At 43.0% G+C, this 71,606-nt stretch overlaps 7 protein-coding genes and 1 pseudogene across 8 annotated transcripts in view; 7 read left to right on the top strand and 1 right to left on the bottom strand.

Moving 5' to 3' along the window:
* Window positions 1–12,944: 12,944 nt before the first annotated feature.
* Window positions 12,945–19,032, top strand: LOC310999802 (uncharacterized protein; the record flags this gene model as incomplete). The annotated part of the gene is made up of 3 exons (XM_083990368.1): window positions 12,945–14,586; window positions 15,197–15,237; window positions 17,365–19,032. The coding sequence occupies 3 exons, from the start codon at window positions 12,945–12,947 to the stop codon at window positions 19,030–19,032; spliced, it is 3,351 nt and encodes a 1,116-aa protein (XP_083846494.1).
* A 3,229-nt stretch (window positions 19,033–22,261) lies between these two features.
* On the top strand, window positions 22,262–31,663 carry LOC310999801 (uncharacterized protein; the record flags this gene model as incomplete). Its single annotated transcript, XM_083990367.1, is given in 3 exon segments — window positions 22,262–23,592; window positions 23,594–23,759; window positions 29,822–31,663. Coding segments are annotated over 3 exon segments (3,339 nt in total).
* LOC310999019 (tripartite motif-containing protein 16-like) lies at window positions 26,012–27,768 on the top strand (annotated as a pseudogene). The gene has a single exon. The product of its transcript is annotated as a tripartite motif-containing protein 16-like (transcript).
* Window positions 31,664–33,452: 1,789 nt separating the features above from the next.
* On the top strand, window positions 33,453–46,043 carry LOC310999800 (uncharacterized protein; the record flags this gene model as incomplete). Its single annotated transcript, XM_083990366.1, has 3 exons — window positions 33,453–35,077; window positions 42,385–42,430; window positions 44,376–46,043. 3 exons carry the CDS (start codon window positions 33,453–33,455, stop codon window positions 46,041–46,043), a joined length of 3,339 nt encoding a protein of 1,112 aa, XP_083846492.1.
* Window positions 46,044–48,887: 2,844 nt separating this feature from the next.
* Window positions 48,888–50,889, top strand: LOC310999041 (tripartite motif-containing protein 16-like). The gene has a single exon (XM_083989344.1). The coding sequence runs from the start codon at window positions 48,891–48,893 to the stop codon at window positions 50,559–50,561; it is 1,671 nt and encodes a 556-aa protein (XP_083845470.1). The 5' UTR covers window positions 48,888–48,890; the 3' UTR covers window positions 50,562–50,889.
* Window positions 50,890–52,342: 1,453 nt separating this feature from the next.
* On the top strand, window positions 52,343–54,274 carry LOC310999031 (tripartite motif-containing protein 16-like). Its single transcript, XM_083989333.1, has one exon. The coding sequence runs from the start codon at window positions 52,358–52,360 to the stop codon at window positions 54,026–54,028; it is 1,671 nt and encodes a 556-aa protein (XP_083845459.1). The 5' UTR covers window positions 52,343–52,357; the 3' UTR covers window positions 54,029–54,274.
* A 1,881-nt stretch (window positions 54,275–56,155) lies between these two features.
* Window positions 56,156–57,901, top strand: LOC310999039 (tripartite motif-containing protein 16-like; the record flags this gene model as incomplete). Its single annotated transcript, XM_083989342.1, has 1 exon — window positions 56,156–57,901. Exon 1 carries the CDS (start codon window positions 56,231–56,233, stop codon window positions 57,899–57,901), a length of 1,671 nt encoding a protein of 556 aa, XP_083845468.1. The 5' UTR covers window positions 56,156–56,230.
* An 11,948-nt stretch (window positions 57,902–69,849) lies between these two features.
* Window positions 69,850–71,606, bottom strand: part of gbp (glycogen synthase kinase binding protein) — a 2,087-nt gene continuing 330 nt past the window's right edge. Inside the window, exon 1 of the mRNA XM_083989162.1 lies at window positions 69,850–71,606. This exon is cut by the window's right edge and continues 330 nt beyond it. Within this exon, the coding sequence (XP_083845288.1) occupies window positions 71,238–71,606 (369 nt within the window). The 3' untranslated portion in view covers window positions 69,850–71,237.

The raw sequence follows: 71,606 nt of genomic DNA, 5'->3' as shown, positions 1-71,606 counted from the left end.
ATTAAAATAGCATTCATGAAGCCGGGAGGTGGAGGAGTTCAAACAGCTTCACAGGGGGAATTAGAGTTTTTTTAATTTATTTTAATAACAAAATCCTTCTCAGTCAGTTTTCTCTGTGACACTGATCCGTCAGGTGAAGCCTCCTCCTCCAAAGTCCTTTGATGTTTTTACACCTGAAAACAGAAGAGAGGAGCTTGTTGTGTTTAAAGGGATAGTTCAACATTTTTGGCAAATTGGCCATCGCGTAATCGCTATAGTCATAGCAGTAGGTTCGTTACCCTTTAATTGTCGGTGCAAGCTGTTTTTAGAACGGCGGAGCAGAGCCGTGAGCAGTGCTCAGAGCTTACGCTACGGAAGGCTCATTATGGGATTTCTTGGTTTCCCCACATCAAAACTCCTCAAATACACAATCAACAACTCCACAACGCTCTGGTGGACAAGTTGTGACGCTGCACATTCACCACGCTATGAGATAATAACACAACGTTACCACACAGAGTTGTTTTAGAGGAAATTCATGTAAAACCACTGATGCGCGTTGCCTTCAGGGACAGTTTTTCATCAACAGTCTCTGAATTTCCCTCTAAAACAAATATTTAGATTTTAACATTTTCTGTAGCTGCAAAAATAACAGAGCTCTGAGTCAGGTTTGTTATCTTTTCTGCATTTATATTTATATATTACATTTAAACATAAAAATGATTCATCCCACATCTGGATGTTACATTCTCTATATACTGTTTATATATAGTTTATATAAACATATTTTATACATTTACTGTGCAACATAAACTAGCAAACATATGTTAAATATGAATTTATTTTAATGTATTGTTATGTTACAACATAAAAAATCATAATATGCACATTTTAATATATGGACATTAACACATTTTACAGCTGGTCTTTTGTTTATGTTATATCTCACAATTTTATGATGTTTATGTATTACTCTGGATTCTGGGACAGATTTCTCCTAGTATATTTCTGCCTTTATTAGGAGGCCTTTATTTTGAAAGTTACACTTTCTCTATCCTCCAACTTTAGGCAGTGAAACACGGACAGAGACAGATTGAAGGGATTCTGTCTTTATGTGTTGCATGTTAATTCATTTAATTAAAAAAAAAAAAATTATCAATCTGTTATTTCCTAATTCTCTGTAATATTCTTGTTTGCTGTGAAAAAATGAATGTGACCTGCTCTGTTTGATGAGTTTCTGTTGGATTTTAATCTTCTCTATATGTGATATCTTCTTGTTTTCTGCTCTAACCTCATTAACAAACTGCGTGTGGTTGTTGTAAATGTTCTGTCAGCTGCTGTGACCTTCGACCTCCGGCCTGCTGCATGGCGTCCGGCCCCTCGCTCTCAGCTCCCTCTGGGCTCAAACCTGCTTCTTCTTTTTTTTTTTCCTTAGATAAGTAAAATGCAAATGTGATGTTCCAGTTTTTTTTTTCACCCCGCTGAGCAGCCGGAGGCGTCACACGGTGAATCCAGGTCAGTCACGGACGCAGTCAGGCAGCGCTACATCGTCACGGGACCACACGCACCTGAGCTGCTGCTGCTGATGAGGAGGAGGAGGAGGAGAGGAAGTCTGGAAACAGGACCAGAAGGACCAGTCAGCATCCGGACCACACAAGGGGGGGGTTGTGGGTTCTAGTTCACCCAAAATTGAAATTTCACTCATTATCTCCTCCCCCTCATGTGGACTAAGGGCTGGGAGAAGTTTCAGAGTCCTCCGTGGCTTCTCTGAGTTACAGGGGTCTCGGCGTAGCAGTGCATGTCCATATAACGGTTGCAAAAGGATACCAACTGTCTTCGTAACAAAAAGACACACCAAAAAACATCCAAATACCTCCATGCTGCTCGTATGTAATGTCCGTCTTGTATTGAAGCCCCGAAATGCGAAATTGTTCCGAAAAAATTAAATGAGTTCTATATTTCAAGCTTGTTTGTAGCGATTTGGACGAACTGGGAAGAGGAGCTTCGAGAAGCTTCCGCTACAAAACAAGCTTGAAATATAGACGTATTTCATTTTTTTCGGAACAATTTCACATTTCGGGGCTTCAATACAAGACGGACCATTACATACGAGCAGCATGGAGGTATTTGGATGTTTTTTGGTGTGTCTTTTTGTTACGAAGACAGTTGGTATCCCATTTGCAACCGTTATATGGACATGCACTGCTACGCCGAGACCCCCTGTAACTCAGAGAAGCCACGGAGGACTCTGAAACTTCTCCCAGCCCTTAGTCCACATGAGGGGGAGTAGATAATGAGTGAAATTTCAATTTTGGGGTGAACTATCCCTTTACGTACAGTACTCAAGTAAATTTACTCTGTTACTGTCCAGCACTGGCACCAGCTTTATGTGTGTTTGTCTCTAAAGAGCTCAGAGTCTGAGGGGAAAAGGTGAAAGTGGGTCAGAAACCAAGACGGCTGCTTTCAAAGTGTCCAGTGTTGATGATGTAACCTGGTTACCGAGGGAACGAGTGAGTTTGGGCTTCATTAAAACATCAGTGGTCGGAGTAGAAACTTTAACAACCTCGTTAGTGCAGCTGGTTCAGGTCAGGACAGTTTATATATAATCATAGATCAATGATGGAGGGTTGACATCATGGGAAAGTTCATTAAAGAAAATGTTTTGAAGCATTTTTTCAGATTTATTCAGTGCAGTGAGAGAGATTTTGGTTTGAATTTGATGATTATAACTTTGATGATTAAAAAATCATTTCATTTGGTTGAATTACTATATTCACACAGTAAAACCACTGAGCAGTTCTCTATTTTAAATATTATTGATTAATAATAATCTGAGATTCTGGATTTTTGATCTCGGTTTCCATCAGAATTAAAACAGTTATTATCTATGTACGTTTAATTAAATCGAATATATTAAAGCTTTCACTTTTTCAATTAAACTATGAAAGGAAAATCTACAATATTCTTATTCTTTGAGACACACCTGTAGCTGGCTACAACTTCACAAAACACACAAACAGAGCTACAAGCTAGAAACAGGAAGTGTTTCCAGGGGACAATAAAAAAAAAAGAGCCGCCTTGGGGAACTCATTAAATATTAATGTTAAACGATGATGTGATTTCTTATTAATGAATCTCTGAACATTCAAAGTGTTGACTGACAGTGAACTGGGTCTGTGAGAGAAGCAGCAGCTTTACAAAATAAAAGTCTTTTCCTCTACTTGTCTGGATTCTGTTTGTTCTTGGTCCAGATGTGACGTCTGAGTGATTCTCTGTCTGAGCTTTCTGTCCTATTTAACTCGGCTCAGACCGACTCCATGTTCTTGTTCTCCCCTCAGGTCTGCAGTGGTTCCCTGGAGAAACTTCCTGTTCCACCTGGTTACACCTCCTCCTCCTCCTCCTCCTCCTCCTGCTCCTGCTCTGTTTCCTCCTCAATGACAGTTCAAACTGAAGGCAGACATATGACAAATGACACCTGTGTCTCTATTTTAGCCTGAATGTCTCTAATTATCACATATAAACATCTTCTTTAGATATTTATGCAATCAAATATGAGTCGTAAAACAAAATAATTCAAATTTACAGAGTAAAGTTAAAGTTAAAAGGTGATATTTGTCTTATTTAGGTGGTGTTGTGTCACAATGTAGTTCCCAAAGGTCAGCTCCAGTTCACAGACTTCACATCATATTAGTACTGTTTATGTGATGTTTTATTTTGAAAAACTAAAAGGAGCAGTGTGAGGATTAATGATGTCTTGTTGTGATGAGGCTCATGGAAAAAAAAAAAAACTCAAACTCTGCTGCAGGACAAAGAACAGAGTGAGGTCATCTTCATCATCTTCATCATGTGTTTCCCATCCTCCATTGTCTTATCTCTTCATCTATCCCTCGTTCTCATTAAGTCTCATTCACCCTGTGTGTGTGTCTGTGTCTGTGTCTGTGTGTGTGTATGTGTGTGTCACGTCAGCATCATTATGTTGTGATCGGTCATTGATGTTTCCAAAGCTGTGAAGCTGAGATGTGAGAAAAAGAGAGAGAGGAGACGCTGGTGACAATAGAGGCTGATTTACTGCAAACTGAGACACAGCAGGAGTAGAACACACACACACACACACACACACACACACACACACACACACACACACACACACACACACACACACACACACACACACACACACACACACACCCACACCACACACACTTTAATACAGCTTTAACACAAACATCTACTTTTATTTTGAAGGAGCTTTAATACAAACATCTACCTTTATTTTGAAGGAGCTTTAACACAAACATCTACCTTTATTTTGAAGGAGCTTTAAACACAAACATCTACCTTTATACTGTATGGAGCTTTAACACAAACATCTACTTTTATTTTGAAGGAGCTTTAACACAAACATCTACTTTTATTTGAAGGAGCTTTAACACAAACATCTACTTTTATTTTGAAGGAGCTTTAACACAAACTTCTCTCTGTTAACTAATGAGCTGTTGTGTCTCTGACTTCAAACAGCAGCAGCTTCATTACATCATCTTTCTCTAAGTCTCTGAGCTGTCTGACAGAAAAACACACATCTGTCTCTGATTCTGTGTGAAATGAAACAGAGGGATAAAAAAAAAAACGAGACTAAAAATCCTGAATCGACTCGTTTTGTTTCTCTTCAAACCTCAGTTTCTATTTCTGTTGCGTCTATTTTTTCTTTTGCAGCAGCAGCAGCAGCAACAGCAGCAGTCGTGTTGTCACAGTTTGATCTCTGAGCTGAGAGACGATGACTAACACACACACATACACACACACACAAAAACACAGCATGCTTTTCATTCCATATCTATCTTTCAGACAAGATAGATCTAACTGACACATCACTCTGACTACGACGGAGTATTAGGGCCACATTGAGAAATAAAAAAATCACAAACTTCGAGAATAAAGTTGTAAATTTACGACTTGATTCTCGTAATGTTATGACTTTTTTCTCGTAGGAAATGTAGGACTTTATTCTCGTAAATTTACGACTTTTTTCTCGTAATGTTATGACTTTTGTCTTGTAGGAAATGTACGACTTTATTCTCGTAAATGTACGACTTTATTCTTGTAAATTTACAACTTTAGTCTCGTAAATTTACGACTCTATTCTCGTAATGTTATGACTTTTTTTTCGTAGGAATGTACGACTTTATTCTCATAAATGTATGACTTTATTCTCGTAAATTATTCTTGTAAATTTATGACTTTATTCTCGTAATGTATGACTTTTTTCCTCGTAGGAAATGTACAACTTTATTCTTGTAAATTCACGACTTTATTCTCGTAAATTCACGACTTTATTCTCGTAAATTTATGACTTTATTCTCAGAGGAAATGTACGACTTCATTCTTGTAAATGTACGACTTTATTCTCGTAAATGTACACACTTTATTCCCGAAGTTTGTGTTTGTTTTTTCTCAACGTGGCCGTAATACTCCGTCGTACTCTGACAGTAACAGTGGAAAAAAATACATCTCATAAAACTCTTATTTTGTATCTTGTGGATTCAGCCCTTCAAAATAAAACACAGGAGGAGAAGAAGAAGAAGCTTTCGGTGGATCTGTTGGACAGGAGACGAGGACAAACTTTAAATTATCTGGTGTATTTATAGTGTCTGTAGATAACATCATCATCATCATCTTCATCCTCGTGTGTGTGTGTGTGTGTGTGTGTGTGTGTGTGTGTGTGTGTGTGTGTGTGTGTGCTGTGTGTGTGTGTTGTGGGTGTGTGTGACCCACTTGAGTCGTTCACGGACGTCCTCCCGTAAAGACGAGGAGAAAAACATGGCCTGGTTTTTTTTTTTTTTTTACCCCCCGTCCTCTCACCTGTCCACCTCACATCTGGAAACAGCTGCAGCTTCTCCGTCGTCCTTGGAAAACGATCTCTCCCATCCTCCTCCTCCTCCTCCTCTGTTGTCGTCTTCCCCCTCCTCAAACAGAACCAACAGAACTGGGCTAATGAGGCGTCCCGGACTGGGAATACTGGAAATACTGGGAGAGCAGTGGACGGATCGGACAGGTTCGTTATTTCTGACATGTGAATAAAAGAGTTTCCTGAAGCTGATGATGATTTATATGGTCAATTAATCTGATTTTATCATGTTTTATCTAATAAAATCTACAGTCTGTACTTTATGGAGCTTTAATACAAACATCTACCTTTATTTTGGAGGAGCTTAAATACAAACATCTACCTTTATTTGGGAGGAGCTTTAAACGTCTACCTTTATTTGAAAGAGCTTTAATACAGACATCTACCTTTATTTTGAAGAGCTTCAATACAGACATCTACCTTTATACTGTATGGAGCTTTAATACAAACATCTACCTTTATTTTGAAGGAGCTTTAATACAGACATCTACCTTTATACTGTATGGAGCTTTAACACAAACATCTACCTTTATACTGTATGGAGCTTTAATACAAACATCTACCTTTATTTTGAAGGTGCTTTAATACAAACATCTACCTTTATTTTGAAGGAGCTTTAATACAAACATCTATACTGTATGGAGCTTTAACACAAACATCTAGCTTTATGTTGAAGGAGCTTTAACACAAACATCTACCTTTATTTTGAAGGAGTTTTAACAAAAACATCTACCTTTATTTTGAAGGAGCTTTAAATGAGTCATCACCCGGAAATCACATTTTTCCTTGTTAAAACATGTACGGAAGCGCAGAGCTGTCACACTGAGAGAAAAAAACCGGCTCAGTATCAGGTAATTACGTGAAAGGTTTATTGTGATGATTACATCTTTTCACGTTATAACATGAAATGATCACGTTATTTCGTGAACACATCTTATCACGAAATAACGTGAAAGTGTGGTTTGCTGCAATGTGAAAGGAGAGTGGAGTGGCAATGATGGCGCTTTTGCAGGTAATCTGCCTATGGAGGGTATGCACATGACGTCACGGTACTCGGAAGTCGCTGTGGAACGTCCACTGAGTGGCAAAAAGACGAGTGGCAGAGCCGCCAAAGTTTAAAAACGACGCAAGTAACGAAGCGATTTTCTCCGAGCCCAAACAAGTCTTGACATGTCTTGCTTCGCCAGCATGCATGACCCTAACAGAGCTGCTAGAAATCTTGAGGACACGTCTCACTTTGTCAGTTTCAGGTGTCATAGCTATGATGGTTAGACAGATAAATTAGTCCTCTAAAACATCCTACAGTTTGACTTGTCAGAGTTTTTCAGAATAAAAAGCAGCTTGTGTTTAAGTGTCAGGATGACAGTAACAGCTGTAATCTCGTCCCTCTGCACAATAACAATGAGCCTGTCTGTCACAATGCAGGTACTGCGGTCACACTGTGTGTTACTGTGGTTACATGATTGCCCAGTGTGTGTTACTATGGTTACAGGATGTCAGTGTCCGTGGAGCAGACGGATTTTGGAGCTGGTTGTCGATTCCTTTTGACATCAGTTTTGTTTAATATAAGATATTTTATCCAGTTTATGAGTCCACCGCTATCCGCCAGCACGTTGAGGGAGGTTTGTTTTTGCCACTCAGTCTGAACGGAAGGGGGCTCCATCCAGAGGTCCTGCTCCGTCCAGAGGTCCTGCTCCACCTGGCGGTCCTGCTCCACCTGGCGATCCTGCTCCAACCGGCGGTCCTGCTCCACCTGGTGGTCCTGCTCCATCCGGCGGTCCTGCTCCATCCGGCAGTCCTGCTCCATACAGAGGTCCTGCTCCATCCAGAGGTCTGCTCTATCCGGTGGTCCTGCTCCTTCCAGAGGTCCTGCTCCATCCAGTGGTCCTGCCCCATCCAGTGGTCCTGCTCCATCGGCGGTCCTGCTCCCTACGGTGGTCCTGCTCCATCCAGTGGTCCTGCTCCACCTGGTGGTCCTGCTCCATCCGGCGGTCCTGCTCCACCTGGCGGTCCCTGCTCCATCCAGTGGTCCTGCTCCATCCGGTGGTCCTGCTCCACCTGGTGGTCCTACTCCATCCGGCGGTCCTGCTCCACCTGGCGGTCCTGCTCCATCCAGTGGTCCTGCTCCACCTGGTGGTCCTGCTCCACCTGGTGGTCCTGCTCCATCCGGTGGTCCTGCTCCACCTGGTGGTCCTGCTCCATCCGGTGGTCCTACTCCACCAGGCGGTCCTGCTCCATCCAGAGGTCCTGCTCCATCCAGAGGTCCTGCTCCACCTGGCGGTCCTGCTCCATCCGGTGGTCCTGCTCCATCCAGAGGTCCTGCTCCACCTGGCGGTCCTGCTCCATCCGGTGGTCCTGCTCCACCCGGTGGTCCTGCTCCATCCGGTGGTCCTGCTCCACCTGGCGGTCCTGCTCCACCTGGTGGTCCTGCTCCACCTGGCGGTCCTGGCTCCATCCGGTGGTCCTGCTCCATCCGACGGTCCTGCTCCACCTGGTGGTCCTGCTCCACCTGGCGGTCCTGCTCCATCCAGTGGTCCTGCTCCATCCAGAGGTCCTGCTCCACCTGGCGGTCCTGCTCCATCCCGTGGTCCTGCTCCATCCGGCGGTCCTGCTCCACCTGGCCGTCCTGCTCCATCCAGTGGTCCTGCTCAACCCATTGAAAAGCAACTTCCGGTCTTGACTTCCGGTATGGATGAGCTGAGCTAATGGCGGCGCCCTTGTTCCTGCACACGGGTCCCTCTCCATCCATTGGTCCCTCCATCATCCCTGCCCCACCCATCAGCCCCTCAATGTCTTCTGCTATGTTCTCAATGTCAGCACAAACCGACACTCTACTCTCCCTGGAGGAAGTGTAGGCAGAACTGAGGAGACTGCGTCTAGGCAAGTCGGCTGGCCCTGATGGTGTTTCAGCTAGACTCCTTAAGGACTGTGCTGGACCCAGCTGGCTGTGCCTCTCCGTACCATCTTCAACCTGAGCCTGCAGTCATGTAGGATCCCTCTTCTCTGGAAGACTTGGTGCCGGTCCCCAAAGTGGCGAGGCCAGCAGGAATCAGTGACTACAGTAACTCACACTAGAAAGAGTGCACACATCACACCGATTTTAGCAGAACTCCATTGGCTCCACCTGGCGGTTCTGCTCCATCCGGTGGTCCTGCTCCACCTGGTGGTCCTGCTCCATCCGGTGGTCCTGCTCCACCAGGCGGTCCTGCTCCATCCAGAGGTCCTGCTCCATCCAGAGGTCCTGCTCCATCCAGAGGCCCTGCTCCATCCGGTGGTCCTGCTCCACCTGGCGGTCCTGCTCCATCCAGAGGTCCTGCTCCACCTAGCGGTCCTGCTCCACCTGGCGGTCCTGCTCCATCCAGAGGTCCTGCTCCACCTAGCGGTCCTGCTCCACCTGGTGGTCCTGCTCCATCCGGCGGTCCTGCTCCACCTGGCGGTCCTGCTCCACCTGGCGGTCCTGCTCCATCCTGAGGTCCTGCTCCACCTAGCGGGTCCTGCTCCATCCGGTGGTCCTGCTCCATCCAGAGGTCCTGCTCCATCCAGAGGTCCTGCTCCACCTGGCGGGTCCCTGCTCCAACCAGAGGTCCTGCTCCATCCGGGTGGTCCTGCTCCACCTGGCGGTCCTGCTCCATCCGGTGGTCCTGCTCCACCTGGTGGTCCTGCTCCACCCGGCGGTCCTGCTCCACCTGGCGGTCCTGCTCCACCCGGTGGTCCTGCTCCACCTGGTGGTCCTGCTCCACCGGGCGGTCCTGCTCCACCTGGCGGTCCTGCTCCTCCCGGTGGTCCTGCTCCATCCGGCGGTCCTGCTCCACCTGGCGGTCCTGCTCCATCCGGTGGTCCTGCTCCATCCGGTGGTCCTGCTCCATCCGGCGGTCCTGCTCCATCCGGCGGTCCTGCTCCACCTGGCGGTCCTGCTCCACCTGGCGGTCCTGCTCCATCCAGTGGTCCTGCTCCATCCAGAGGTCCTGCTCCACCCGGCGGTCCTGCTCCACCCGGCGGTCCTGCTCCACCCGGCGGTCCTGCTCCACCCGGTGGTCCTGCTCCACCCGGTGGTCCTGCTCCACCCGGCGGTCCTGCTCCACCTGGCGGTCCTGCTCCTCCCGGTGGTCCTGCTCCATCCGGCGGTCCTGCTCCACCTGGCGGTCCTGCTCCATCCGGTGGTCCTGCTCCATCCGGCGGTCCTGCTCCATCCGGCGGTCCTGCTCCACCTGGCGGTCCTGCTCCACCTGGCGGTCCTGCTCCATCCAGTGGTCCTGCTCCATCCAGAGGTCCTGCTCCACCTGGCGGTCCTGCTCCATCCCGTGGTCCTACTCCATCCCGTGGTCCTGCTCCATGCGGCGGTCCTGCTCCACCTGGCCATCCTTCTCCATTCAGTGGTCCTGCTCCACCCATTGAAAAGCAACTTCCGGTCTTGACTTCCGGTATGGATGAGCTGAGCTAATGGCGGCGCCCTTGTCCCTGCACACGGGTCCCTCTCCATCCATTGGCCCTTCCATCATCCCTGCCCCACCCAGCAGCCCCTTAATCTCTTCTGCTGTGTCGTCAATGTCAGCACAAACTGACACTCTACTCTCCCTGGAGGAAGTGTCAGCAGAACTGAGGAGACTGCGTCCTGGCAAGTCGGCTGGCCCTGATGGTGTTTCAGCTAGACTCCTTAAGGACTGTGCTGCCCAGCTGGCTGTGTCTCTCCGTACCATCTTCAACCTGAGCCTGCAGTCATGTAGGATCCCTCTTCTCTGGAAGACCTCGTGCCTGGTGCCGGTCCCCAAAGTGGCGAGGCCAGCAGGAATCAGTGACTACAGTAACTCACACTAGAAAGAGTGCACACATCACACCGATTTTAGCAGAACTCCATTGGCTCCCAGTCCATTTTAGAATTCATTTTAAAATTTTAGTTCTTACTTTTAGGGCTTTACATGGCCAAGCCCCCTCTTACATTTCAGAGTTACTCAAATTTTATACCCCCACACGCTCCCTCGGATCCTCTGGGCAAAGCCTGCTTGTCATCCCCCACACCCATTTTAAATCCAGAGGGGACAGAGCCTTCCAAGCTGTTGCCCCCAGACTTTGGAACGCCCTGCCACTGTCCTTACGCACTTTTAACTCCATTGAGTCTCATAAAAAGGATCTGAAAACTCTGCTGTTCCGACAAGCTTTTATGTAGGGGTGGGTTTTCTGAGGTTTTGTCTTAATTTTTGTTTTATACTGTGAGGTTTTTATGTTTCTATGCTCCTCTGTATTTTAATTGTGTATTCCTGTTTTACTCCCTGTACTGTACAAATGCGATTTCTTGGCTCTGTTGTGAAGCACTTTGTGAACCCCTTCTACGAAAAGTGCTATACAAATAAAATTTACTTACTTACTTACAGTAGCCCTGACTTCTCATATTATGAAGACTCTGGAGAGACTACTACTTCGCTACCTTCGACCTCAAGTACAGCATTCTGTGGACACCCTGCAGTTTCATCATACCGGGAGTACATTGGGGTGGACGATGCAATCATCTACATGTTGCATCGGATTTACTCCTTCCTGGATGAACCTGGGCGATATGTGAGACTGCTGTTTCTAGACTTTTCCAGTGCCTTTGACACAATTCAACCTAGTATTCTGAGAGGAAAGCTGGAGAAGATGAGTGTAGATCCAACCATCATCTTGAGGGTCTATAACTATCTTACAGAGCGGCCACAGTATGTGAGGCTGGGGAATTGCATGTCAGGCTTGCTGTAAAGTCACCATGAGGACATCTGGTATTTTGATGTGTCATTATCATCATCACCCTTGCCGGGTCTCAAACTCACATCCCCTTGCACCACAAACCAGCTAATTATCTGAAAGTGAAACCTGCTGTGTGACTTCTCAAATAGACTCAGGGAGTCACTGTCCGGGCAGCAGTTGGTAAAGCAGATTTCAAAAATGGTCAAAATGTCAGAAATTCTGTTATCTAAACAAAAATCTGTTAATACATAAATTGCATCTAGACAGCATGGAAATGTTGGTGATTTGTTTTTAACAATAAGTGTTTTGCTTCATAAGAGAAAATCTGATGTTTAAAAATGTCACTCTTACATTGACTGCAGTTGTTCCCATGAGAGCAGAATTCATAATGTTCTCAAAAATTCAGTTTTTGAGATAAAATTCTGATATTTGCCAAACTTCATCAACCATGACTCCAGAATATTCTAAATTTTTTTCAGGAAGATTGGAAATATATTTAGCAGGAATTGGATGGTATATGTTTACAGTACTGTTTACAGTCAAACATTTTTATGCACTGTAGGCTCAATTTTAATCAAAAATCAAAAATCCGAGAAACAAGTTTTGTGGAGGACAGACTGGAGATGCTCTGTAGCAAGTTTGGTGATAATTGACCAAAAATTGTGGGAGGAGATACATTTAAAAAGTTTTACAGTTTACCGAGTGATGGACTTCATAATTTGTAATGGGTTTAAGTGGACTAAAGTTTCAGCAGTATCTGGGCTACATTTTGGCGAAGTTTCAAAACTGTGGCATTTACCGTTGGTTTGGTAGGAATTTTTTAAGTTTTTAAATGTAAACGCTTATTGTGCCCCCCTCCCTAAGAGGGGGGGGGGGGGGGGGGGGGGGGGTGGGGCACATGTCCTTGGAGTTTAGTGAATCTGGCATGGGGTCGAACATTTCTGCCAATTTTGGTGAGTTTTCGCCCATGGGAAGTATGACTTCTGTGGAAGAAGAAAGAAATAAGAAGAAGAATTCCTCGGGAATACAATAATGTCCGGGCAGCTCATTGTAAATAGGAGGAGTTGAGATTTACAGCTGCTGCTCCTCGCACTGGAATGAGGAAATATCTGATTATCTGCTCTCAAACACACTGAGCTGCTGCAGCCTGATCATGTCTTTCCTTGTTCCCTCCCCTTCAGATCTACAGTTTGAAGATGGGTGGAACCAACATGTGGTGAAGAGGAGGAGCCGACAGGCCCCGTTCACTGAACAGACACATGTTGTTGAAATCAGAGCTCAGACTTATTTCACTTCTGAGCAACAGAAACTCAGACAGTCGTCGTCGTCTGTGAGAGGTGAAATGGCGCAGAAAGGAGTTAATCTGGACCAGGAGACCTTCTCTTGTTCCATCTGTCTGGATCTACTGAAGGATCCAGTGACTATTCCCTGTGGACATAGCTACTGCTTCAGCTGTATTAAAACCCACTGGGATGCAGAGGATGGGAAGAAAATCTACAGCTGCCCTCAGTGTAGGCAGACCTTCACACCGAGGCCTCCTCTGGTGAAAAACACCATGTTAGCAGCTTTAGTGGAGCAGCTGAAGAAGACTGGACTCCAAGCTGCTGCTGCTGATCACTGCTATGCTGGACCTGAAGATGTGGCCTGTGATGTCTGCACTGGGAGGAAACTCAAAGCTGTCAAGTCCTGTCTGGTATGTCTGGTCTCTTATTGTGAGAAACACCTGCAGCCTCATTATGAATCTCCTTCATTTAAGAATCACAAGCTGGTGGAGCCGTCCAAGAAGCTCCAGGAGAACATCTGCTCTCGTCATAATGAGGTGATGAAGATTTTCTGCCGCACTGATCAGAAGTGTATTTGTCTTGTCTGCCTTGTGGACGAACATAAAGGCCACGACACAGTCTCAGCTGCAGCAGAAAGGACTGAGAGGCAGAGAGAGCTGGAGCTGAGTGGACAAAACATCCAGCAGAGAATCCAGCTCAGAGAGAAAGACGTGAAGGTGCTTCAACAGGAGGTGGAGGCCATCAATGGCTCTGCTGATAAAGCAGTGGAGGACAGTGAGAAGATCTTCACTCAGCTGATCCGTCTGATGGAGAAAAGAAGCTCTGAGCTGAAGCAGCAGATCAGATCCCAGCAGGAAACTCAAGTGAGTGGAGTCAAAGAGCTTCAGAAGAAGCTGGAGCAGGAGATCGCTGAGCTGAAGAGGAAAGACGCTGAGCTGAAGTTGCTGTCACACACAGAGGATCACACCCAGTTTCTACACAACTACCCCTCACTGTCAGCACTCAATCCATCTACACACTCATCCAGCATCAACATCCGTCCTCTCAGACACTTTGAGGACGTGACAGCAGCTGTGTCAGAGCTCAGAGACAAACTACAGGACCTTCTGAGAGACACGTGGACAAACATCTCACTGACAGAGACGCAAGTGGATGTTTTACTGTCACCACCACCAGAGCCCAGGACCAGAGCTGACTTCTTAAGATATTCACAGGAAATCACACTGGATCCAAACACAGCATACAGAGAACTGTTATTATCTGAAGGAAACAGGAAAGTAAGACGAGGTAATGTTCAGTCTTATTCTAGTCGCCCAGACAGATTCACTACATATTCTCAGGTCCTGAGTAGAGAGAGTCTGACTGGACGTTGTTACTGGGAGGTGGAGTGGAGAGGAAGAGTTTATGTAGCAGTCGCATACAAGAATATCAGCAGAGAAGGTTTGTTTGGACGTATCGACAAATCTTGGTCATTAGTTTGTGACATGAACAATTTCACATTTAGTTTCAAAAACATCCAGACTCCAGTCTCAGGTCCTCGGTCCTCCAGAGTAGGAGTGTATCTGGATCACAGAGCAGGTATTCTGTCCTTCTACAGCGTCTCTGAAACCATGACTCTCCTCCACAGAGTCCAGACCACATTCACTCAGCCTCTACATGCTGGAGTTCTGCTCCCTTTTTATGGAGACACGGCAGAGTTGTGTAAACTCAAATAGTCAAAGATCATTAAAGGAGCAGTTGGTTAAAATCTGTATTTCAGTTCATCACTTTCTTTGGTCTCCATGTTTGTTGCTAAAAGCTCATTGCTGTTGTGTCTCTGCACTGCACAGAGATCAGCTGTCAATCATTAAACATTGTGGGCGGGACTTTGACCTCTTGTTGTCATTTCTCTTGTTGTGTTGATGTTTGAGTTTGTTGAGGTGGAGCTGGAGCCGTGGAGGAGATCACTGCTCATGATGATGTTTCTTTACCTAAACTCACATTTCTCCACATGGAAATAGAAACTTCTCTGAGCTCTAAATGTTTGCTGGATATTTGTGTTGATGTGTTTGTGTTGTTGTTGTTGTTGTTGTTTGACCTTCCTGTATCACTGAGCTTTGTTCTCACTGTGGAAACTAATAAATCTACAATCACATTTACATTGATGTGTTTGTCAGATCAAATGTTGTTGTTGTTAAAATCCACTCACTAATAAGGTCTATGAGCTTTAATCAAAGTGTAAACATCATGATTATAATCATATCCATGTTACTAATGAACCTAACTAGTTGCTCCTCCAGCTGTTTATTATTCCTATCATTTACTTTTCCAGCCTTTTGTTGCTCTTGTCCCAACTTTACAGAAACAATCAGTGTATGTTGAACTCCAGGTATCAATAGATGAGATCATTACACTACAGAGAATGATGTATGACAGCTAACAGACCAATGTTTGCATTCTCTGACTGAAATGTTTGAATATATAGTTAATGTTGTTGACAATAAACTTTGTGTGATTTATATGTTTGCACTTTGTATGTATATAGTGTGTGGGAACTGAAAATAAATATGTTGAGCAGCATCTTCCATGTCTGGAATGGATGTTTTCTTGAGTCTATAAGGTAACAATAATATAACCAGAGATGGACAGAGTACTCCACCCCAGTACTTGAGTAAGAGTACAAATACTACTGGTCAAAATTTACTCCGTTACAAGTAAAAGTAGCTCAGTCGAGTAAGAGTAAAAAAAGTACTTGCTTCTAAAGGTACTTAAGTATCCAAAAGTACATGCTTTTAAATTTAAGTAAAAATAAGAGTAAGGCCGAATTCCGATTCTCCCCTTAGCCCTAGCCCTTGGCCCTAACCCTTCGTTTTGCGCGTTCACGTGAAGTGGTAGGGGTGTCCCAATTCTGGTTCAGACGAGGGTTAGGGGGAAGTGGTAGGGCTATCTCGCCCTCGAAACTGAGATTTTTCAGGGGCACACTACGGACCGAGGGCTATGGCAAGTTTCCCAGAATGCATCTTGCGACAACCGGCAGCTGTTTTATTTCTCACTGTAGCGCTGTTATTACGTCATTTTGTTAAGTTTTAATATTTTTTCATGCGAGAAAGTAGCTGTTTAGATCCCCAATGTGCGGTCGGTTTATCCACATGAGGCTGTTTAGACGTTTGCTCCGATGTTTTTCGGAGAAGTGAAGCTCCACGGTGGAGCCTCCACCTGTGGAGCAGATCAACGGCTCGTCACGGAGACACCACCCGTCCGGAGAGCTGCTCAGCCGGCCAACCTCCCGACCTCGTCCCGGTAGAAAAGACGATCACTAATTAACTTACCCGCAGGGTTTTAAAGGTTTACCGCCGCGAAGTTACATTCTTTTTAGGAGATAAATGCTGGTCTCATTGATGAAATGTAACAATTGTCGCATTAATTTGTTTGAATTAAAAGTGAAGCTTCATGTGTTTTGGACACAGAAGCAGCACTGCCTGGGGGATCTGTAGCCTATACAGAAATCACCACATTTACATCAATAAATAAATGTTTTACAATGAACCGATCAGTCTTCATTACATTTTATTTTATTTTATTAAGTTAACGTGGTTCTGAATAGAGAATTTGTGGCAAAAGCTCATCACGTCTGCTTATGTGAAAGCCAGCAGAGACGACTGATGACGTATGTGATTGTTGAAGTGGTGTCCCAATTCGTAGGGGTTGACTTTCAACCCTACTCCTTGTAGCTCCGTTTCAAGGGCAAGGGTTAAGGGCTAGGGGTAGGGGTAGGGATGAAAAAATAGAATCGGAATTGGGCCTAAGAGTACATTTCTCATTTTTCACATCAATGAATTACTATGATTTTTTCTAAGTGAATTTAAGGAGCTTTTAACTCTTGTTTCTGAGAATGAACTCTTTGAAAGCAGCTGCACTGATGTGCTGCTTTTAGGGGTTAGGGTTTCCTTCTTAGACAGACACAGCTTGTGTCCAATAGGATTTTAGAAAAAGACCTGAAAGTAACGAGTACTTTTAATCCTTCCGAGAAATTAACTCGAGTAAAAGTAAAAATATTTGTCTTGGAAATGTATTCAAGTAAGAGTAATAAGTACCAAAGAAATCTAATACTCAAATAAAGTACAAATCCTCTGGATATGTACTTAAGTATAGTACTCAAGTGAATTTACTCCGTTACTGTCCACCACTGAATATAACCAGACTTCATTGTAAATAGGAGAAGTTGAGATTTACAGCTGCTGCTCCTCGCACTGGAATGAGGAAATATCTGATTATCTGCTCTCAAACACACTGAGCTGCTGCAGCCTGATCATGTGTTTCCTTGTTCCCTCCCCTTCAGATCTACAGTTTGAAGATGGGTGGAACCAACATGTGGTGAAGAGGAGGAGCCGACAGGCCCCGTTCTCTGCACAGACACATGTTGTTGAGATCAGAGCTCAGACTAGTTTCACTTCTGAGCAACAGAAACTCAGACAGTCGTCGTCGTCTGTGAGAGGTGAAATGGCGCAGAAAGGAGTTCATCTGGACCAGGAGACCTTCTCTTGTTCCATCTGTCTGGATCTACTGAAGGATCCAGTGGCTATTCCCTGTGGACACAGCTACTGCTTCGACTGTATTAAAACCCACTGGGATGCAGAGGATGGGAAGAAAATCTACAGCTGTCCTCAGTGTAGGCAGACCTTCACACCGAGGCCTCCTCTGGTGAAAAACACCATGTTAGCAGCTTTAGTGGAGCAGCTGAAGAAGACTGGACTCCAAGCTGCTGCTGCTGATCACTGCTATGCTGGACCTGAAGATGTGGCCTGTGATTTCTGCACTGGGAGGAAACTCAAAGCTGTCAAGTCCTGTCTGGTATGTCTGGTCTCTTATTGTGAGAAACACCTGCAGCCTCATTATGAATCTCCTTCATTTAAGAATCACAAGCTGGTGGAGCCCTCCAAGAAGCTCCAGGAGAACATCTGCTCTCGTCATCATGAGGTGTTGAAGATTTTCTGCCGCACTGATCAGCAGTGTATCTGTTATCTCTGCTCTGTGGATGAACATAAAGGCCACGACACAGTCTCAGCTGCAGCAGAAAGGACTGAGAGGCAGAGAGAGCTGGAGCTGAGTCGACAAAACATCCAGCAGAGAATCCAGCTCAGAGAGAAAGACGTGAAGGTGCTTCAACAGGAGGTGGAGGCCATCAATGGCTCTGCTGATAAAGCAGTGGAGGACAGTGAGAAGATCTTCACTCAGCTGATCCGTCTCATGGAGAAAAGAAGCTCTGAGCTGAAGCAGCAGATCAGATCCCAGCAGGAAACTCAAGTGAGTGGAGTCAAAGATCTTGAGAAGAAGCTGGAGCAGGAGATCACTGAGCTGAAGAGGAAAGACGCTGAGCTGAAGCTGCTGTCGCACACAGAGGATCACACCCAGTTTCTACACAACTACCCCTCACTGTCAGCACTCAGTCCATCTACACACTCATCCAGCATCAACATCCGTCCTCTCAGACACTTTGAGGACGTGACAGCAGCTGTGTCAGAGCTCAGAGACAAACTACAGGACCTTCTGAGAGACACGTGGACAAACGTCTCACTGACAGTGACTCAAGTGGATGTTTTACTGTCACCACCACCAGAGCCCAAGACCAGAGCTGACTTCTTAAGATATTCACAGGAAATCACACTGGATCCAAACACAATAAACATATTACTGTTATTATCTGAAGGAAACAGGAAAGTAACATATATGGGTAAAGTTCAGTCTTATTCTAGTCACACAGACAGATTTACTTTATATGCTCAGGTCCTGAGTAGAGAGAGTCTGACTGGACGTTGTTACTGGGAGGTGGAGTGGAGAGGAGAAGGGGTTTCTGTAGCAGTCGCATACAAGAATATCAGCAGAGCAGAGAGAGAAAGTTGGTTTGGAGACAATGACAAATCTTGGTCATTACATTGTTCCAACAACAGGTTCATATTTCGGTTCAACAAGATCCAGACTCCAGTCTCAGGTCCTCAGTCCTCCAGAGTAGGAGTGTATCTGGATCACAGAGCAGGTATTCTGTCCTTCTACAGCGTCTCTGGAACCATGACTCGCCTCCACAGAGTCCAGACCACATTCACTCAGCCTCTACATGCTGGAGTTTGGCTTGAATTTGGAGCCACAGCAGAGTTGTATAAACTCAAATAGACAAAGATCATTGAAGTAGCAGTTGGTTAAAATCTGTATTTTAGTTCATCACTTTCTTTAGTCTCCGGCTGTGTCCTAAATCCCCCCTACTGACTATATAGTGACCACGCCATTCTGTAGTGGTGTCCGAATGTTCAGTGATTATTAATGTTCACTACATAGTGCACTGAATCTATCCCACAATTCACCGTGGAATGTAGTGAACATCCGATGGTCACTAACCGGAGCAAGATATCCCATCATGCATTGCGGTCACGGATCGCCGTTACCACACCGGCCCAGAGCGGCCGGTGTAGCTACCAAATAAATGCAAGTAGTGTGTAGCTCCCAAATAAATGCAGTAGTGACCGGTGTAGCTACCAAATAAATGCAAGTAGTGACCGGTGTAGCTACCAAATAAATGCAGTAGTGACCGGTGTAGCTACCAAATAAATGCAAGTAGTGACCGGTGTAGCTACCAAATAAATGCAGTAGTGACCGGTGTAGCTACCAAATAAATGCAGTAGTGCAGCAGCCTCAATAAATGTGTCAGGCTGCCAGAGTTGTCTGGTCGCGCCTTCCACAGACTCCCACAACAAACGTCGGAGCAAATTTCCTAACAAGCGTTAAAAACTGACCACAGGCTCTGGATAGTGAGGCTAATTTCTGTTAGCCCATCTATGGTGTTTTACATTATACGTTAGCATTAAGCTAGCGGACTTTATGCTTAGTTGTGAGTGGCTGTGTGTGTTTTGAACGTTGTTTCAAACTATGTGGGTTTGATTGAACATCTTTGATGCTTAAATATATATATTACCGCTTAATATATTGCTTTACTCCTCTTTTTATGTTGGTACCTATACACTCGTAGGTCTATGCTACACCGGCCGTTACCATGGTTGTATCCATGGTACCTACGCTGGCCGTTACGATCGCGGTCGGAACGTTTTAATTACGCGTCGTAATACGTTATTAACTGTGTGGCGGAGTAGTGTCCGAAAGTGTTTTTTTATTTGACCAGTGAGTCACTATATAGTCCACTATACTGAATTCACTATAGTGAGTAGGGAGGAGGGAATGAGGGAATGAGGGAGTGATGTCTGACACATCATCTATGTTTGTTGCTAAAAGCTCATTGCTGTTGTGTCTCTGCACTGCACAGAGATCAGCTGTCAATCATTAAACATTGTGGGCGGGACTTTGACCTCTTGTTGTCATTTCTCTTGTTGTGTTGATGTTTGAGTTTGTTGAGGTGGAGCTGGAGCCGTGGAGGAGATCACTGCTCATGATGATGTTTCTTTACCTAAACTCACATTTCTCCACATGGAAATAGAAACTTCTCTGAGCTCTAAATGTTTGCTGGATATTTGTGTTGATGTATTTGTTGTTGTTGTTGTTGTTTGACCTTCCTGTATCACTGAGCTTTGTTCTCACTGTGGAAACTAAGAAATCTACAATCACATTTACATTGATGTGTTTGATCAAATGTTGTAGTTGTTAAAATCCACTCACTAATAAGGTCTATGAGCTTTAATCAAAGTGTAAACATCATGATTAGAATCATATCCATGTTACTAATGAACCTAACTAGTTGCTCCTCCAGCTGTTTATTATTCCTATCATTTACTTTTCCAGCCTTTTGTTGCTCTTGTCCCAACTTTACAGAAACAATCAGTGTATGTTGAACTCCAGGTATCAATAGATGAGATCATTACACTACAGAGAATGATGTGTGACAGCTAACAGACCAATGTTTGCATTCTCTGAGTGAAATGTTTGAATATATAGTTAATGTTGTTGACAATAAACTTTGTGTGATTTATATTTTTGCACTTTGTATGTATATGGTGTGTGGGAACTGAAAATAAATATGTTGAGCAGCATCTTCCATGTCTGGAATGGATGTTTTCTTGAGTCTATAAGGTAACAATAATATAACCAGAGATGGACAGAGTACTCCACCCCAGTACTTGAGTAAGAGTACAAATACTACTGGTCAAAATTTACTCTGTTACAAGTAAAAGTAGCTCAGTCGACATGTTACTTGAGTAAGAGTAAAAAAAGTACTTGCTTCTAAAGGTACTTAAGTATCCAAAAGTACATGCTTTTAAATTTACTTTAAGTAAAAGTAAGAGTAAGAGTAAATTTCTTATTTTTCACATCAATGAATTACTATAATTTGTTCTAAATGAATTTAAGGAGCTTTTAACTCTTGTTTCTGAGAATGAACTCTTTGAAAGCAGCTGCACTGATGTGCTGCTTTTAGGGGTTAGGGTTTCCTTCTTTGACAAACACAGCTTGTGTCCAATAGGATTTTAGAAAAGAAAAGAGCAGACCTGAAAGTAACGAGTACTTTTCAGCCTTCCTAGAAATTAACTCGAGTAAAATTAAAAATATTAATTCATTCAGAAATTTTATTTAATAGGATAAACCCCTTGACATGAATCCTCTCGTTTTCAAGGGGGTCCTAATATACATTACAAACCAAAAAGAGACAAGACACAATCAACAATCTACAAACATACAACAAAGACAACAGACATCAACACAAACATAAAATAAATGAGTACAAAAAATGGACACAACCTCTCGATGGCCGCAAATGGCCATAGCAATAGCCTAAATAAACTAAGAGAAATGTAAAATAATAACATAATATTCAAATTGAAATTACAGTGTGTTCCAAAAAGATATATTGATGTAAATCACCTGAAACATGTGCAATTTAACTCAAAATAAGAAGACACAGAATATGTAAACCTATGAAAAGAGGTCAATGAGCGTAAATTTAAAGGAAGATTATTCCAGTCTGAAGGCGCTTTGAAATATTTGTCTTGGAAATGTATTCAAGTAAGAGTAATAAGTACCAAAGATATCTAATACTCAAGTAAAGTAAGTACAGTACTCAAGTAAATTTACTCCGTTACTGTCCACCACTGAATATAACCAGACTTCATTGTAAATAGGAGAAGTTGAGATTTACAGCTGCTGCTCCTCGCACTGGAATGAGGAAATATCTGATTATCTGCTGTCAAACACACTGAGCTGCTGCTCCCTGATCATGTGTTTCCTTGTTCCCTCCCCTTCAGATCTACAGTTTGAAGATGGGTGGAACCAACATGTGGTGAAGAGGAGGAGCCGACAGGCCCCGTTCACTGCACAGACACATGTTTTTGAAATCAGAGCTCAGACTTATTTCACTTCTGAGCAACAGAAACTCAGTCAGTCGTCGTCGTCTGTGAGAGGTGAAATGGCGCAGAAAGGAGTTCATCTGGACCAGGAGACCTTCTCTTGTTCCATCTGTCTGGATCTACTGAAGGATCCAGTGGCTATTCCCTGTGGACACAGCTACTGCTTCAGCTGTATTAAAACCCACTGGGATGCAGAGGATGGGAGGAAAATCTACAGCTGTCCTCAGTGTAGGCAGACCTTCACACCGAGGCCTCCTCTGGTGAAAAACACCATGTTAGCAGCTTTAGTGGAGCAGCTGAAGAAGACTGGACTCCAAGCTGCTGCTGCTGATCACTGCTATGCTGGACCTGAAGATGTGGCCTGTGATGTCTGCACTGGGAGGAAACTCAAAGCTGTCAAGTCCTGTCTGGTATGTCTGGTCTCTTATTGTGAGAAACACCTGCAGCCTCATTATGAATCTCCTTCATTTAAGAAACACAAGCTGGTGGAGCCCTCCAAGAAGCTCCAGGAGAACATCTGCTCTCGTCATCATGAGGTGATGAAGATGTTCTGCCGCACTGATCAGAAGTGTATCTGTTATCTCTGCTCTGTGGATGAACATAAAGGCCACGACACAGTCTCAGCTGCAGCAGAAAGGACTGAGAGGCAGAGAGAGCTGGAGCTGAGTCGACAGAAAATCCAGCAGAGAATCCAGCTCAGAGAGAAAGACGTGAAGGTGCTTCAACAGGAGGTGGAGGCCATCAATGGCTCTGCTGATAAAGCAGTGGAGGACAGTGAGAAGATCTTCACTCAGCTGATCCGTCTGATGGAGAAAAGAAGCTCTGAGCTGAAGCAGCAGATCAGATCCCAGCAGGAAACTCAAGTGAGTGGAGTCAAAGAGCTTGAGAAGAAGCTGGAGCAGGAGATCACTGAGCTGAAGAGGAAAGACGCTGAGCTGAAGCTGCTGTCGCACACAGAGGATCACACCCAGTTTCTACACAACTACCCCTCACTGTCAGCACTCAGTCCATCTACACACTCATCCAGCATCAACATCCGTCCTCTCAGACACTTTGAGGACGTGACAGCAGCTGTGTCAGAGCTCAGAGACAAACTACAGGACCTTCTGAGAGACACGTGGACAAACGTCTCACTGACAGAGACTCAAGTGGATGTTTTACTGTCACCACCACCAGAGCCCAGGACCAGAGCTGACTTCTTAAGATATTCACAGGAAATCACACTGGATCCAAACACAGCATACAAGTATCTGTTATTATCTGAAGGAAACAGGAAAGTAACATGGGGTAAAGATCAGTCTTATTCTAGTCACCCAGACAGATTCACTGACTGGCCTCAGGTCCTGAGTAGAGAGAGTCTGACCGGACGTTGTTACTGGGAGGTGGAGAGGAGAAGGAGTTTATGTAGCAGTTGCTTACAAGAATATCAGCAGAGCAGGGGATGAAAGTTTGTTTGGACGTAACAACAAATCTTGGTCATTAGATTGTTCCAACAACAGTTTCACATTTTGCTTCAACAACACCAGGACTCCAGTCTCAGGTCCTCAGTCCTCCAGAGTAGGAGTGTATCTGGATCACAGTGCAGGTATTCTGTCCTTCTACAGCGTCTCTGAAACCATGACTCTCCTCCACAGAGTCCAGACCACATTCACTCAGCCTCTACATGCTGGAGTTCGTCTTTACTGGCCTTATAGTGGAGTCACAGCAGAGTTGTGTAAACTCAAATAGACAAAGATCATTGAAGGAGCAGTTGGTTAAAATCTGTATTTTAGTTCATCACTTTCTTTAGTCTCCATGTTTGTTGCTAAAAGCTCATTGCTGTTGTGTCTCTGCACTGCACAGAGATCAGCTGTCAATCATTAAACATTGTGGGCGGGACTTTGACCTCTTGTTGTCATTTCTCTTGTTGTGTTGATGTTTGAGTTTGTTGAGGTGGAGCTGGAGCCGTGGAGGAGATCACTGCTCATGATGATGTTTCTTTACCTAAACTCACATTTCTCCACATGGAAATAGAAACTTCTCTGAGCTCTAAATGTTTGTTGGATATTTGTGTTGATGTGTTGTGTGTTGTTGTTGTTTGACCTTCCTGTATCACTGAGCTTTGTTCTCACTGTGGAAACTAAGAAATCTACAATCACATTTACATTGATGTGTTTGTCAGATCAAATGTTGTTGTTGTTCAAATCCACTCACTAATAAGGTCTATGAGCTTTAATCAATGTGCAAACATCATGATTATAATCATATCCATGTTACTAATGAACCTAACTAGTTGCTCCTCCAGCTGTTTATTATTCCTATCATTTACTTTTCCAGCCTTTTGTTGCTCTTGTCCCAACTTTAAAGAAACAATCAGTGTATGTTGAACTCCAGGTATCAATAGATGAGATCATTACACTACAGAGAATGATGTGTGACAGCTAACAGACCAATGTTTGCATTCTCTGACTGAAATGTTTGAATATATAGTTAATGTTGTTGACAATAAACTTTGTGTGATTCATATTTTTGCACTTTGTATGTACATGGTGTGTGGGAACTGAAAATAAATATGTTGAGCAGCATCTTCCATGTCTGGAATGGATGTTTTCTTGAGTCTATAAGGTAACAATAATATAACCAGAGATGGACAGAGTACTCCACCCCAGTACTTGAATAAGAGCGGCACGGTGGCACAGTGGTTAGCACTGTTGCCTCACAGCAAGAAGGTCCTGGGTTCGAATCCCCGGCCGCCCAGGTCCTTTCTGTGTGGAGTTTGCATGTTCTCCCCGTGTCTGCGTGGGTTTCCTCCGGGTGCTCCGGTTTCCCCCACCACTAAAAACATGTCAGCTAGGTTAATCCTCCAGTCAGCGCCACTGACCAAAGGCACTGGCTCATAATCTGGAGTTGGTCCCCGGGCGCCGCACCGTGGCTGCCCACTGCTCCTCCTCAGGGATGGGTTAAATGCAGAGAAAGAATTTCACTGTACTAGCTGTATATGTGACAAATAAAGTACCTTTACCTTTTACCTTTTTACCTTAAGAGTGCAAATACTACTGGTCAAAATGTACTCTGTTACAAGTAAAAGTAGCTCAGTCGACATGTTACTCCAGTAAGAGTAAAAAAGTACTTGCTTTTAAAGGTACTTCAGTATCCAAAAGTACATGTTTTTATATCTACTTTAAGTAAAAGTAAGAGTAAGAGTAAATTTCTTATTTTTCACATCAATTAATTACTATATTTTTTTCTAAATGAATTTAAGGAGCTTTTAACTCTTGTTTCTGAGAATGAACTCTTTGAAAGCAGCTGCACTGATGTGCTGCTTTTAGGGGTTAGGGTTTCCTTCTTTGACAAACACAGCTTGTGTCCAATAGGATTTTAGAAAAAAAAAAAAAAAGAGCAGACCTGAAAGTAACGAGTACTTTTCAGCCTTCCTAGAAATTAACTCGAGTAAAAGTAAAAATATTTGTCTTGGAAATGTATTCAAGTAAGAGTAATAAGTACCAAAGAAATCTAATACTCAAGTAAAGTACAAATCCTCTGGATATGTACTTAATAAGTACAGTACTCAAGTAAATGTACTCCGTTGCTGTCCACCACTGAATATAACCAGACTTCATTGTAAATAGGAGAAGTTGAGATTTACAGCTGCTGCTCCTCCCACTGGAATGAGGAAATATCTGATTATCTGCTCTCAAACACACTGAGCTGCTGCTGCCTGATCATGTGTTTCCTTGTTCCCTCCCCTTCAGATCTACAGTTTGAAGATGGGTGGAACCAACATGTGGTGAAGAGGAGGAGCCGACAGGCCCCGTTCACTGCACAGACACATGTTGTTGAGATCAGAGCTCAGACTAGTTTCACTTCTGAGCAACAGAAACTCAGACAGTCGTCGTCGTCTGTGAGAGGTGAAATGGCGCAGAAAGGAGTTCATCTGGACCAGGAGACCTTCTCTTGTTCCATCTGTCTGGATCTACTGAAGGATCCAGTGACTATTCCCTGTGGACACAGCTACTGCTTCAGCTGTATTAAAACCCACTGGGATGCAGAGGATGGGAAGAAAATCTACAGCTGTCCTCAGTGTAGGCAGACCTTCACACCGAGGCCTCCTCTGGTGAAAAACACCATGTTAGCAGCTTTAGTGGAGCAGCTGAAGAAGACTGGACTCCAAGCTGCTGCTGCTGATCACTGCTATGCTGGACCTGAAGATGTGGCCTGTGATTTCTGCACTGGGGGGAAACTCAAAGCTGTCAAGTCCTGTCTGGTATGTCTGGTCTCTTATTGTGAGAAACACCTGCAGCCTCATTATGAATCTCCTTCATTTAAGAATCACAAGCTGGTGGAGCCCTCCAAGAAGCTCCAGGAGAACATCTGCTCTCGTCATAATGAGGTATTGAAGATTTTCTGCCGCACTGATCAGCAGTGTATCTGTTATCTCTGCTCTGTGGATGAACATAAAGGCCACGACACAGTCTCAGCTGCAGCAGAAAGGACTGAGAGGCAGAGAGAGCTGGAGCTGAGTCGACAAAACATCCAGCAGAGAATCCAGGTCAGAGAGAAAGACGTGAAGGTGCTTCAACAGGAGGTGGAGGCCATCAATGGCTCTGCTGATAAAGCAGTGGAGGACAGTGAGAAGATCTTCACTCAGCTGATCCGTCTGATGGAGAAAAGAAGCTCTGAGCTGAAGCAGCAGATCAGATCCCAGCAGGAAACTCAAGTGAGTGGAGTCAAAGAGCTTGAGAAGAAGCTGGAGCAGGAGATCACTGAGCTGAAGAGGAAAGACGCTGAGCTGAAGCTGCTGTCGCACACAGAGGATCACACCCAGTTTCTACACAACTACCCCTCACTGTCAGCACTCAGTCCATCTACACACTCATCCAGCATCAACATCCGTCCTCTCAGACACTTTGAGGACGTGACAGCAGCTGTGTCAGAGCTCAGAGACAAACTACAGGACCTTCTGAGAGACACGTGGACAAACGTCTCACTGACAGTGACTCAAGTGGATGTTTTACTGTCACCACCACCAGAGCCCAGGACCAGAGCTGACTTCTTAAGATATTCACAGGAAATCACACTGGATCCAAACACAGCATACAAATGTCTGTTATTATCTGAAGGAAACAGGAAAGTAACATGGGGTAAAGATCAGTCTTATTCTAGTCACCCAGACAGATTCACTTCATATATTCAGGTCCTGAGTAGAGAGAGTCTGACTGGACGTTGTTACTGGGAGGTGGAGTGGAGAGGAGAAGGAGTTTATGTAGCAGTTGCTTACAAGAATATCAGCAGAGCAGGGGATGAAAGTTTGTTTGGACGTAACAACAAATCTTGGTCATTAGATTGTTCCAACAACAGTTTCACATTTTGCTTCAACAACATCAAGACTCCAGTCTCAGGTCCTCAGTCCTCCAGAGTAGGAGTGTATCTGGATCACAGAGCAGGTATTCTGTCCTTCTACAGCGTCTCTGAAACCATGACTCTCCTCCACAGAGTCCAGACCACATTCACTCAGCCTCTACATGCTGGAGTTCGTCTTTACTGGTCTTATATTGGAGCCACAGCAGAGTTGTGTAAACTCAAATAGACAAAGATCATTGAAGGAGCAGTTGGTTAAAATCTGTATTTTAGTTCATCACTTTCTTTAGTCTCCATGTTTGTTGCTAAAAGCTCATTGCTGTTGTGTCTCTGCACTGCACAGAGATCAGCTGTCAATCATTAAACATTGTGGGCGGGACTTTGACCTCTTGTTGTCATTTCTCTTGTTGTGTTGATGTTTGAGTTTGTTGAGGTGGAGCTGGAGCCGTGGAGGAGATCACTGCTCATGATGATGTTTCTTTACCTAAACTCACATTTCTCCACATGGAAATAGAAACTTCTCTGAGCTCTAAATGTTTGTTGGATATTTGTGTTGATGTGTTGTGTGTTGTTGTTGTTTGACCTTCCTGTATCACTGAGCTTTGTTCTCACTGTGGAAACTAAGAAATCTACAATCACATTTACATTGATGTGTTTGTCAGATCAAATGTTGTTGTTGTTCAAATCCACTCACTAATAAGGTCTATGAGCTTTAATCAAAGTGTAAACATCATGATTATAATCATATCCATGTTACTAATTAACCTAACTAGTTGCTCCTCCAGCTGTTTATTATTCCTATCATTTACTTTTCCAGCCTTTTGTTGCTCTTGTCCCAACTTTACAGAAACAATCAGTGTATGTTGAACTCCAGGTATCAATAGATGAGATCATTACACTACAGAGAATGATGTATGACAGCTAACAGACCAATGTTTGCATTCTCTGACTGAAATGTTTGAATATATAGTTAATGTTGTTGACAATAAACTTTGTGTGATTCATATTTTTGCACTTTGTATGTACATGGTGTGTGGGAACTGAAAATAAATATGTTGAGCAGCATCTTCCATGTCTGGAATGGATGTTTTCTTGAGTCTATAAGGTAACAATAATATAACCAGAGATGGACAGAGTACTCCACCCCAGTACTTGAATAAGAGTGCAAATACTACTGGTCAAAATGTACTCTGTTACAAGTAAAAGTAGCTCTGTCGACATGTTACTCCAGTAAGAGTAAAAAAGTACTTGCTTATAAAGGTACTTCAGTATCCAAAAGTACATGTTTTTATATCTACTTTAAGTAAAAGTAAGAGTAAGAGTAAATTTCTTATTTTATACATCAATGAATTACTATATTTTTTTCTAAATGAATGTAAGGAGCTTTTAACTCTTGTTTCTGAGAATGAACTCTTTGAAAGCAGCTGCACTGATGTGCTGCTTTTAGGGGTTAGGGTTTCCTTCTTTGACAAACACAACTTGTGTCTAATAGGATTTTAGAAAAAAGAAGGAAAAGAGCAAACCTGAAAGTAACGAGTACTTTTCAGCCTTCCTAGAAATTAACTTGAGTAAAAGTAAAAATATTAATTCATTCAGAAATTGTATTTAATAGGATAAACCCCTTGACAGGAATCCTCTCGTTTTCGAGGGGGTCCTAATATATATTACAAACCAAAAAGAGACAAGACACAATCAACAATCTACAATCATACAACAACAAAGACAACAGACATCAACACAGACATAAAATAAATTAGTACAAAAAATGGACACAACCTCTCGATGGCCGCAAATGACCATAGCAATAGCCTAAATAAACTAAGAGAAATGTAAAATAATAACATAATATACAAATTGAAATTACAGTGTGTTGCAAAAAAAAATTTGATGTAAATCACCTGAAACATGTGCAATTTAACTCAAAATAAGAAGACACTGATTATTTAAACCTATGAAAAGAGGTCAATGAGCGTAAATTTAAAGGAAGATTATTCCAGTTTGAAGGCACTTTGAAATATTTGTCTTGGAAATGTATTCAAGTAAGAGTAATAAGTACCAAAGAAATCTAATACTCAAGTAAAGTACAAATCCTCTGTATATGTACTTAAGTACAGTACTCAAGTAAATTTACTGCGTTACTGTCCACCACTGAATATAACCAGACTTCATTGTATATAGGAGAAGTTGAGATTTACAGCTGCTGCTCCTCGCACTGGAATGAGGAAATATCTGATTATCTGCTGTCAAACACACTGAGCTGCTGCTCCCTGATCATGTGTTTCCTTGTTCCCTCCCCTTCAGATCTACAGTTTGAAGATGGGTGGAACCAACATGTGGTGAAGAGGAGGAGCCGACAGGCCCCGTTCACCGCACAGACACATGTTGTTGAGATCAGAGCTCAGACTAGTTTCACTTCTGAGCAACAGAAACTCAGACAGTCGTCGTCGTCTGTGAGAGGTGAAATGGCGCAGAAAGGAGTTCATCTGGACCAGGAGACCTTCTCTTGTTCCATCTGTCTGGATCTACTGAAGGATCCAGTGACTATTCCCTGTGGACACAGCTACTGCTTCAGCTGTATTAAAACCCACTGGGATGCAGAGGATGGGAGGAAAATCTACAGCTGTCCTCAGTGTAGGCAGACCTTCACACCGAGGCCTCCTCTGGTGAAAAACACCATGTTAGCAGCTTTAGTGGAGCAGCTGAAGAAGACTGGACTCCAAGCTGCTGCTGCTGATCACTGCTATGCTGGACCTGAAGATGTGGCCTGTGATGTCTGCACTGGGAGGAAACTCAAAGCTGTCAAGTCCTGTCTGGTATGTCTGGTCTCTTATTGTGAGAAACACCTGCAGCCTCATTATGAATCTCCTTCATTTAAGAATCACAAGCTGGTGGAGCCCTCCAAGAAGCTCCAGGAGAACATCTGCTCTCGTCATCATGAGGTGATGAAGATTTTCTGCCGCACTGATAAGAAGTGTATCTGTCTTGTCTGCCTTCTGGATGAACATAATTGCCACGACACAGTCTCAGCTGCAGCAGAAAGGACTGAGAGGCAGAGAGAGCTGGAGCTGAGTCGACAAAACATCCAGCAGAGAATCCAGCTCAGAGAGAAAGACGTGAAGGTGCTTCAACAGGAGGTGGAGGCCATCAATGGCTCTGCTGATAAAGCAGTGGAGGACAGTGAGAAGATCTTCACTCAGCTGATCCGTCTGATGGAGAAAAGAAGCTCTGAGCTGAAGCAGCAGATCAGATCCCAGCAGGAAACTCAAGTGAGTGGAGTCAAAGAGCTTGAGAAGAAGCTGGAGCAGGAGATCACTGAGCTGAAGAGGAAAGACGCTGAGCTGAAGCTGCTGTCGCACACAGAGGATCACACCCAGTTTCTACACAACTACCCCTCACTGTCAGCACTCAGTCCATCTACACACTCATCCAGCATCGACATCCGTCCTTTAAGACACTTTGAGGACGTGACAGCAGCTGTGTCAGAGCTCAGAGACAAACTACAGGACCTTCTGAGAGACACATGGACAAACGTCTCACTGACAGTGGCTGAAGTGGATGTTTTACTGTCACCACCACCAGAGCCCAGGACCAGAGCTGACTTCTTAAGATATTCACAGGAAATCACACTGGATCCAAACACAGCACACACACATCTGTTATTATCTGAAGGAAACAGGAAAGTAACATTGATGAGTAAAGATCAGTCTTATTCTAGTCACCCAGATAGATTCACTGACTGGTTTCAGGTCCTGAGTAGAGAGAGTCTGACTGGACGTTGTTACTGGGAGGTGGAGAGGAGAGGAGGAGGAGTTCGTGTAGCAGTCGCATATAAGAATATCAGCAGAGCAAGTTTGTTTGGAGCTAACGACAAATCTTGGTCATTACATTGCTCCAACAACAGTTTCATATTTTGGTTCAACAACATCCAGACTCCAGTCTCAGGTCCTCAGTCCTCCAGAGTAGGAGTGTATCTGGATCACAGAGCAGGTATTCTGTCCTTCTACAGCGTCTCTGAAACCATGACTCTCCTCCACAGAGTCCAGACCACATTCACTCAGCCTCTACACGCTGGAGTTAGGTTCATTGATTTTGGAGCCACAGCAGAGTTGTGTAAACTCAAATAGACAAAGATCATTGAAGGAGCAGTTGGTTAAAATCTGTATTTTAGTTCATCACTTTCTTTAGTCTCCATGTTTGTTGCTAAAAGCTCATTGCTGTTGTGTCTCTGCACTGCACAGAGATCAGCTGTCAATCATTAAACATTGTGGGCGGGACTTTGACCTCTTGTTGTCATTTCTCTTGTTGTGTTGATGTTTGAGTTTGTTGAGGTGGAGCTGGAGCCGTGGAGGAGATCACTGCTCATGATGATGTTTCTTTACCTAAACTCACATTTCTCCACATGGAAATAGAAACTTCTCTGAGCTCTAAATGTTTGCTGGATATTTGTGTTGATGTGTTTGTGTTGTTGTTGTTGTTTGACCTTCCTGTATCACTGAGCTTTGTTCTCACTGTGGAAACTAAGAAATCTACAATCACATTTACATTGATGTGTTTGTCAGATCAAATGTTGTAGTTGTTCAAATCCACTCACTAATAAGGTCTATGAGCTTTAATCAAAGTGTAAACATCATGATTAGAATCATATCCATGTTACTAATGAACCTAACTAGTTGCTCCTCCAGCTGTTTATTATTCCTATCATTTACTTTTCCAGCCTTTTGTTGCTCTTGTCCCAACTTTACAGAAACAATCAGTGTATGTTGAACTCCAGGTATCAATAGATGAGATCATTACACTACAGAGAATGATGTGTGACAGCTAACAGACCAATGTTTGCATTCTCTGAGTGAAATGTTTGAATATATAGTTAATGTTGTTGACAATAAACTTTGTGTGATTTATATTTTTGCACTTTGTATGTATATAGTTTGTGGGAACTGAAAATAAATATGTTGAGCAGCATCTTCCATGTCTGGAATGGATGTTTTCTTGAGTCTATGAGGTAACAATAATACAACCAGAGATGGACAGAGTACTCCATCCCAGTACTTGAGTAAGAGTACAAATACTACTGGTCAAAATTTACTCCGTTACAAGTAAAAGTAGCTCAGTCGACATGTTACTCCAGTAAGAGTAAAAAAGTACTTGCTTCTAAAGGTACTTAAGTATCCAAAGGTACATGCATTTAAATTTACTTTAAGTAAAAGTAAGAGTAAGAGTACATTTCTTATTTTTCACGTTAATGAATTACTATAATTTTTTCTAAATGAATGTAAGGAACTTTTAACTCTTGTTTCTGAGAATGAACTCTTTGAAAGCAGCTGCACTGATGTGCTGCTTTTAGGGGTTAGGGTTTCCTTCTTTGACAAACACAGCTTGTGTCCAATAGGATTTTAGAAAAAAAAAGAAAAAGAAAGAGCAGACCTGAAAGTAACCAGTACTTTTCAGCCTTCCTAGAAATTAACTCGAGTAAAAGTGAAAACATTTGTCTTGGACATGTATTCAAGTAAGAGTAATAAGTACCAAAGAAATCTACAAATCCTCTGGATATGTACCTAAGTACAGTAGTCAAGTGAATTTACTCCGTTACTGACCACCACTGAATATAACCAGACTTCATTGTAAATAGGAGAAGTTGAGATTTACAGCTGCTGCTCCTCCCACTAGAATGAGGAAATATCTGATTATCTGCTGTCAAACACACTGAGCTGCTGCTCCCTGATCATGTGTTTCCTTGTTCCCTCCCCTTCAGATCTACAGTTTGAAGATGGGTGGAACCAACATGTGGTGAAGAGGAGGAGCCGACAGGCCCCGTTCACCGCACAGACACATGTTGTTGAGATCAGAGCTCAGACTAGTTTCACTTCTGAGCAACAGAAACTCAGACAGTTGTCGTCGTTTGTGAGAGGTGAAATGGCGCAGAAAGGAGTTCATCTGGACCAGGAGACCTTCTCTTGTTCCATCTGTCTGGATCTACTGAAGGATCCAGTGGCTATTCCCTGTGGACACAGCTACTGCTTCAACTGTATTAAAACCCACTGGGATGCAGAGGATGGGAAGAAAATCTACAGCTGCCCTCAGTGTAGGCAGACCTTCACACCGAGGCCTCCTCTGGTGAAAAACACCATGTTAGCAGCTTTAGTGGAGCAGCTGAAGAAGACTGGACTCCAAGCTGCTGCTGCTGATCACTGCTATGCTGGACCTGAAGATGTGGCCTGTGATGTCTGCACTGGGAGGAAACTCAAAGCTGTCAAGTCCTGTCTGGTATGTCTGGTCTCTTATTGTGAAAACCACCTGCAGCCTCACTATGAATCTCCTTCATTTAAGAATCACAAGCTGGTGGAGCCCTCCAAGAAGCTCCAGGAGAACATCTGCTCTCGTCATAATGAGGTGATGAAGATGTTCTGCCGCACTGATCAGAAGTGTATCTGTTATCTCTGCTCTGTGGATGAACATAAAGGCCACGACACAGTCTCAGCTGCAGCAGAAAGGACTGAGAGGCAGAGAGAGCTGGAGCTGAGTCGACAAAACATCCAGCAGAGAATCCAGCTCAGAGAGAAAGATGTGAAGGTGCTTCAACAGGAGGTGGAGGCCATCAATGGCTCTGCTGATAAAGCAGTGGAGGACAGTGAGAAGATCTTCACTCAGCTGATCCGTCTGATGGAGAAAAGAAGCTCTGAGCTGAAGCAGCAGATCAGATCCCAGCAGGAAACTCAAGTGAGTGGAGTCAAAGAGCTTGAGAAGAAGCTGGAGCAGGAGATCACTGAGCTGAAGAGGAAAGACGCTGAGCTGAAGCTGCTGTCGCACACAGAGGATCACACCCAGTTTCTACACAACTACCCCTCACTGTCAGCACTCAGTCCATCTACACACTCATCCAGCATCAACATCCGTCCTCTCAGACACTTTGAGGACGTGACAGCAGCTGTGTCAGAGCTCAGAGACAAACTACAGGACCTTCTGAGAGACACATGGACAAACGTCTCACTGACTGAGACTCAAGTGGATGTTTTACTGTCACCACCACCAGAGCCCAGGACCAGAGCTGACTTCTTAAGATATTCACAGAACATCACACTGGATCCAAACACAGCAAACACACATCTGTTATTATCTGAAGGAAACAGGAAAGTGACATTCATGAGAGAAGTTCAGTCTTATTCTAGTCACCCAGACAGATTCACTAGATGTTCTCAGGTCCTGAGTAGAGAGAGTCTGACTGGACGTTGTTACTGGGAGGTGGAGTGGAGAGGAATAGGAGTTTCTGTAGCAGTCGCATACAAGAATATCAACAGAGCAAGTTGGTTTGGAAATAATGACAAATCTTGGTCATTAGATTGTTCCAACAACAGTTTCACATTTCTGTTCAACAAGATCCAGACTCCAGTCTCAGGTCCTCGGTCCTCCAGAGTAGGAGTGTATCTGGATCACAGAGCAGGTATTCTGTCCTTCTACAGCGTCTCTGAAACCATGACTCTCCTCCACAGAGTCCAGACCACATTCACTCAGCCTCTACATGCTGGAGTTCGGCTTCACTGGTATGGAGACACAGCAGCGTTGTGTAAACTCAAATAGACAAAGATCATTGAAGGTCCAGTTGGTTAAAATCTGTATTTTAGTTCATCACTTTCTTTAGTCTCCATGTTTGTTGCTAAAAGCTCTTTGCTGTTGTGTCTCTGCACTGCACAGAGATCAGCTGTCAATCATTAAACATTGTGGGCGGGACTTTGACCTCTTGTTGTGTTGATGTTTGAGTTTGTTGAGGTGGAGCTGGAGCCGTGGAGGAGATCACTGCTCATGATGATGTTTCTTTACCTAAACTCACATTTCTCCACATGGAAATAGAAACTTCTCTGAGCTCTAAATGTTTGTTGGATATTTGTGTTGATGTGTTTGTGTGTTGTTGTTGTTTGACCTTCCTGTATCACTGAGCTTTGTTCTCACTGTGGAAACTAAGAAATCTACAATCACCTTTACATTGATGTGTTTGTCAGATCAAATGTTGTTGTTGTTAAAATCCACTCACTAATAAGGTCTATGAGCTTTAATCAAAGTGTAAACATCATGATTATAATCATATCCATGTTACTAATGAACCTAACTAGTTGCTCCTCCAGCTGTTTATTATTCCTATCATTTACTTTTCCAGCCTTTTGTTGCTCTTGTCCCAACTTTACAGAAACAATCAGTGTATGTTGAACTCCAGGTATCAATAGATGAGATCATTACACTACAGAGAATGATGTATGACAGCTAACAGACCAATGTTTGCATTCTCTGAGTGAAATGTTTGAATATATAGTTAATGTTGTTGACAATAAACTTTGTGTGATTTATATGTTTGCACTTTGTATGTATATAGTTTGTGGGAACTGAAAATAAATATGTTGAGCAGCATCTTCCATGTCTGGAATGGATGTTTTCTTGAGTCTATAAGGTAACAATAATACAACCAGAGATGGACAGAGTACTCCATCCCAGTACTTGAGTAAGAGTACAAATACTACTGGTCAAAATTTACTCCGTTACAAGTAAAAGTATCTCAGTCGACATGTTACTCCAGTAAGAGTAAAAAAGTACTTGCTTCTAAAGGTACTTAAGTATCCAAAGGTACATGCATTTAAATTTACTTTAAGTAAAAGTAAGAGTAAGAGTACATTTCTTATTTTTCACGTTAATGAATTACTATAATTTTTTCTAAATGAATGTAAGGAACTTTTAACTCTTGTTTCTGAGAATGAACTCTTTGAAAGCAGCTGCACTGATGTGCTGCTTTTAGGGGTTAGGGTTTCCTTCTTTGACAAACACAACTTGTGTCTAATAGGATTTTAGAAAAAAGAAGGAAAAGAGCAAACCTGAAAGTAACGAGTACTTTTCAGCCTTCCTAGAAATTAACTTGAGTAAAAGTAAAAATATTTGTCTTGGAAATGTATTCAAGTAAGAGTAATAAGTACCAAAGAAATCTAATACTCAAGTAAAGGACAAATCCTCTGGATATAGTACTCAAGTAAATTTACTCTGTTACTGTCCACCACTGAATATAACCAGACTTCATTGTAAATAGGAGAAGTTGAGATTTACAGCTGCTGCTCCTCGCACTGGAATGAGGAAATATCTGATTATCTGCTGTCAAACACACTGAGCTGCTGCTCCCTGATCATGTGTTTCCTTGTTCCCTCCCCTTCAGATCTACAGTTTGAAGATGGGTGGAACCAACATGTGGTGAAGAGGAGGAGCCGACAGGCCCCGTTCACTGCACAGACACATGTTGTTGAGATCAGAGCTCAGACTAGTTTCACTTCTGAGCAACAGAAACTCAGACAGTCGTCGTCGTCTGTGAGAGGTGAAATGGCGCAGAAAGGAGTTCATCTGGACCAGGAGACCTTCTCTTGTTCCATCTGTCTGGATCTACTGAAGGATCCAGTGACTATTCCCTGTGGACACAGCTACTGCTTCAGCTGTATTAAAACCCACTGGGATGCAGAGGATGGGAGGAAAATCTACAGCTGCCCTCAGTGTAGGCAGACCTTCACACCGAGGCCTCCTCTGGTGAAAAACACCATGTTAGCAGCTTTAGTGGAGCAGCTGAAGAAGACTGGACTCCAAGCTGCTGCTGCTGATCACTGCTATGCTGGACCTGAAGATGTGGCCTGTGATTTCTGCACTGGGAGGAAACTCAAAGCTGTCAAGTCCTGTCTGCAATGTCTGGTCTCTTATTGTGAGAAACACCTGCAGCCTCATTATGAATCTCCTTCATTTAAGAATCACAAGCTGGTGGAGCCGTCCAAGAAGCTCCAGGAGAACATCTGCTCTCGTCATAATGAGGTGATGAAGATTTTCTGCCGCACTGATCAGCAGTGTACTTGTCACCTCTGCCTGGATGAACATAAAGGCCACGACACAGTCTCAGCTGCAGCAGAAAGGACTGAGAGGCAGAGAGAGCTGGAGCTGAGTCGACAAAACATCCAGCAGAGAATCCAGCTCAGAGAGAAAGACGTGAAGGTGCTTCAACAGGAGGTGGAGGCCATCAATGGCTCTGCTGATAAAGCAGTGGAGGACAGTGAGAAGATCTTCACTCAGCTGATCCGTCTGATGGAGAAAAGAAGCTCTGAGCTGAAGCAGCAGATCAGGGGCCTCATGTATCAAGACTTGCGTGGATTTCATACTGAAACATGGCGTACGCCAAAATCCAGAAAGTGTCGTACGCACAAAGAAAATCTGATGTATCAAAGTGTGCGTACGCATGGATCCAAGCACTTTTCCTTTGTTCATCCCAATCAACTTGGAATTGAGCGCACATGTAGAAGTGCCGAACTCCTCCCTGTCCACGCCTCCATTTAAATATGTAAATACATGTAAATAAGGCCTGCACCAAAGATTCTCTTCTCTTCACGGTCAGATAACTCCATGAAAAACTGTGAGGAACAGCAATTTAACAAAATTTGAGTTGACGGTGCTCCTCGATAAAGTTGAGCCGCGTAAACATTTTTTATTTATTTATTTTTTTGCTGTTCTCCGGCACCATTACAAAGGGAGTGGGAGAGTGTGTGTGTGATATAAAGGTGAATGTGACGCGGGCGACCGCTGTCATCCCAAATGAAAGCAGACAATGTACTAGATAATTAAATTATGTGAAATGGATTTATGATTGTCATTTGCCTTTTTTTATACACAGATCGCGTAGTAAATAAATGCAGAAGTGCACCAGGGAGGCTGATAAAGACACATGTCCAACTTTACGCATGTGTTTATTGACATTAAGTAATTTAGTGTGTGTAGTTTAACCAGCAAAAAGAAAGTCACCTACAGTGTGATATCTGGGCGGACATGCTCAGTGTGCATCGGGGGTTATAGGACAATTAAACAAATACATTTACTTTGCAGTGCCAGCCTGTAATCTGTTCCCAACTATGCTGAATGAATGAATCGTGCGCTGAACCAGCCATCTCGCCACAATGTTTGTTAATATGTGATGCATCTGTACATTAACTTCGCACTGCAGCATCTGCAATATCTTAAAACTAAAGCTGACGGTACCACTTTGCGCATGCTTTTATATCCACCTATCTAATTGCAACACGTGGATGGGTTGTTCATAAATGTGTCTCTGATGTGCACATTACTCTGAGGACTAATTGTTTTCACATTATTAACAGTTTCCCAGCATCACCTCTAAGTGTCGCCAAAGGAACAATAGCTGTAGAAACGTGCGTACGCCAGCTATGGAGTTGGCGTGGGCCACCGCACTTTTCCACAAAGAGCTTGAGAAGAAGCTGGAGCAGGAGATCACTGAGCTGAAGAGGAAAGACGCTGAGCTGAAGCTGCTGTCGCACACAGAGGATCACACCCAGTTTCTACACAACTACCCCTCACTGTCAGCACTCAGTCCATCTACACACTCATCCAGCATCAACATCCGTCCTCTCAGACACTTTGAGGACGTGACAGCAGCTGTGTCAGAGCTCAGAGACAAACTACAGGACCTTCTGAGAGACACGTGGACAAACGTCTCACTGACAGAGACTCAAGCGGATGTTTTACTGTCACCACCACCAGAGCCCAGGACCAGAGCTGACTTCTTGAGATATTCACAGGAAATCACACTGGATCCAAACACAGCATACAAGTATCTGTTATTATCTGAAGGAAACAGGAAAGTGACATTCATGAGAGAAGTTCAGTCTTATTTTAGTCACTCAGACAGATTCAATACATGGGCTCAGGTCCTGAGTAGAGAGAGTCTGACTGGACGTTGTTACTGGGAGGTGGAGAGGAGAGGAGGAAGAGTTCATGTAGCAGTTGCATACAAGAATATCAGCAGAGCAGGGAATGAAAGTTGGTTTGGACGTAACGACAAATCTTGGTCATTAGATTGTTCCAACAACAGTTTCACATTTTGGTTCAACAGCATCGAGACTCCAGTCTCAGGTCCTCAGTCCTCCAGACTAGGAGTGTATCTGGATCACAGAGCAGGTATTCTGTCCTTCTACAGCGTCTCTGAAACCATGACTCTCCTCCACAGAGTCCAGACCACATTCACTCAGCCTCTACATGCTGGAGTTTGTCTTGGTTGGTATGAAGACACAGCTGAGTTGTGTAAACTCAAATAGTCAAAGATCATTGAAGGAGCAGTTGGTTAAAATCTGTATTTTAGTTCATCACTTTCTTTAGTCTCCATGTTTGTTGCTAAAAGCTCGTTGCTGTTGTGTCTCTGCACTGCACAGAGATCACCTGTCAATCATTAAACATTGTGGGCGGGACTTTAACCTCTTGTTGTCGTTTCTTGTTGTGTTGATGTTTGAGTTTGTTGAGGTGGAGCTGGAGCCGTGGAGGAGATCACTGCTCATGATGATGTTTCTTTACCTAAACTCACATTTCTCCACATGGAAATAGAAACTTCTCTGAGCTCTAAATGTTTGTTGGATATTTGTGTTGATGTGTTTGTGTTGTTGTTGTTTGACCTTCCGGTATCACTGAGCTTTGTTCTCACTGTGGAAACTAAGAAATCTACAATCACATTTACATTGACGTGTTTGTCAGATCAAATGTTGTTGTTGTTAAAATCCACTCACTAATAAGGTCTATGAGCTTTAATCAAAGTGTAAACATCATCATTATAATCATATCCATGCAGGGGTGGACTGGGACAAAAATTTGGCCCTGGACTTTTTGGTCCAGACCGGCCCACTATCTGCGCGCGGATATTTTGCCAACTAGCACCGTTGATGTACATACAAACACACAATCTCTTAATAACACCACTACTAAACGATATACAATATACAACAAAGTAGAGGAATAGTGTGGAATAGGTTAAGTTTGGACAAGATTACATGCACATAATGAGTCTGCATGCAATCAGAACTTTGGCTAGTTGGCTAAAGTATGGAAAACAATAGTACAATGATCTGAAAAATGGACAAACACTAATTTTATTTTAGAAAGACAGTACAGCTCAACATAATGTAGCTATAGACAATGAAGCATGACAAGAAATACTTGTAATTTGTGTACTGCATCATGAGTAATATGTATGCAGAATGATGTTTTACTGTAACAGTAGCCTAGTTAATTGGTGTTTTATTAATTTTAACTGTATAATGTTAAACTGTTGAAAGGACAATAAACCATAAACACTGACTGAAAAAAATATGGAGCATACATATTTGTTAAGTTGTTAGCTCAATGTCCTTCATGACCAAATTTGAGTGAGGGCACTTTAATAAAAGCAACTAATCAATTAATCAGGATAGTATATGAATATAGTTATTGTTTTCCAATACTTTAGCTGTAACACACCACACCATCAGAGTTATTAGCTACAGCTATTTATTATGTCAAGTAAGGTTCATAGCAACCGTTCTGGACCATTTACAGTATTTTAATGAATGTTTATCCACACCATTCTGGAAAGCACATACCTACTTAACACGGTTATCACTACCTCCTTCACATGGTGGAGAGTCTTCCTCAACACTTATTTTTTCAGCCTCCTCCTGCACCATAAGGGCACTGGTAATGCCTCACTCTCTTCAGACTCACGTGAAGGACCTGCTGCTGCAGCTGCAGCATCGGTGCTTCTAGCCCTGGCCAGGCCAGGCGGCCCCTGAAGCCAACATCTGCGTAATTGTTGTACTTTTAGCAGTCTGTGCTGCTAGAGCTTTTCTTTTTCTGTTACTTTCCTCCATTTTCCCGCGCCGCCTTTGCGTTTGTTTACTTTTCTTTTCCGTTTTCGTGCGCTGGTGTGTTGTTTTTTTCTCTCTCTCGCTTTCTCTCTCTCATCATGACTCCTCATCATTAAAAGTGATTGGACGAGGGGGGGGGGTCTAGAACATGCGTGGGTGGGACTCCTGGGCCTCTGTAGCCTCTCATAGGGCCATTGGGCCAGGTAGACAAGCCACTGGGCCAATCGTCACCTCTGCTGTGTCTGCAGCTGAGCACTGTGGGCCGAGCCGATGCATGTCTCTCTCCCGGGCCGGGAGAGTTACAATAAGCAAGGCGAGGCATGGCGAAAAAAAAAAGTTAAATAAATAAATAAAAAACGGCCGCCTATCGGCCCATTAGTGACCGGCCCACCGGGAAAACTCCCGGTACTCCCTATGGCCAATCCACCCCTGTATCCATGTTACTAATGAACCTAACTAGTTGCTCCTCCAGCTGTTTATTATTCCTATCATTTACTTTTCCAGCCTTTTGTTGCTCTTGTCCCAACTTTACAGAAACAATCAGTGTATGTTGAACTCCAGGTATCAATAGATGAGATCATTACACTACAGAGAATGATGTGTGACAGCTAACAGACCAATGTTTGCATTCTCTGACTGAAATGTTTGTATATATAGTTAATGTTGTTGACAATAAACTTTGTGTGATTTATATTTTTGCACTTTGTATGTATATAGTGTGTGGGAACTGAAAATAAATATGTTGAGCAGCATCTTCCATGTCTGGAATGGATGTTTTCTTGAGTCTATAGATAGATATCACATGACGTCACACAACGTTCGCAGCCGGTCACAGCGCCATCTTGGGTACCGACTTCCAAAGGCAGTCTATGGGCTGTGACCTAATACATCCATGGCTGTGACATCAAATCTCACAAAAATAGTGGATAAACCTTTTTTTTTTTACATGGCTCTATTGAATGTCGTATTCCGATAATTTATTGATATTTCTGATATTTATTTACATCTTGATTTTGCATTTAACAGTCTGTTATTCCTGTTTAACAGATCGTTGCTAAGTAAAATACACTAGGTAGGGACGCCGCTCTGATCAACGCAGCACAGAAAAGAGAAACTATGCAGGATATTTACTTTGTTTCATTTTTACCGTCATTAAACAGCTTGGGAGACATGTACGCCAAGGGAGGCTGCCTCACTCTACTGAGTGTGAGCGGCACGTACGTTCACGTTGCTTTCGTGAATTGTAAACAAACAGTCGCCCCCTCGGTTTTAGTGTCCAGCAGTTTAGCGGCTAATTCAACTACAGTGATGGATAACTGTACCGGAGAGGCTCCACAACTTCATGAGCTTCATTTGAGGAATAAACGGCAGCTTTTACCTGACGGGAGACCGACGCCTGAGCTACGGTAGCTAACAGCTAGCAGCTAACAGCTAGCAGGTTTTTACCTACTTTTTCTCTCTCCCTCCCTCCCTCCCTTTCTTATACACGCACACACACAGCCCAGGTTGTCTGTCATATCTGTTGTAAACCTTGTAATAACAGCTTGTTGAGTACAGTTAACACTATTGTTGCTTCGGTTTGAGTGTGGATTATTAATTGTTAACGGTTTGTTTAATGTGAGTGGTGGTCATCGCGTCCTGATGAGTTGGGTTTTAATAACAGCTGATAACGTAACTGTGTAGATGGTGTGGATTGTGATGAGAAGGTGTTGCACATATTTTAAGACTTATCTGTGCAAACCATTGTGCAAAACCTGTTTGTTGTGACTTTTTGCGTGATAAGATGATTTGCCGAATTCTTCTTCCATTCCTGCAGCCTTTTGTCTCAATGTTAACGATGGCAAAATGTCCAGATATTATTACTTTATGAAAATAAATGTCTGTGAGTTAAAAAAAAAAAAAAAAAAAAAAAAAAAATAAGTGGGCTACGCATTTTTGATTTTATTTGGCTTTTCGTGTATTTGGTTAAACACATATAAGTAACAGGAGAGAGACAGTGAGAGAGAGAGAGAGAGAGAGACGAGGAGAGAGAGAGAGAGAGAGGTCCACTGGGTGAGCTAGATTAACTTTTAACGGGAGAGAGAGCGGCGCACCGCGCTGTCAAAGCTCGTCTCAGCAGAAAGGTGCTGGAGGTGTGTGCTTTCAAGGCAAGGCCATCAAAATGAGAAATATCCATATCCAAACTACATCAGGCAGCAGTCATTTCTGGTCAGAGAGGATGTGGCTGCACTGATCTGAATAGAGGTAACTCAGTGTTCGGTACCCAGCATGGCGGCGGCCCGGTGGAACGCACCGTGACGTCACCCTACTGATAAGTATCTATAAGGTAACAATAATATAACCAGAGATGGACAGAGTACTCCACCCCAGTACTTGAATAAGTGTACAAATACTACTGGTCAAAATGTACTCTGTTACAAGTAAAAGTAGCTCAGTCGACATGTTACTCCAGTAAGAGTAAAAAAGTACTTGCTTTTAAAGGTACTTCAGTATCCAAAAGTACATGTTTTTAAATCTACTTTAAGTAAAAGTAAGAGTAAGAGTACATTTCTTATTTTTCACATCAATTAATTACTATAATTTTTTCTAAATGAATTTAAGGAGCTTTTAACTCTTGTTTCTGAGAATGAACTCTGTGAAACCAGCTGCACTGATGTGCTGCTTTTAGGGGTTAGGGTTTCCTTCTTTGACAAACACAGCTTGTGTCCAAGAGGATTTTAGAAAAATGTTAAGTATAAGTACCAAAGAAATCTAATACTCAAGTAAATTACAAATCCTCTACATATGTACTTAAGTAGTACAGTACTCAAGTAAATTTACTGCGTTACTGTCCACCACTGAATATAACCAGACTTCATTGTAAATAGGAGGAGTTGAGATTTACAGCTGCTGCTCCTCGCACTGGAATGAGGAAATATCTGATTATCTGCTCTCAAACACACTGAGCTGCTGCTCCCTGATCATGTGTTTCCTTGTTCCCTCCCCTTCAGATCTACAGTTTGAAGATGGGTGGAACCAACATGTGGTGAAGAGGAGGAGCCGACAGGCCCCGTTCACTGCACAGACACATGTTGTTGAGATCAGAGCTCAGACTAGTTTCACTTCTGAGCAACAGAAACTCAGACAGTCGTCGTCGTCTGTGAGAGGTGAAATGGCGCAGAAAGGAGTTCATCTGGACCAGGAGACCTTCTCTTGTTCCATCTGTCTGGATCTACTGAAGGATCCAGTGGCTATTCCCTGTGGACACAGCTACTGCTTCAGCTGTATTAAAACCCACTGGGATGCAGAGGATGGGAGGAAAATCTACAGCTGTCCTCAGTGTAGGCAGACCTTCACACCGAGGCCTCCTCTGGTGAAAAACACCATGTTAGCAGCTTTAGTGGAGCAGCTGAAGAAGACTGGACTCCAAGCTGCTGCTGCTGATCACTGCTATGCTGGACCTGAAGATGTGGCCTGTGATTTCTGCACTGGGAGGAAACTCAAAGCTGTCAAGTCCTGTCTGGTATGTCTGGTCTCTTATTGTGAAAACCACCTGCAGCCTCATTATGAATCTCCTTCATTTAAGAATCACAAGCTGGTGGAGCCCTCCAAGAAGCTCCAGGAGAACATCTGCTCTCGTCATAATGAGGTGTTGAAGATTTTCTGCCGCACTGATAAGAAGTGTATTTGTCTCGTCTGCCTTGTGGATGAACATAAAGGCCACGACACAGTCTCAGCTGCAGCAGAAAGGACTGAGAGGCAGAGAGAGCTGGAGCTGAGTCGACAAAACATCCAGCAGAGAATCCAGCTCAGAGAGAAAGACGTGAAGGTGCTTCAACAGGAGGTGGAGGCCATCAATGGCTCTGCTGATAAAGCAGTGGAGGACAGTGAGAAGATCTTCACTCAGCTGATCCGTCTGATGGAGAAAAGAAGCTCTGAGCTGAAGCAGCAGATCAGATCCCAGCAGGAAACTCAAGTGAGTGGAGTCAAAGAGCTTGAGAAGAAGCTGGAGCAGGAGATCACTGAGCTGAAGAGGAAAGACGCTGAGCTGAAGCTGCTGTCGCACACAGAGGATCCCACCCAGTTTCTACACAACTACCCCTCACTGTCAGCACTCAGTCAATCTACACACTCATCCAGCATCAACATCCGTCCTCTCAGACACTTTGAGGACGTGACAGCAGCTGTGTCAGAGCTCAGAGACAAACTACAGGACCTTCTGAGAGACACGTGGACAAACGTCTCACTGACAGTGACTCAAGTGGATGTTTTACTGTCACCACCACCAGAGCCCAGGACCAGAGCTGACTTCTTAAGATATTCACAGGAAATCACACTGGATCCAAACACAATAAACATATTACTGTTATTATCTGAAGGAAACAGGAAAGTAACATATATGGGTAAAGTTCAGTCTTATTCTAGTCACACAGACAGATTTACTTTATATGCTCAGGTCCTGAGTAGAGAGAGTCTGACTGGACGTTGTTACTGGGAGGTGGAGTGGAGAGGAGAAGGGGTTTCTGTAGCAGTCGCATACAAGAATATCAGCAGAGCAGAGAGAGAAAGTTGGTTTGGAGACAATGACAAATCTTGGTCATTACATTGTTCCAACAACAGGTTCATATTTCGGTTCAACAAGATCCAGACTCCAGTCTCAGGTCCTCAGTCCTCCAGAGTAGGAGTGTATCTGGATCACAGAGCAGGTATTCTGTCCTTCTACAGCGTCTCTGAAACCATGACTCGCCTCCACAGAGTCCAGACCACATTCACTCAGCCTCTACATGCTGGAGTTTGGCTTGAATTTGGAGCCACAGCAGAGTTGTATAAACTCAAATAGACAAAGATCATTGAAGTAGCAGTTGGTTAAAATCTGTATTTTAGTTCATCACTTTCTTTAGTCTCCAGCTGTGTCCTAAATCCCCCCTACTGACTATATAGTGACCACGCCATTCTGTAGTGGTGTCCGAATGTTCAGTGATTATTAATGTTCACTACATAGTGCACTGAATCTATCCCACAATTCACCGTGGAATGTAGTGAACATCCGATGGTCACTAACCGGAGCAAGATATCCCATCATGCATTGCGGTCACGGATCGCCGTTACCACACCGACCCAGAGCGGCCGGTGTAGCTACCAAATAAATGCAAGTAGTGTGTAGCTCCCAAATAAATGCAGTAGTGACCGGTGTAGCTACCAAATAAATGCAAGTAGTGACCGGTGTAGCTACCAAATAAATGCAGTAGTGACCGGTGTAGCTACCAAATAAATGCAAGTAGTGACCGGTGTAGCTACCAAATAAATGACCGGTGTAGCTACCAAATAAATGCAGTAGTGACCGGTGTAGCTACCAAATAAATGCAGTAGTGCAGCAGCCTCAATAAATGTGTCAGGCTGCCAGAGTTGTCTGGTCGCGCCTTCCACAGACTCCCACAACAAACGTCGGAGCAAATTTCCTAACAAGCGTTATAAACTGACCACAGGCTCTGGATAGTGAGGCTAATTTCTGTTAGCCCGTCTATGGTGTTTTACATTATATGTTAGCATTAAGCTAGCGGACTTTATGCTTAGTTGTGAGTGGCTGTGTGTGTTTTGAACGTTGTTTCAAACTATGTGGGTTTGATTGAACATCTTTGATGCTTAAATATATATATTACCGCTTAATATATTGCTTTACTCCTCTTTTTATGTTGGTACCTATACACTCGTAGGTCTATGCTACACCGGCCGTTACCATGGTTGTATCCATGGTACCTACGCTGGCCGTTACGATCGCGGTCGGAACGTTTTAATTACGCGTCGTAATACGTTATTAACTGTGTGGCGGAGTAGTGTCCGAAAGTGTTTTTTTATTTGACCATAGAGTCACTATATAGTCCACTATATTGAATTCACTATAGTGAGTAGGGAGTAGGGAATGAGGGAATGAGGGAGTGATGTCTGACACATCATCTATGTTTGTTGCTAAAAGCTCATTGCTGTTGTGTCTCTGCTCTGCACAGAGATCAGCTGTCAATCATTAAACATTGTGGGCGGGACTTTGACCTCTTGTTGTCATTTCTCTTGTTGTGTTGATGTTTGAGTTTGTTGAGGTGGAGCTGGAGCCGTGGAGGAGATCACTGCTCATGATGATGTTTCTTTACCTAAACTCACATTTCTCCACATGGAAATAGAAACTTCTCTGAGCTCTAAATGTTTGCTGGATATTTGTGTTGATGTATTTGTTGTTGTTGTTGTTGTTGTTGTTTGACCTTCCTGTATCACTGAGCTTTGTTCTCACTGTGGAAACTAAGAAATCTACAATCACATTTATATTGATCTGTTTGATCAAATGTTGTAGTTGTTAAAATCCACTCACTAATAAGGTCTATGAGCTTTAATCAAAGTGTAAACATCATGATTATAATCATATCCATGTTACTAATGAACCTAACTAGTTGCTCCTCCAGCTGTTTATTATTCCTATCATTTACTTTTCCAGCCTTTTGTTGCTCTTGTCCCAACTTTACAGAAACAATCAGTGTATGTTGAACTCCAGGTATCAATAGATGAGATCATTACACTACAGAGAATGATGTATGACAGCTAACAGACCAATGTTTGCATTCTCTGAGTGAAATGTTTGAATATATAGTTAATGTTGTTGACAATAAACTTTGTGTGATTTATATTTTTGCACTTTGTATGTATATAATGTGTGGGAACTGAAAATAAATATGTTGAGCAGCATCTTCCATGTCTGGAATGGATGTTTTCTTGAGTCTATAAGGTAACAATAATATAACCAGAGATGGACAGAGTACTCCACCCCAGTACTTGAGTAAGAGTACAAATACTACCGGTCAAAATTTACTCCGTTACAAGTAAAAGTAGCTCAGTCGAGTAAGAGTGAAAAAGTACTTGCTTCTAAAGGTACTTAAGTATCCAAAAGTACATGCTTTTAAATGTACTTTAAGTAAAAGTAAGAGTAAGAGTAAATTTCTGATTTTTCACATCAATTAATTACTATAATTTTTTCTAAATGAATTTAAGGAGCTTTTAACTCTTGTTAGTGAGAATGAACTCTTTGAAAGCAGCTGCACTGATGTGCTGCTTTTAGGGGTTAGGGTTTCCTTCTTTGACAAACACAGCTTGTGTCCAATAGGATTTTAGAAAAAAAAAAAAAAAAAAAGAGCAGACCTGAAAGCAACGAGTACTTTTCAGCCTTCCTAGAAATTAACTCGAGTAAAAGTAGAAATATTTGTCTTGGAAATGTATTCAAGTAAGAGTAATAAGTACCAAAGAAATCTAATACTCAAGTAAAGTACAAATCCTCTGGATATGTACTTAAGTACAGTACTCAAGTGAATTTACTCCGTTACTGTCCACCACTGAATATAACCAGACTTCATTGTAAATAGGAGAAGTTGAGATTTACAGCTGCTGCTCCTCGCACCAGAATGAGGAAATATCTGATTATCTGCTGTCAAACACACTGAGCTGCTGCAGCCTGATCATGTGTTTCCTTGTTCCCTCCCCTTCAGATCTACAGTTTGAAGATGGGTGGAACCAACATGTGGTGAAGAGGAGGAGCCGACAGGCCCCGTTCTCTGCACAGACACATGTTGTTGAGATCAGAGCTCAGACTAGTTTCACTTCTGAGCAACAGAAACTCAGACAGTCGTCGTCGTCTGTGAGAGGTGAAATGGCGCAGAAAGGAGTTCATCTGGACCAGGAGACCTTCTCTTGTTCCATCTGTCTGGATCTACTGAAGGATCCAGTGGCTATTCCCTGTGGACACAGCTACTGCTTCAACTGTATTAAAACCCACTGGGATGCAGAGGAGGGGAAGAAAATCTACAGCTGTCCTCAGTGTAGGCAGACCTTCACACCGAGGCCTCCTCTGGTGAAAAACACCATGTTGGCAGCTTTAGTGGAGCAGCTGAAGAAGACTGGACTCCAAGCTGCTGCTGCTGATCACTGCTATGCTGGACCTGAAGATGTGGCCTGTGATGTCTGCACTGGGAGGAAACTCAAAGCTGTCAAGTCCTGTCTGGTATGTCTGGTCTCTTATTGTGAGAAACACCTGCAGCCTCACTATGAATCTCCTTCATTTAAGAATCACAAGCTGGTGGAGCCGTCCAAGAAGCTCCAGGAGAACATCTGCTCTCGTCATGATGAGGTGATGAAGATGTTCTGCCGCACCGATCAGCAGTGTATCTGTTACCTCTGCTCTGTGGATGAACATAAAGGCCACGACACAGTCTCAGCTGCAGCAGAAAGGACTGAGAAGCAGAGAGAGCTGGAGCTGAGTCGACAAAACATCCAGCAGAGAATCCAGCTCAGAGAGAAAGACGTGAAGGTGCTTCAACAGGAGGTGGAGGCCATCAATGGCTCTGCTGATAAAGCAGTGGAGGACAGTGAGAAGATCTTCACTCAGCTGATCCGTCTGATGGAGAAAAGAAGCTCTGAGCTGAAGCAGCAGATCAGATCCCAGCAGGAAACTCAAGTGAGTGGAGTCAAAGAGCTTGAGAAGAAGCTGGAGCAGGAGATCACTGAGCTGAAGAGGAAAGACGCTGAGCTGAAGCTGCTGTCGCACACAGAGGATCACACCCAATTTCTACACAATCACCCCTCACTGTCAGCACTCAGTCCATCTACACACTCATCCAGCATCAACATCCGTCCTCTCAGACACTTTGAGGACGTGACAGCAGCTGTGTCAGAGCTCAGAGACAAACTACAGGACCTTCTGAGAGACACGTGGACAAACATCTCACTGACAGAGACTCTAGTGGATGTTTTACTGTCACCACCACCAGAGCCCAGGACCAGAGCTGACTTCTTAAGATATTCACAGGAAATCACAATGGATCCAAACACAGTAAACAAATACGTGTTATTATCTGAAGGAAACAGGAAAGTAACATTGGGTCAACTACAGTCTTATTCTAGTCACCCAGACAGATTCAATGGGTATTATCAGGTCCTGAGTAGAGAGAGTCTGACTGGACGTTGTTACTGGGAGGTGGAGAGGAGAGGAGGAGGAGTTGATGTAGCAGTCGCATACAAGAATATCAGCAGAGCAGGGATGGAAAGTTTGTTTGGAGGTAACGACAAATCTTGGGCATTAGATTGTTCCAACAACAGTTTCACATTTCGGTTCAACAAGATCAAGACTCCAGTCTCAGGTCCTCAGTCCTCCAGAGTAGGAGTGTATCTGGATCACAGAGCAGGTATTCTGTCCTTCTACAGCGTCTCTGAAACCATGACTCTCCTCCACAGAGTCCAGACCACATTCACTCAGCCTCTACATGCTGGAGTTGGTCTTCACTATGCTTATGGAGACACAGTACAGTTGTGTAAACTCAAATAGTCAAAGATCATTAAAGGAGCAGTTGGTTAAAATCTGTATTTTAGTTCATCACTTTCTTTGGTCTCCATGTTTGTTGCTAAAAGCTCATTGCTGTTGTGTCTCTGCACTGCACAGAGATCAGCTGTCAATCATTAAACATTGTGGGCGGGACTTTAACCTCTTGTTGTCATTTCTCTTGTTGTGTTGATGTTTGAGTTTGTTGAGGTGGAGCTGGAGCCGTGGAGGAGATCACTGCTCATGATGATGTTTCTTTACCTAAACTCACATTTCTCCACATGGAAATAGAAACTTCTCTGAGCTCTAAATGTTTGCTGGATATTTGTGTTGATGTGTTTGTGTTGGTGTTGTTGTTGTTTGACCTTCCTGTATCACTGAGCTTTGTTCTCACTGTGGAAACTAAGAAATCTACAATCACATTTACATTGATGTGTTTGTCTGATCAAATGTTGTTGTTGTTAAAATCCACTCACTAATAAGGTCTATGAGCTTTAATCAAAGTGTAAACATCATGATTATAATCATATCCATGTTACTAATGAACCTAACTAGTTGCTCCTCCAGCTGTTTATTATTCCTATCATTTACTTTTCCAGCCTTTTGTTGCTCTTGTCCCAACTTTACAGAAACAATCAGTGTATGTTGAACTCCAGGTATCAATAGATGAGATCATTACACTACAGAGAATGATGTATGACAGCTAACAGACCAATGTTTGCATTCTCTGAGTGAAATGTTTGAATATATAGTTAATGTTGTTGACAATAAACTTTGTGTGATTTATATTTTTGCACTTTGTATGTATATAATGTGTGGGAACTGAAAATAAATATGTTGAGCAGCATCTTCCATGTCTGGAATGGATGTTTTCTTGAGTCTATAAGGTAACAATAATATAACCAGAGATGGACAGAGTACTCCACCCCAGTACTTGAGTAAGAGTACAAATACTACCGGTCAAAATTTACTCCGTTACAAGTAAAAGTAGCTCAGTCGAGTAAGAGTGAAAAAGTACTTGCTTCTAAAGGTACTTAAGTATCCAAAAGTACATGCTTTTAAATGTACTTTAAGTAAAAGTAAGAGTAAGAGTAAATTTCTGATTTTTCACATCAATTAATTACTATAATTTTTTCTAAATGAATTTAAGGAGCTTTTAACTCTTGTTAGTGAGAATGAACTCTTTGAAAGCAGCTGCACTGATGTGCTGCTTTTAGGGGTTAGGGTTTCCTTCTTTGACAAACACAGCTTGTGTCCAATAGGATTTTAGAAAAAAAAAAAAAAAAAAAGAGCAGACCTGAAAGCAACGAGTACTTTTCAGCCTTCCTAGAAATTAACTCGAGTAAAAGTAGAAATATTTGTCTTGGAAATGTATTCAAGTAAGAGTAATAAGTACCAAAGAAATCTAATACTCAAGTAAAGTACAAATCCTCTGGATATGTACTTAAGTACAGTACTCAAGTGAATTTACTCCGTTACTGTCCACCACTGAATATAACCAGACTTCATTGTAAATAGGAGAAGTTGAGATTTACAGCTGCTGCTCCTCGCACCAGAATGAGGAAATATCTGATTATCTGCTGTCAAACACACTGAGCTGCTGCAGCCTGATCATGTGTTTCCTTGTTCCCTCCCCTTCAGATCTACAGTTTGAAGATGGGTGGAACCAACATGTGGTGAAGAGGAGGAGCCGACAGGCCCCGTTCACTGCACAGACACATGTTGTTGAGATCAGAGCTCAGACTAGTTTCACTTCTGAGCAACAGAAACTCAGACAGTCGTCGTCGTCTGTGAGAGGTGAAATGGCGCAGAAAGGAGTTCATCTGGACCAGGAGACCTTCTCTTGTTCCATCTGTCTGGATCTACTGAAGGATCCAGTGGCTATTCCCTGTGGACACAGCTACTGCTTCAACTGTATTAAAACCCACTGGGATGCAGAGGAGGGGAAGAAAATCTACAGCTGTCCTCAGTGTAGGCAGACCTTCACACCGAGGCCTCCTCTGGTGAAAAACACCATGTTGGCAGCTTTAGTGGAGCAGCTGAAGAAGACTGGACTCCAAGCTGCTGCTGCTGATCACTGCTATGCTGGACCTGAAGATGTGGCCTGTGATGTCTGCACTGGGAGGAAACTCAAAGCTGTCAAGTCCTGTCTGGTATGTCTGGTCTCTTATTGTGAGAAACACCTGCAGCCTCATTATGAATCTCCTTCATTTAAGAATCACAAGCTGGTGGAGCCGTCCAAGAAGCTCCAGGAGAACATCTGCTCTCGTCATGATGAGGTGATGAAGATGTTCTGCCGCACCGATCAGCAGTGTATCTGTTACCTCTGCTCTGTGGATGAACATAAAGGCCACGACACAGTCTCAGCTGCAGCAGAAAGGACTGAGAAGCAGAGAGAGCTGGAGCTGAGTCGACAAAACATCCAGCAGAGAATCCAGCTCAGAGAGAAAGACGTGAAGGTGCTTCAACAGGAGGTGGAGGCCATCAATGGCTCTGCTGATAAAGCAGTGGAGGACAGTGAGAAGATCTTCACTCAGCTGATCCGTCTGATGGAGAAAAGAAGCTCTGAGCTGAAGCAGCAGATCAGATCCCAGCAGGAAACTCAAGTGAGTGGAGTCAAAGAGCTTGAGAAGAAGCTGGAGCAGGAGATCACTGAGCTGAAGAGGAAAGACGCTGAGCTGAAGCTGCTGTCGCACACAGAGGATCACACCCAATTTCTACACAATCACCCCTCACTGTCAGCACTCAGTCCATCTACACACTCATCCAGCATCAACATCCGTCCTCTCAGACACTTTGAGGACGTGACAGCAGCTGTGTCAGAGCTCAGAGACAAACTACAGGACCTTCTGAGAGACACGTGGACAAACATCTCACTGACAGAGACTCAAGTGGATGTTTTACTGTCACCACCACCAGAGCCCAGGACCAGAGCTGACTTCTTAAGATATTCACAGGAAATCACAATGGATCCAAACACAGTAAACAAATACGTGTTATTATCTGAAGGAAACAGGAAAGTAACATTGGGTCAACTACAGTCTTATTCTAGTCACCCAGACAGATTCAATGGGTATTATCAGGTCCTGAGTAGAGAGAGTCTGACTGGACGTTGTTACTGGGAGGTGGAGAGGAGAGGAGGAGGAGTTGATGTAGCAGTCGCATACAAGAATATCAGCAGAGCAGGGATGGAAAGTTTGTTTGGAGGTAACGACAAATCTTGGGCATTAGATTGTTCCAACAACAGTTTCACATTTCGGTTCAACAAGATCAAGACTCCAGTCTCAGGTCCTCAGTCCTCCAGAGTAGGAGTGTATCTGGATCACAGAGCAGGTATTCTGTCCTTCTACAGCGTCTCTGAAACCATGACTCTCCTCCACAGAGTCCAGACCACATTCACTCAGCCTCTACATGCTGGAGTTGGTCTTCACTATGCTTATGGAGACACAGTACAGTTGTGTAAACTCAAATAGTCAAAGATCATTAAAGGAGCAGTTGGTTAAAATCTGTATTTTAGTTCATCACTTTCTTTGGTCTCCATGTTTGTTGCTAAAAGCTCATTGCTGTTGTGTCTCTGCACTGCACAGAGATCAGCTGTCAATCATTAAACATTGTGGGCGGGACTTTAACCTCTTGTTGTCATTTCTCTTGTTGTGTTGATGTTTGAGTTTGTTGAGGTGGAGCTGGAGCCGTGGAGGAGATCACTGCTCATGATGATGTTTCTTTACCTAAACTCACATTTCTCCACATGGAAATAGAAACTTCTCTGAGCTCTAAATGTTTGCTGGATATTTGTGTTGATGTGTTTGTGTTGGTGTTGTTGTTGTTTGACCTTCCTGTATCACTGAGCTTTGTTCTCACTGTGGAAACTAAGAAATCTACAATCACATTTACATTGATGTGTTTGTCTGATCAAATGTTGTTGTTGTTAAAATCCACTCACTAATAAGGTCTATGAGCTTTAATCAAAGTGTAAACATCATGATTAGAATCATATCCATGTTACTAATGAACCTAACTAGTTGCTCCTCCAGCTGTTTATTATTCCTATCATTTACTTTTCCAGCCTTTTGTTGCTCTTGTCCCAACTTTACAGAAACAATCAGTGTATGTTGAACTCCAGGTATCAATAGATGAGATCATTACACTACAGAGAATGATGTGTGACAGCTAACAGACCAATGTTTGCATTCTCTGAGTGAAATGTTTGAATATATAGTTAATGTTGTTGACAATAAACTTTGTGTGATTTATATTTTTGCACTTTGTATGTATATAATGTGTGGGAACTGAAAATAAATATGTTGAGCAGCATCTTCCATGTCTGGAATGGATGTTTTCTTGAGTCTATAAGGTAACAATAATATAACCAGAGATGGACAGAGTACTCCACCCCAGTACTTGAGTAAGAGTACAAATACTACTGGTCAAAATTTACTCTGTTACAAGTAAAAGTAGCTCAGTCGAGTAAGAGTAAAAAAGTACTTGCTTCTAAAGGTACTTAAGTATCCAAAAGTACATGCTTTTAAATTTACTTTAAATAAGAGTAAGAGTAAGTTTCTTATTTTTCACATCAATGAATTACTATAATTTTTTCTAAATGAATTTAAGGAGCTTTTAACTCTTGTTTCTGAGAATGAACTCTTTGAAACCAGCTGCACTGATGTGCTGCTTTTAGGGGTTAGGGTTTCCTTCTTTGACAAACACAGCTTGTGTCCAATAGGATTTTAGAAAAAAAAAAAAAAAAAAAAAAAAAGAGCAGACCTGAAAGTAACGAGTACTTTTCAGCCTTCCTAGATATTAACTCGAGTAAAAGTAAAAATATTCATTCATTCAGAAATTTTATTTAATAGGATAAACCCCTTGACAGGAATCCTCTAGTTTTCGAGGGGGTCCTAATATACATTACAAACCAAAAAGAGACAAGACACACACAACAATCTACAAACATACAACAAAGACAACAGACATCAACACAGACATAAAAGAAATGAGTACAAAAAATGGACACAACCTCTCGATGGCCACAAATGGCCATAGCAATAGCCTAAATAAACTAAGAGAGATGTAAAATAATAACATAATATTCAAATTGAAATTACAGTGTGTTGCAAAAAAATATATTGATGTAAATCACCTAAAACATGTGCAATTTAACTCAAAATAAGAAGACACAGAATATTTAAACCCATGAAAAGAGGTCAATGAGCGTAAATTTAAAGGAAGATTATTCCAGTCTGAAGGCGCTTTGAAATATTTGTCTTGGAAATGTATTCAAGTAAGAGTAATAAGTACCAAAGAAATCTAATACTCAAGTAAAGTAAGTACAGTACTCAAGTAAATTTACTGCGTTACTGTCCACCACTGAATATAACCAGACTTCATTGTAAATAGGAGAAGTTGAGATTTACAGCTGCTGCTCCTCGCACTGGAATGAGGAAATATCTGATTATCTGCTCTCAAACACACTGAGCTGCTGCTCCCTGATCATGTGTTTCCTTGTTCCCTCCCCTTCAGATCTACAGTTTGAAGATGGGTGGAACCAACATGTGGTGAAGAGGAGGAGCCGACAGGCCCCGTTCACTGCACAGACACATGTTGTTGAGATCAGAGCTCAGACTAGTTTCACTTCTGAGCAACAGAAACTCAGACAGTCGTCGTGTGTGAGAGGTGAAATGGCGCAGAAAGGAGTTCATCTGGACCAGGAGACCTTCTCTTGTTCCATCTGTCTGGATCTACTGACGGATCCAGTGGCTATTCCCTGTGGACACAGCTACTGCTTCAGCTGTATTAAAACCCACTGGGATGCAGAGGATGGGAAGAAAATCTACAGCTGTCCTCAGTGTAGGCAGACCTTCACACCGAGGCCTCCTCTGGTGAAAAACACCATGTTAGCAGCTTTAGTGGAGCAGCTGAAGAAGACTGGACTCCAAGCTGCTGCTGCTGATCACTGCTATGCTGGACCTGAAGATGTGGCCTGTGATGTCTGCACTGGGAGGAAACTCAAAGCTGTCAAGTCCTGTCTGCAATGTCTGGTCTCTTATTGTGAGAAACACCTGCAGCCTCATTATGAATCTCCTTCATTTAAGAATCACAAGCTGGTGGAGCCCTCCAAGAAGCTGCAGGAGAACATCTGCTCTCGTCATAATGAGGTGATGAAGATGTTCTGCCGCACTGATCAGCAGTGTATTTGTCACCTCTGCCTGGATGAACATAGAGGCCACGACACAGTCTCAGCTGCAGCAGAAAGGACTGAGAGGCAGAGAGAGCTGGAGCTGAGTCGACAAAACATCCAGCAGAGAATCCAGCTCAGAGAGAAAGACGTGAAGGTGCTTCAACAGGAGGTGGAGGCCATCAATGGCTCTGCTGATAAAGCAGTGGAGGACAGTGAGAAGATCTTCACTCAGCTGATCCGTCTGATGGAGAAAAGAAGCTCTGAGCTGAAGCAGCAGATCAGATCCCAGCAGGAAACTCAAGTGAGTGGAGTCAAAGAGCTTGAGAAGAAGCTGGAGCAGGAGATCACTGAGCTGAAGAGGAAAGACGCTGAGCTGAAGCTGCTGTCGCACACAGAGGATCACACCCAGTTTCTACACAACTACCCCTCACTGTCAGCACTCAGTCCATCTACACACTCATCCAGCATCAACATCCGTCCTCTCAGACACTTTGAGGACGTGACAGCAGCTGTGTCAGAGCTCAGAGACAAACTACAGGACCTTCTGAGAGACACGTGGACAAACATCTCACTGACAGAGACTCAAGTGGATGTTTTACTGTCACCACCACCAGAGCCCAGGACCAGAGCTGACTTCTTAAGATATTCACAGGAAATCACACTGGATCCAAACACAGCATGCACATGGCTGTTATTATCTGAGGGAAACAGGAAAGTAACATATATGAGAGAAGTTCAGTCTTATTCTAGTCACCCAGACAGATTCACTTCATGTCTTCAGGTCCTGAGTAGAGAGAGTCTGACTGGACGTTGTTACTGGGAGGTGGAGAGGAGAGGAGAAGGAGTTTCTTTGGCAGTTGCATACAAGAATATCAGCAGAGCAGGGGGAGGAAGTTGGTTTGGAGGTAACGACAAATCTTGGGCATTAGATTGTTCCAAAAACAGTTTCACATATTATTTCAACAAGATCCAGACTCCAGTCTCAGGTCCTCTGTCCTCCAGAGTAGGAGTGTATCTGGATCACAGAGCAGGTATTCTGTCCTTCTACAGCGTCTCTGAAACCATGACTCTCCTCCACAGAGTCCAGACCACATTCACTCAGCCTCTACATGCTGGAATTGGTCTTTACTGGTCTTATGGAGCCACAGCAGAGTTGTGTAAACTCAAATAGTCAAAGATCATCGAAGGAGCAGTTGGTTAAAATCTGTATTTTAGTTCATCACTTTCTTTAGTCTCCATGTTTGTTGCTAAAAGCTCGTTGCTGTTGTGTCTCTGCACTACACAGAGATCAGCTGTCAATCATTAAACATTGTGTGCGGGACTTTGACCTCTTGTTGTCATTTCTCTTGTTGTGTTGATGTTTGAGTTTGTTGAGGTGGAGCTGGAGCCGTGGAGGAGATCACTGCTCATGATGATGTTTCTTTACCTAAACTCACATTTCTCCACATGGAAATAGAAACTTCTCTGAGCTCTAAATGTTTGTTGGATATTTGTGTTGATGTGTTTGTGTGTTGATGTTGTTTGACCTTCCTGTATCACTGAGCTTTGTTCTCACTGTGGAAACTAAGAAATCTACAATCACATTTACATTGATGTGTTTGTCAGATCAAATGTTGTTGTTGTTAAAATCCACTCACTAATAAGGTCTATGAGCTTTAATCAAAGTGTAAACATCATGATTATAATCATATCCATGTTACTAATGAACCTAACTAGTTGCTCCTCCAGCTGTTTATTATTCCTATCATTTACTTTTCCAGCCTTTTGTTGCTCTTGTCCCAACTTTACAGAATCAATCAGTGTATGTTGAACTCCAGGTATCAATAGATGAGATCATTACACTACAGAGAATGATGTATGACAGCTAACAGACCAATGTTTGCATTCTCTGAGTGAAATGTTTGAATATATAGTTAATGTTGTTGACAATAAACTTTGTACGATTAAAATTTTTGCACTTTGTATGTCACTTTTTTTTTTATGAATATCTCTTGTCTACGGACACTAGTTATTGCATATTGTCACATTTCTCTGTCCTTGGGTGTCTTCCTCTTTAAGAATCCGTGTCAGTTCTGATATCGAACATCCAGCCCTTCTCTAATAAGAATAATAATAAGGATTAAAGCTTGCAACTGCGGGGGCCTGAGGCATGAGGGGGCTGTGGCGTGAAGCGAGAAGGGAGAAAAACCCTTGCAGGAGTGAATGAAATGCAATTTTTCATTCATCCACCAGGGGGCGCTACGAACGAAACCAGATGTTGGCAGATGCCTTCATTGGCGGACCGTCACCACACGTGAAATTTGGAGCAAATCGGCAAAGTTAATATAAAATAGGCATTTCCTGTTTCCACAAGGGGGCGACATTAGCAAAGCCCCTATCGGATGTAAGAGTAGAGTAGAGTAGAGAAGTAGAGAATACTTTATTCATCCCTAGGAGGGAAATTCAAATTAGTCCAGTAGCTCACACGACAATGACACACAAAAAATAAAGAAAGGTGGAGCAGGGCCACCGGATGGAGCAGGACCGCCGGGATGGAGCAGGACCTCTGGATGGAGCAGGACCGCCGGATGGAGCAGGACCTCTGGATGGAGCAGGACCTCTGGATGGAGCAAGACCTCTGGATGGAGCAGGAACCGCCAGGTGGAGCAGGACCTCTGGATGGAGCAGGAACCGCCAGGTGGAGCAGGACTGCCAGGTGGAGCAGGAACCGCCAGGTGGAGCAGGACTGCCAGGTGGAGCAGGAACCGCCAGGTGGAGCAGGACTGCCAGGTGGAGAATGGCCACCGGATGGAGCAGGACCGCCAGTTTATCTCAAAGGGCTTCACATGGCATCATAACAACATCCTCTGCCCTTAGACCCTCACATCGACCCTCACAAAAACTCCATGGAAAACCCTTTTAACAGGGAAAAATCGGACTCAAACTCAAATATATAAATACAGGGAAATACAGAGACTGCTTGATGAAAAACTGTCCCTGAACGCAACGTACATCAGCGGTTTTACATGAATTTCCCTCTAAAACAACTCTGTGTGGTAACGTTGTGTTATTATCTCATAGCGTGGTGAATGTGCAGGTCACAACTTGTCCACCAGAGCGTTGTGGAGTTGTTGGATTGTGTATTTGATGAGTTTGATGAGGGAAACCAAGAAATCCCATGAGCCTCTGTAGCGTAGCTCTGAGCAGCTCACAGCTCTGCTCCGCCGTTCTAAAAATAGCTTGCCCTAACCCTATCTAATAAAATCTTCAGTCTGCAGAGTTCAAGGTGATTTCCATTATTCGTTTATCTGAGCTATTATCCAAAAACTACGGTGGCCATGAGAGCTCAAAACACTGGGAACAAAACGTCCTTGTTCTTCAGTTAGCTTAGCATTAGCCTTTATTTTCTCCCTGGTTGTTGTGAAGAACTGATGAAGCTGTCTACTTACTGTTTTTCTGTAGCACGTTTGTGTGTCTGTGTTTTCTCAGGCTGCAGTTAGTTGAGCCCTCAGGGCCACCGTAGATTAGGAGGAAAGTAAACAAATCTGTGTCAACACAAAACTAATCCAAACGGATCAGAGAGAGTTTCTTTTGGTTCATTTAATTTGACTAATTTATTAATGCTGATGTACACAGACCTTGAGGTTAGACATGTGTCGAGTGGAAAAACGCCTGAAACTGCATTTTAAACCGGCAGCAGCCATCTTGTTTTGATTTCTGTTTTGTCAATGTAAATAAAGTTTATTAAAAAAAAAACCTTCAGCAGGTCAATAACACGTCAAAACTTGTGTTTATAATCCTGCAACATCATATTTCTCTGATCTTATCAAAGTGATTTTAATGACATCAATCATCCAAAACATGGTGACATCATCACTAGTATCTTTCACAATAAGAGCGCGAGAGTCACGTTGACGCGCTCAGTATGTTCACAGGTCGTCTGAAGCTCCTGTTTGTTTTAACAAAGGAAAATCAACTCAAAGGCACCATGTTTTTGTTTATATTCCTTTGCTGATGATGAAAAAAAGCAGTTTTATGGGATGTAAACAGCCTAAACAGCCTGAGATCAGTCCGCTCCGAACACTGCCGTGGCGATGCAGGGACCTAAAGACCTAAAATATTATATGAAACTAGAGCCCTAGGTTGAATTTGCATGGAATCATCCTTTAACAAAAGTGGTTTTGATGACATCATCCATCCAAAACATCACCTGTATCTTTCAAAATAAGAGGAGGAGGAAGAGGAAGAAGAAAATGAGGAGAAAGAGGAGGAGGAAGAAGAGGAAAAGGAGGAGGAAGAGAAGAAGGAAGAGGAGGAGGAGGAAAATGAAAAGGAGGAGGAAGAGGAGAAGAAAGAGAAGGAAGAGGAGGAGGAAGAGGAAAAGGTAAAGGAAAAGGAGCAGAAAGAGGAAGAGAAGAAGGAGGAGGAAGAGGAAAATGAGGAGAAAGAGGAAGAGAAGGAGGAAGAGGAACAGGGGGAAGAGGAAAAGGTAAAGGAAAAGGAGGAGAAAGAGGAAGAGAAGAAGGAGGAGGAGAAGGAGTAGGAGGAAGAGAAGGAAGAGGAACAGGAGGAAGAGGAGGAGGAGGAGGAGAAGGAAGAGGAAAAGAAAAAGGAGGAGGAGAAAGAGGAAAAGGAGAAGAAAGAGGAAGAGGAAGGAAGGAGAAGAGGAAAAGGAAAAGGAGGAGAAAGAGGAAGAGAAGGAGGAGGAGGAGAAGGAAGAGGAAAAGAAAAAGGAGGAGGAGAAAGAGGAAAAGGAGAAGAAAGAGGAAGAGGAAGGAAGGTGAAGAGGAAAAGGAGAAATAAGAGTGCATCAGACAGACACCTAGATGAGTTCCTGTGATCAGAGGCTGCAGAGACTCTGAGTGTTGTTTCTTTATACAAACAGCAGCAGCCTCCTCTTCCTCCTCCTTTTCCTCTTCATTTCCCTCTTCCTCCTTTTCCTCCTCCTCCTCCTCCTCCTCCTCCTCTAGGGACCGGTCCCTCGTCGCCGTCTCGCTCTGATTTACAGAAACAAAACTGTGACATGTTTTTTTTAGTCGAAGCCTCGGAGCCTCGGAGCAGCTAAATGTGTTCAGGTACCAAGGTTTTTAAAAGCAGCAGAGAGACGGGACACGCCGACGGGCCGACGGCCGACGGGCCGAGGACGATGAAGATCAGAGGAGATTCAACCTGGAAACTAGTTCCTACAGTTTTTAAAGTTCCTACAGTCACAGAATAAAACCTCCTTCTCTCCTCCGTCACCTGAGCTCAGGTGGAGAACGACCACATGACCTCTGAGTTTGGCTCCGCCCCCTGAAAGACTTCCTGTCTCCAGTTACAAGATCAGTTCTCCTGACCTCACTCTGACATGTTGGTAGGATGGAGGAGGAGAAAGTGGAAAAGGAGGAGGAGGAGGAGAAAGAGGAGGAGGAAGAAGAGGAAAAGGAGGAGAAAGAGAAGGAAGAGGAGCAGAAAGAGGAAGAGGAAGAAAAGGAGGAGAAGGAAGAGAAAGAGGAAAGGAGAAGGAAGAGGAGAAGGAAGAGGAGGAGAAAGAGGAAAAGGAGGAGAAGGAAGAGAAAGAGGAGGAGGGAGGAGGAGGAAGAGGAGAAAGAGGAGGAGGAAGAAGAGGAGGAGGAGGAGGAGAAGGAAGAGATTTTTTTTATATTTACAATTAACCACACTTTATTTACCAATCAATCAATCAAGGAAGAGAAGAAGGAGAAGGAAGAGGAGGAGAAATAAGAGGAGGAAGACGAGAAAGAGGAAGAGAAGGAGGAGGGAGAGGAGGATGATGGGGAAGAGAAGGAAGAGGAAGGAGGAGGAGAGAGAGAAGGTGAGAGAGGAGGAGGAAGGGGAAGAGGAGGAAGATGAGGAGAAAGAGGAGGAAGAGGAATAGGAAAGGAAAAGCAGGAGAAGGAAGAGAAAGAGGAAGAGGAGAAGGAAGAGGAAGGAGAAGAGGAAAAGGAGAAATAAGAGGAGGATGAAAAGGAGGCGAAGAGGGAGAGGAGGCAGAGAAAGAGGAGGAGGAGGAGGAGAAGGAGAAGAGGACTAGGAGGAAAAGGAGGAGATGGAAGAAGAGGAAATGAAGGAGGAAGAGACAGAGACAAGGAGAAGGAGGAAGAGGAGGAAGAGGAGAGGAAGGAGGAAGAGGAGAGGAGGAGGAGAAGGGAATTAAACCTGCTGGGGGAAATCAACAGACTCTGATCATCACAGGAAGTGAGAAGTAAAAACATTGTGGCTGTTAAATGGAGTGTGTTCAGTGTGTGTGTGTGTGTAAGTGAAAACAGGACGAGTCTGTTGCCATGGAGACACAATCAGTCAAACGACACACCAGATCCAGATTACTGTATGAATGGGTGTGTGTGTGTGTGTGTGTGTGTGTGTGTGTGTGTGTGTGTGTGTGTGTGTGTGTGTGTGTGTGTGTTCTTGTCTTTAATGACCATCCTGCTCCATCATCATTAACTCTGATCCTCCTGTGACTCTGAGTCTGTTCACGGATGGAACATATGAATTTATATTATATTATTGTCTTATAACATGAAAAACCATAATATAATTGTTTTTAATATACGACCTAAACTTATATGTGATGATCACTATTTGATTGATCGATGTATTGATGTATTGACATGTATGTTACATGTTATATTTAACTAGGCCTACACATGTGGACAGATTGAGTCTTATTTAGTTTCACTGAGGACAAACTCTTAATATCATTGATACGTATCAGATGATTATTGGATCCTCTGTGTTTCCATCACTGATTGAATATGACTGAGGATGAGGAAGAGGATGAAGATGAGGATACTGAGGATGAAAATGATAATAAAGATGAGGGTGAGAATGAGGAAGAATATGAGGATGAAGATGAGAATGAGGATGAAGAGGATGAGAATGAGGATGAAGATGAAGATGAGGAAGAGAATGAGGATGAGGAAGAATATGAGGATGAAGATGATGCTGAGAATGAAGATGAAGATGGGAGTAAGAATGAGGATGAGGATGAGAATGAGGATGAAGATGGGGAAGAGAATGAGGATGAAGATGATGCTGAGGATGAAGATGAGGATGAGCATGAGGAAGAATAAAGGGATGAGAATGAGGACGAGGAAGATGATGAGGATGAGGATGAAGATGAGGAAGAATATGAAGATGAAAATGAAGATAAAGATGAGAATGAGGATGAGGATGAAGATGAGGATGAAGATGAGAATGAGGACGAGGAAGATGATGAGGATGTGGATGAGGATGAAGATGAGGAAGAAGATGATGCTGAGGGTGAGAATGAGGATGAGCACGAGGATGAAGATGGGGGAAGATGGTGAGGATGAGGATGAAGATGAGAATGAGGATGAAGATGAGGACGATGATGAAGATGAGGATGAAAAGGAGATTTGGATGAGAATAAGGATGAAGATAAAGATGAAGATGAGGAAGAATATGAGGATGAAGATGAGGATAAAGATGAGGATGAAGATGAGGATGAAGATGAAGATGAGGATGAGGTTTAAGAATGAGGATGAAGATGAAGATGAGGATAAAGATGAGGATGAAGATGAGGATGAAGATGAAGATGAGGATAAAGATGAATATGAAGATGAGGATGAAGAAGAATATGAGGATGAAGATGAGGACGAGGATGAATATGAGAATGACGATGATGATGAGCATGAGCATGAGGAAGAATAAAGGGATGAGGATGAGAATGAGGACGAGGATGATGAGGATGATGATGAATATGAAGATGAAGATGAGGATGAAGATGAGGATGAGGATGAAGATGAAGATGAGGATGAGGATGAAGATGAAGATGAAGATGAAGATGAGGATGAGGATGGTGTGATGCTGTGACCCTCCATCGACTCCCTCAGGCTCTGATGTGTCTTCCAGTGTGCTTCCTGTTTTCCCATCATGCTCTCTGCTCAGAGTTCATCCGTCGTCCTGCAGCTCTGAGCTCCGAGCTGCGTTCGTGTTGTTGAGTCACGATGTAAACATTAAAACAGCGTGTGTGTGTCGGTGTTTTCTAATCTGCTGGTTAATGAGATTACACGAGTGAATTAACAGCAGCTTTGAACTCTGAGCTGAATCTCACAGATGAAGCCTGAAGATCAGAGTTTATTCAACACCAGGGAAATAAACACAACTGTCATTAAAATTCAATCTGTAAGAGAAATGACTGTGATTTTATATATAGTGAGTTGATTCTTCTAATTCTATGATCTTCAACAGAAACAGTTATGTTTTTGTGATGTATCATATGTTCAATATTTTTTCTTGCAAAATAAAATCTAAATCATTATGAAATAACTTAATTTATGAATAAATGTATTTATTTCATTTAACTCTTGAATCCTATTATGAAACATATTTACTATTAGGAATCAATTCAGAATTAATATAAATGTTGTTAATATATGACCTAAATTTATATTTGATAATGTATTGATATGTTATATTTTCCTGCATGTGTCAGAGTGGACAGATTGAGTCTGGATGAAGATTAGCCTATTTTGTTTTACTGAGGATAAACTCGAAGGACGAAGGGAAAGATGCAAGGAAAGAACGAAGGGAAAAAGGAAGGAAAGATAGATGGAGGGAGGGAACAACTTTGCTCAATTGGGTCAAAAAGGAAGGAAGAAGTAAGGACGAAGGGAAGGAAGGCAGGAAATAAGGAAGGGAGGGAGGGAAAAAGGATTGTGTAATGACGGAAGGATGGAGAAAGGAAGGAAAGAAGGAAGGATGGAGGAAGGATTGGACAGATTGGGTCAATTTGACCCAGAAGGACGACAGGAGGGTTAAAAACATTGATACGTATCAGTTGATTATTGGATCCTCTGTGTTTCCATCACTGTTTGAATAGAGGAAGAGGATGAGGATGAAGACAACAGTTTTATGTGTTAAAAGCCATTTTGCTTTAAATTTGCCAAAGAGCTTGACAATAAAATAACTAATATGTTAAAGCAGAAGTAAGCGATCCGGTGGTTTTGTCTAACTTCCTGTCAGCAGATGGAGTTAGCAGTCCCCGCCCTCGTCCCTACGTCACCACATTCACGCGCATCCCTTGGCTGCACACACAGAGAGGACCGCCCCTTTATGCCGTTCTCTCTCCTCATTGGATAAAGGTTGTAGGATACAAGGAAAGTTTTCTCCTGGGCTCAGAGCAGAGCAGAGTGACTGACAGACCCGTGTTTCAGACCAAACACTCTATATAAGTGATTGCTGTCGGAAGATAGAACTATTTATGACTTATATTAACACAAAAATATTGCTTACTTCTGCTTTAAAGATCTGTAGTGTCAGTGTTTGTATCAGCCAATCAGGAGCTGGGAGGCTCATGTGGAGGTGGACCTGAGGACCGGTGGTGTCCAGCTGCAGGATGTGGAGCCTCAGCCTGGATGCTGCGGTGCTGCTGCCCCCCGGTGGACACACTCAGTTGTTACAGCGCAGAGTTTACAGTAATCTGACCTCAGATCAGCAGCAGCAGAGAAGCAGCAGCTGCTCTGGAGCTGATAAAGATGTTATTAAGATCTGAGTTGAAAACATCCCTCAGGTGGTCTGGTCTTCACTCTGCTCCTCACAGCTTCCTGTCTCCACTCATATCACCTTTCACAATAAAAGCAAAACTATTTAGAACATGTTGCCCCCAAAACTGGAATATAAACCTCTGTTCTGTCTGTTCTTTCTCCTGCACTATGGATAATCTGGAAACCGTCTCTTGATTAGATCATTTAAATCTTTCTGCTACAATGACCAGAGCATTTGTGTTAAATAAACTGTATTTGGTGACCCTTTAATTTACAGGCTGATAATCGATAATGTAAGAACTAAGAAATAGCCTAGAAATAACTAGTAATTGCGTCATAATGTCTAGAAATAGCCTGGAAATAATGATCAATTTTACAGTAATGTCGTGTTTTTCATTAGGGCAAAAGATTAAACATGTTTTTCATGCTTTGAATTTGCTGAGAAAGAATCTTTCTGCACCAAGTCCTTGAAATCGACCCATATATCTGGGCTATTTCTACACAATCAACCCTTATTTCTTGGCGATATTTCTTAACAAGAATTGACTGTTATTTCTTGGCTATTTCTAGACATTATGACACAATTACTAGTTATTTCTTGACATTATCACATAACTATCGGGCTGTAAATTAAAGGGTTACCTATCATTTTCCTTTATTTAGCTCCTATTGTATTTCACCCTGTGCTGTATGTACCTGTCACATTGACATGGAACTGATCTTTCTGTTTGTGTATTTGTGTTGTTATTCACAGCTTGAATTTGTTTGGTCCTGTCTTGTGTTTGGTTGTGTATTGATTAAAACAAAATCAGTTTATCAATGAGTCCAAACGGATGCAAGAAGAAGAGGAAGAAGAGGAAGAAGAAGTTCCCTGAGGGTGAAACAGAGGAACACGTTCATCTGTTGAAGGTTTAAAGAGACAGAAAATATGTGAATAAACCCACGATCGACCTGAATCAGCTATGAATTTCACACACACAGCGGCTTTGCTATTTATATCCTGTGTGTTTATGTGCGTGGGAGGACGACGACCTGAAAAACGAAGCAGTCGCCCACACACACACACACAGACGAACAGGAAGTGTGTGAGTCTTCATTCACACTGATCCAGAGTCAGACGAGCAGCAGCGTCACATCAACACTGGATCAATGTCTCACTCCACTTTACACCTCGTCTCTCTGGTGAGAGAGAGACTCATAAATCATTTTTTATGTCTTTATGTTAAAGGCATAGTTCAACATTTTGTCAAACTGGCCCATTGCCATAATCCCTATAGTCATAGCAGTAGGTTTGTTACCTTTAATTGTTGGTGCAAGCTATTTTTAGAACAGCGGAGCAGAGCCGTGAGCTGCTCAGAGCTACGCTAGAGGAGGAGGATCATGGGATTTCTTGGTTTCCCTCATCAAACTCATCAAATACACAATCCAACAACTCCACAACGCTCTGGTGGACAAGTTGTGACCTGCACATTCACCACGCTATGAGATAATAACACAACGTTACCACACAGAGTTGTTTTAGAGGGAAATTCATGTAAAACCGCTGATGCGCGTTGCCTTCAGGGACAGTTTTTCATCAACAGTCTCTGAATTTCCCTCTAAAACAACTCTGTGTGGTAACGTTGTGTTATTATCTCATAGCGTGGTGAATGTGCAGCTCACAACTTGTCCACCAGAGCGTTGTGGAGGTGTTGGATTGTGTATTTGATGAGTTTGATGAGGGAAACCAAGAAATCCCATAATGAGCCTCCGTAGCTCTGAGCAGCTCACGGCTCTGCTCCGCCGTTCTAAAAACAGCTTGCACTGACAATTAAAGGTAACGAACCTACTGCTATGACTATAGGGATTATGGCAATGGGCCAATTTGCCAAAATGTTGAACTATCCCTTTAAGACTTCCCCATGATTTTCTACTTCTATGAGCTGCACCGGTGTTTAGGTTTTTCATTAGTTTGTGTTTTTCTTTTTTAAATATAGATGAAGTTAAATGAAAAAAGCATAAAGTGATTTATTAATGTTCAGCTCTTATGGTTTCAGTGTGAGTGGTCGATTGTTTGTTTGTTTGGTCCTTTTACGTCTTGATGGTATGATCTGTTGTCCGGGGCGTCTCCATAGCAACACAACACTGATGATGCAGCGGATGCAGAACAAACCTGCAGCTACTGAGGTTTGATGAACTTGTGACTAACGAAGCAGCTGCAGATGAAGCTCTAAGCTCTGAAGAGAAGAAGTGATTGTTAGAGACGCTGCTTCATAAACACTGTGTGGTTTCTATATCTGAATGTTTGTGTGTATTTGAATTACACAAAAATCAACCAACAGAAACACAATTAAATGATCAATAAATCATCAAAAAAGGCAGAGTTTGTTTCCAGCCGCAGCTCTGACACTGTCACACTCAGGTCACATCATGGCTCTCAAAGGGTTAAAGGTCCAGTGTGTAATAATTGTCAAGGTTTGTTCTGAAAATCTGAATTTGTGTATAATCACTATACAATAAAACCTGTTTAGTTTCCGTAGCCTTATAATTCTTCTTTTATATAAAACAAGGGTCTGGCTTTAGAGAGCGTCGCCATGTTTGTACGGCAGCCTGAAGGGAAAATCCAGCCAATCAGAGAGCACGTTTCAAGAGTTTCACATTAATAAATAAACAATAGAATTATAAATAATATAAATAAGAGAATCCGAATGCTAGATGTGACTGTTTTCCCCCTAGTTTTACACACTGGACCTTTAAATAATAAATAACTCAATATTAAAACTGACAGAGGGAAACTGACAGATATTTAATTTATCTGACTGATTCGTTATCAGAAGAAAATCCTGCTTTTTTTTCCTGCTGGAACCAGATTTTCTTCAACTGAGGAAATCCTGCATGACAACACACACACACACACACACAGAGTCAGTACCAGGGCAACACCAGCAGAGGGCGCCACCATCATAATAATAACAATCATCATCATAATAACAATAATAAAGAGAGTGTGGGACCTTGAGGCTCGGTGAGGCCGCCGGAGCAAAACATGTTTTTCACCGCTGGTGTCACGTCTGCTGCTGTGCTGCACCGGGGGAGGGGGGGGGTATTTATAGGCCCCCATAATGAGCATGTGTCCTTCAAGACCACGTTGTCCACACACACACAGACACACACACACATATATATATATATATATACAGCTCTGGAAAAAATAAAGAGACCAGTCCAAAATGTTGTTAATGAATCAGCTTCTCTACATGTGGCAGCCATCGATTCCAGTGTCTATTGAACTGCAACACAAGCACAAAATGAATATGAACTTGTTTTCTTTACATTATTATACAAGGTCTGAAAACACTGGAACTTTTTTGTTATTTTAACCAGTTGCCATTATCTGCAAATAAATAAATAAATGCTCTAAATGACAATATTTTTATTTCCAATTTGGGAGAAATGATGTCAGTAGGTTATAAAATGAAACAAAAGTGTTCATTTTTCCCAAACACATAGCTATGAATAGTAAAAGCAGAGGAACTGATCATTAAGTGGTCTAACTTTTCCAGAGCTGTATAAAGTACCAGGTCAGACAGGTGAGAGCAGTCTGCTGCTATAATAAAAAACACTATACAGAGGTTTTTGGAAAAACAAATCCTGTGTTTTTATTAAGACAAGAACAAAAAAAGACCCTGAAAACTCAGGAACATTATCAGAGACTTCGTTACGAAGCAGTCATGGTGATTTTTCTTTTACACAGAGAAGAAACAAATAAAAAAACACAGACTGAACTCCTCCAAGGAGAAGAGAAGAAAGAGGAGGAGGAGAAGGAGTTCCAACACGGTGAAAAAAGCACCACAGAAGTGTTGTCATGTCATGTGATGCCCGACCCCCCCTCACCCATTACAAACATACAGTTACACATCAGCCCTCCACATGTCGGACGTCCACCACGTTCCCCTTTGGAACAACTAGAGGAGAAGCTGCTGAGGTCCAGACGAGCCGGTGAACCCAGCTGCTCTGAGGTCAGTTAAAGGACAAAACCACTGAACCGTCAACACAGGAGAACAGAAACATGGAGCTCTGTCTGTCTGCTCCACCGTCAGCGTCAGACTGTAAACAAAATGGACAACTAACTAACCCCCCCTTCCCACCCATAAAACTAACCCACCCAACCTGTGTTATTATGGTCTGACAGAGCAGGGAATGGCTAGTTTACACTTCAGCCATCAAGACCCAAGGGTGCAGTGGGATCATAATAATAATAATATTCATAACAATAATAATAAGTAATAGTATTCATAATAATAGAAGTCGATGAGCTCAGTGACTTCCTGTCTCCATGCATCATGTGGAGAAGAAAAGCCATTGTTTAACCGGCTCCTCCTCATCTACACACACACATACACACCATGTGCTGTGTCTTCATTTTTCCATTTACAGCGTTAAAAGGTGAAATAAACCTTCTAATCCTGTTATTATTATGATCATTATCATCATTATAATTATTATTATGGGTGTTTTAACCCTCCACTGCCCCCCTATTCCCCCCACCCTCCCCACTACCACGCACGTCTGACTGAGACATTCAAACATAAACAACACACGGCTCGTCAGTTAGCCGGGGTGGCTAACTGCTGCTAGCCGAATGTAACGTAACGTAACGTGTCAACCAAACAAACATTTCGATGAAAAATGAAAAAAAAAATAAAACAAAAACCTTGATGAAATTAGAAAACATCATAGCTACCAGTCCTTGTGTGTGAAATGTCATTGTTTTTTCAAACATAACACAACACACGGCTCGTTAGTTAGTTAGCCGGGGTGGCTAACTGCTGCTGCTAGCCGAACGTAACGTAACGTAACGTGTCAACCACACAGACGTTACAAACAATTCGATGAAAAATTAAAAATTAAAACAAAAAAAACCTTGATGAAATTAGAAAACATCATAGCTACCAGTCCTGTGTGTGTGTGAGAGAGAAATTTCATAGTTTTTTTTTGTTTGTTTTAGTTTTTTCAAACGTCCGTTAACGTTACTAACGGTTATCAGCTCGGTACAACAACGTCCGTCTTCTTGGGGAAATCTCCACAGTCTGCGGCGGAGAACTGCAGCCTCCTCACGGCCTCTTTGATCAGGTTCCCCGATAAAATTAACTCCTGGAGCAGCCGGTGCGGGTCGTCCTGCTCCTCCATGATCCGCTTCTTCCTCCTGTTGTTGTTGTTCCACGGTTTGATTTGGTCCCACTCGTGAACGTTAGATCCGGGGATGTGGTACGGACTTGCCCGGTTGCTGCTTCTGCTGCTGCTGCTGCTCTTCCCCCGGTGGTTCCGAAGCCGCATGCAGCAGCCGTGTTGTTGTTTCTGCACCGGAGCTCCCATAGTAGTAGTAGTAGTAGTAGTGCTGCTGGTGATGAT

Source organism: Trachurus trachurus (assembly GCF_905171665.1).
Source record: "Trachurus trachurus genome assembly, chromosome: 16".
NCBI lineage: Eukaryota > Metazoa > Chordata > Actinopteri > Carangiformes > Carangidae > Trachurus > Trachurus trachurus.
This window is presented reverse-complemented; position numbering and strand designations above follow the sequence as displayed.

Coding starts and splice junctions, on each gene's coding strand:
- LOC310999041 (XM_083989344.1), top strand. CDS start 48,891: ATGGCGCAGAAAGGAGTTCATCTGGACCAGGAGACCTTCTCTTGTTCC.
- LOC310999031 (XM_083989333.1), top strand. CDS start 52,358: ATGGCGCAGAAAGGAGTTCATCTGGACCAGGAGACCTTCTCTTGTTCC.